General features: G+C 44.3%; 1 protein-coding gene across 1 annotated transcript; it reads left to right on the top strand.

Annotated features, from left to right (window-relative positions):
• The first annotated feature begins 17502 nt into the window (after positions 1-17502).
• Positions 17503-63506, top strand: LOC143788248 (pancreatic alpha-amylase-like). The gene is made up of 10 exons (XM_077277770.1): positions 17503-17790; positions 21254-21400; positions 48728-48925; positions 49318-49548; positions 51124-51257; positions 51337-51459; positions 51542-51641; positions 61421-61542; positions 62590-62715; positions 63269-63506. Exons 1-10 carry the CDS (start codon positions 17620-17622, stop codon positions 63456-63458), a joined length of 1542 nt encoding a protein of 513 aa, XP_077133885.1. The 5' UTR covers positions 17503-17619; the 3' UTR covers positions 63459-63506.
• The last annotated feature ends 4780 nt before the right edge of the window (positions 63507-68286 follow it).

Genomic DNA, 68286 nt, shown 5'->3' with positions numbered 1-68286 from the left:
TTGGAGGTGCTCAGCCAAGACCTTTCTTGGTTAAGCTGTTTCAAAAATCGTCAAAAGTCACATACAAGAACGAGTTGTCTTTTTCAGGTGAACGTAAATGTCATGTTTTCCTAGTGGAAGCTGTCACCACAGACGCTGCCACATTCTGGCTGTTTTATTTTTTTAGATCTTTTTTTGTTGTTTCTTCCCACGAAAACTCATCAAAAAGATTCCATATGCACAAAGCCTAAAGTAGTAAAAGATGATCCACAGCCTGAACATGTGCACAGCGAGTCAATTTTTCATAGAAATGCATATGTTCATTCTTTTGAGCCTTTTCTGATAGATTTTTCAGACAGTTTCCACAGCTCAATCTTTATGAAAAATATGTTGTGTGCACATATCCGAAGATTGCATTAAGAGAAACTGATTGTGGTATCCTTTGGATTTTTCTCTACTGTTACCACACCTAATTTTACTTGTAGGATTTTGGAGAAGATCCACTTATAAAAACTCCTCAAAAAAACTCAGTGTGAACACACTCTAACACCCAGCAGCCTCAGTCACTAGGTGTTTAAAATCTGTTGAGCTCTTTTTTGGAGAAGTAAATTATTTTTACCAGCACCAGTGCTAGTATCAATCAAACACATGTACTGGGGTCCTGGCCATGACAATCACACTCAACAATCAATGTGTTTAATAGACTGTTGGGAGTCATATCCCACATGTAAAGAATGGATGTGTGCCTTTAATCTCTCAGACATCAGCCGAATTAATTTTCTGATGTTTAGTAGACCACAGAAGCAAATCACCACATACACCATGGAGTTCGATTTACAAGTAATTACATTTTTCACATTTATTATATAGCCCCCAAATGAGCAACCTAATGTGATAAAAGTGTTTGAAAACTGTACATTGGTCAAATTTGAAATTGCCCTTTGGTAGGGATGACCTCAACAACACTTTGTTTATGCAATTTTTGCAGCGTCTAAAAGACTCTATAAATGTCCTTCACAAATAGCCAGCCTTAGGCAACAATGGATTATTTTCAAGACTATACCAATTTGTCCACATAATCAGCTATATCAACACGAAAAGATAAAGCATTTTTAGTTTTTACTTTTTCGTCAACTTATAGTATTTTTTTGAAGACCTGACTAGCTGCCCATTATAAAATAATAACAAAACAACTTACAGCACTATTGATCTTCCTTCATTGACCATACTACAGTGATCTTAATATCCAACAATTTTTTAGCTTCTCTTCCTCTTTTTATTAAGGTCAGAGCAGCACATGGATAACTCAAGGGGGGGGGCTGGAATGGGCGAAGCTAGATGGAGGCCCCCCATGACTGCGTTGCCATGGGAGGGTCCTTCCATATTATTTTTTGAAGGGAGAATGAACGGGATTGGTTGTAGGGGAATGGGGGAGGAGTATGGTGGCTAGGGGATGGGCTACAAAGGGGGTGGAAAGTGCGGGAAAAGGCCAGTCATGGGGAAGAAGACAGCGTGGAAAGAACTTCTAGGAGAGGCCCGCCATTTTGAGCCCTTCCACAGACTTACCATGGATCCAGTCGAGGGCTTGGTGGATAGGCTGTGGGAGGTGGCGAGATCTCGCAGGGATGGATGGCTGCAGGAGCAGCTGGCCTCCTTGCTGGGCAGCGTGGAGCCACGAGGCAGCCGGACGCGGAGGACCAGACCCCCAGAGCGTTTGTCACCCGAGATCGGGACGCGCGGTAGGCGGAGGCCAAGGAGCCCCTCACGGGACCCTGCGGAGGCTAGGTGCAGCGGCGCGGCCGACCCGCCCGGCACCGCCTCCGGCAAGAATCCTGGCCCCCGGTCTGCTGGCATGGGACGGCACCGCACCACAGGGACGAGCAGCACGGCGGACAGTCAGGCGTCGCCGGAAGTACAGGCCACACCGGTAGTACGGCCTGCGCCTGCGCACTGGGGGCCAGCGCAGGCTAGGAGGGGACTCGGCAGAGGCGGTGCAGCTCTGGAGAGTGCGGCCCAGCCAGCAACGGCTAGAGCGAGGCAGGCAGCTGGGGCAGCTGCAGAAGTGAGCGCGGCAGTGTCTGCTGCCGCAGGCACCAGAAGAGAGGCAGGAGGAGGGGCGCCTGACGTCGCGAGCGGCATGCAGAGCAGGCTGAGGGGCAGGCGGCCTTCACGTCCTTCGCCTTGCTCTATACCCGGCGATAGCAGCAGCACATCAAGTGGCACCAGGTCGCGTGGGGCTGCGGCTGATTACAGATCCCGGTCAACCATACGGTCGAGGGAGCGCGGAGGATCCCCTGCTCCGGTCCCCCCTGGTGATGAGGAGGCCAGGGGCGCGGGCCTGGAGCTGCAGGGGGACGACATCAGGAGCGATTCGGGGAGCGAGCAGCCTGAGGATGGAGCACGGCAGGAGTCTGGATGTCCGGCTGGCGGGGACACAGCACCCGCGCAGCCTCATGAGTATACATCCATGTCTCGTTTGTCCCAGTTGGGGGTTCAGGTAGGTGAGGTCGGGGTTAGTCAGGCTGCGGTAGTCGATAGCAGCGTGTTGATGGGTGTAGGGGCCCCTGGGGTGTCAGGAATTAGTGATGTTTTAGCCGGGGTGTCGCAATTTTTTAAAAGTTTAGAAGGGGGAGTCGCGGAGGGGACTGGTGGGTCACCTCTTGGAGCATGGCTGCACGGTTTGGGTATGGGATCGCGGATGGCGAGCAACACAGCCAGGTCAGGGGGGTCAGCACAGGCATCGTCGGCTGGTGTATCGGTGTCGGTGCAGACCGAGAAGGATAAAGAGGAGGCCATAAAGTTGGATGACAGAGCAAAAGGGGAGGTGTATGTATGCTTTGAGGGTCCGCTCGGTGCGCATTTAAAGAAGGAGGTGAAGGAGAAAATTTGGAAGGACGAATATGTGGAGATTTTCTCCCTCCTTCCTTTAGAGAAGTTCAACTTGGACAAGAGTAAGAAGGAGGATAGTAAAAAGGAGGAGGAGAAGAGGAGGTGGCTGTCACGGGGATACAAGGAGGGCGAGAGCTAATAACCCAGGCCCCTGCAATTTCCTTCAGACTAGGGAAACCCTGTATGACCCTCTACCTGAAGTTTACACTGAAGGTGTGCATGTTCAGGCCTCCACCCTCACCCTAACTCCTGATTCAGCCCTAGACTGAATACCACCGCCCACCACTCAGTGAATGCAATAGACCAATACCCACAGTTATAACAAACAAGGATAAAGGAAAATATACACCACGCCGCAGTCAATCAGGAATACACTATAACGGTGCAGGGCAAAATAAATACAAATATAGGAAGGAGTAAATAAGACAAGGAAAATACACCACCAGCAACGATTCTCCAACAACCAGCTCTCCACTCCGGACCGAGATAACTACGGATAAAACAGAAGCTATAATCGGCGACGCCCAAAGGTCAGGAGAACCATTTAAAGGAAATGGGCATGGCCCAGCTTCCAATCTGAGGATCAGATAAATTAACCCCAGAGCAGCCAGACGAAAACTAGCCGACGCCAATGAGCAAACAGTGGTCAAACGCGGAATTACCGCTGTCTGTCAGACGACCTGGTCTGAACAGTGTCCGACATGACAGTACCCCGCCTTCTACGAGGGACCCCAGGGCCCTCACGGCTTATAGGACCCGGCTTGTCCAGATGGCGACGATGAAAACACCTGACCAGCCGATCTGCATGAATGTCCAAGGCTGGTACCCAGGACCTCTCCTCAGGCCCATAACCACGCCAGTGTACCAAATATTGTAAAGTGCAGCGCACCACACGAGAGTCAACCACCCTGGAGACTTCAAATTCTAGGTTACCATCCACCAAGACTGGAGGTGGCATAGGCGCCGCATCCACAGAACCCACCACCTTCTTAAGAAGAGACCTGTGGAACACGTTGTGTATTTTATACACCGTAGGGAGCTCTAAGTCTGTACGCTACTGGGTTAATGACGGCGGTGACCCTAAATGGACCAATAAACCATGGACCCAATTTAAGGGATGGTATCTTGAGTCTTATGTTTTTTGTGGATAACCACACCCAGTCATCCACACTCAGGTCCGGACCTGGCACACGCCTACTGTCAGACACACGTTTGTACCTAGCACCCACACTCAACAGGCGCTGTTTCACTCTCCTCCAGACTGATGACAACTGTGTTCCTAACTGGTCTTCCCCCGGAACGCCGGAAGAGCCTCTCTGACTCAACGTACAAAACTGAGGATGTAGCCCGTAAACACAAAAAAACGGAGACTCCCCAGACGACTCCTGGCGGTGATTATTGATGGCAAACTCAGCCAAAGGAAGAAAGGTAGACCACTCATCCTGATTATCAGAGACAAAGCAGCACAAGTACTGCTCCAAATTTTGGTTCATACGCTCGGTCTGACCATTTGACTGGGGATGAAACGCAGACGAATGAGACAACTTGATCCCCAGCCGTGAGCAAAATGCTTTCCAAAATTTTGCTACAAACTGAGTACCCCTATCTGACATGATGTCAGATGGAACTCCATGAAGCCTGACCACCATCTGCACAAACACCTGAGCAAGAGTCTTAGCGTTAGGTAAAGAAGGCAACGACACAAAGTGCAACATTTTTGAAAAGCGATCCACAATCACCAAAATGACCGTGTTCCCAGCTGAGGTAGGCAAATCCGTGATGAAATCCATGGAGATTTCCGTCCATGGCTTACTAGGTACCTCCAGAGGAAGTAGTGTGCCAACAGGATGGGAGCGGGGCGTCTTCGCCCTAGCGCACGTGGTGCAAGCTGACACATATGAGACCACGTCCTGTCGGATTTTGGGCCACCAAAACCGACGTGACACCAACTCCAAAGTACCTCTAACCCCTGGGTAGCCAGCCAGGACAGAATCATGATGCTCCGCCAACACCTTTAGGCGGAGATGAAGCGGTACAAAAGATTTGTTGATGGGAAGCTCAGATGGTACCTCCTCCTGAGCCTCGGCAATCTCAGCCTCAACCTCGGTAGTGAGGGCTGAAACCACAACACCCTTTTGGAGAATGGGTACTGGGTCTTCCCGAGGTTCTCCCCCCGGAAAACACCTGGACAGAGCATCCGCCTTAGTGTTTTTAGACCCTGGTCTGTAAGTGACAACAAAGTTGAACCGCGTGAAAAACAATGCCCAGCGAGCCTGCCTGGGAGACAGACGCTTGGCAGACTCCAAATACAGCAGATTCTTATGGTCGGTAATAACAGTGACCTGATGTACCGACCCCTCCAAGAAGTGTCGCCATTCCTCAAAGGCCAACTTAATAGCCAACAACTCCCTGTTGCCGATATCGTAGTTACGTTCAGCGGACGACAGTTTTTTGGAGAAATAGGCGCACGGACGCAAACCACTCAAGGATGAGCCTTGAGATAGTACCGCCCCCACACCAACCTCAGACGCATCGACTTCCACGACAAAGGGTTTAGATACGTCTGGCTGCACAAGAATGGGGGCTGAAACAAAACTGTTCGTGAGAAATTCAAATGCGCGAACAGCGGCCTTGGGCCAAACGGAGAAATTGGTACCCTTTTTAGTCATGTCAGTTAGCGGTTTAGCAATGGTAGAAAAATCCTTGATAAATTTCCTATAGTAGTTAGAAAACCCAAGGAACCACTGAAGTGCTTTCAGGTTATCAGGACGTTCCCAATGCAGCACTGCTTGCACCTTAGTGGCGTCCATTTTAAAACCAGAAGCAGACACAATATAACCCAAGAACGGCAACTCTTGAGAAAAAAATACACATTTCTCAAGTTTAGCATACAGCTTATTCTCTCTGAGAAGCTGTAACACCTGCCTGACATGATCTAAATGAGCATCACGATTGCAAGAATATATGAGGATGTCATCTAGGTACACGATAACGAATTTCCCCAAAACATGCGAGAACACATCATTGATGAAATGTTGGAACACTGCAGGTGCGTTAGTTAACCCAAAAGGCATCACCAAATTTTCAAAATGACCCTCAGGGGTATTAAAAGCCGTCTTCCACTCATCACCTTGACGGACTCTTATGAGGTTGTACGCCCCCCTGAGGTCAAGCTTGGTAAACCACTTAGCACCTGCCACCTGGTTGAACAAGTCAGGTATCAGTGGCATAGGGTATGGATCACGAACCGTAATCTGGTTCAACTCCCTGAAATCCAAACACGGGCGTAATCCGCCATCTTTCTTCTTCACGAAGAAGAACCCTGCTGCCACCGGCGAGGATGACGGCCTATTATAATGTCACGGGGATACAAGGAGGGCGAGAGCTAATAACCCGGGCCCCTGCAATTTCCCTCAGACTAGGGAAACCCTGTCTGACCCTCTACCTGAAGTTTACACTGAAGGTGTGCATGTTCAGGCCTCCACCCTCACCCTAACTCCTGATTCAGCCCTAGACTGAATACCACCGCCCACCACCCAGTGAATGCAATAGACCAATACCCACAGTTATAACAAACAAGGATAAAGGAAAATATACACCACGCCGCAGTCAATCAGGAATACACTATAACGGTGCAGGGCAAAATAAATACAAATATAGGAAGGAGTAAATAAGACAAGGAAAATACACCACCAGCAACGATTCTCCAACAACCAGCTCTCCACTCCGGACCGAGATAACTCCGGATAAGACAGAAGCTATAATCGGCAGCCAGACAAAAACTAGCCGACGCCAATGAGCAAACAGTGGTCAAACGCGGAATTACCGCTGTCTGTCAGACGACCTGGTCTGAACAGTGTCCGACATGACAGTGGCGGTTGATTCCGCAAACCTTTGTTAATTGGCAGCAGGCTTTTGCGATCCTGGCTAGCGTCATAGGCGAGAAATTTCCGGATAATTGTTCGGGTCTTTTTTGTTACTTTTACTCGAAAGGTGAAGCATATCGTACGCATGGGGGTCAGACATGGCTGCGTTATGACTAGCAGTTTCGTCAGAGGAAGGCGGTTAGGCCAGAAATTAGATGGGAGCAGAAAGATATTGGCCTTTGGTTGAAAGTTATGGCCCCGGTGAGGTATGTGCAGTCCTTTCACGGGAGCGGAGGAGCCGGGAACCAACAGTCAGGACATGCCAGCGGAGGTCAGGGGGCCCAGGGAGGCAAAGAGAAGTCAGGAACCTGTTGGCAGTTTAATGACGGCCAATGTAAGTACAGGAACTCCTGCAAATTTAAGCACATTTGTTCCTATTGCAACGGAGGCTCCCACGGAGCGTCTAAATGTTTCAAGAAAGCCAGGGGTAAGCCAGGAGTGGGTGGCAGTCAAGGGGAGACCCCAGAGAGGCTTCAAAAGATGGCCCGTTATCTAAATAGATACCCGGATCAAGAAAAGGCGGGCATTCTTTTACGCGGGTTTTCTGAGGGTTTTAGGATTCCGGCTCCTACTCATGCGGTCCCCTTTACCACCAAGAATTTGAGGTCAGCAGATCTACATGCTGCGGTGGTCAGCAGTAAGTTGGCAAAGGAGGTGGAATTGGGTAGGATGGCTGGGCCTTTTAGTTCATTGCCAGTTGAAGGTATGATTGTTTCACCACTGGGTGTGGTGCCCAAGAAGGAGCCGAACAAGTTTCAGCTGATTCAACATTTGTCGTACCCCCGGGGTAGGTCAGTTAATGACGGCATAGGTGAGGAATTATGTTCCATGGTGTATACTTCGTTTGACGCAGCAGTGCAATGGGTACGGCGGTATGGCAAAGGGGTGTTATTAGCTAAGACGGATATTGAATCGGCCTTTCAGTTGCTCCCGGTTCACCCGGATAGCATTCCTTTGTTGGGTTGTTTTTGGAATGGTGGTTTTTATTTAGACAGATGATTGCCTATGGGCTGTTCGATTTCTTGTTCACTGTTTGAGACGTTTAGCACTTCTCTTGAATGGGTGATTAAGGACGTTACCGGAGTTCAGTCCGCCATTCATTATTTGGATGATTTTTTGTTTATTGGCCCCCCGGACTCTGCAGTATGCAGGAATTTGTTGGCTACTATGGAGTGGATGGCTGGGTTTTTTGGCGTACCATTGGCAAAAGAGAAGACGGAGGGACCGGGCAAGGTTTTGAGTTTTTTGGGCATTCTTATTGATTCGGAGAGAATGGAGTGTAGGTTGCCTGAGGACAAACTTTTGTTGCTGGTGCAAGAAGTGCACAGGATTGGGCGGCTGCGTAAGGTAACTTTGAAGGAGTTACAGTCCCTTTTGGGGCGTTTGAATTTTGCGTGCCGGATCATGCCCATTGGTCGGATTTTTTGTCGCAGGCTGTCGTTGGCGACGGCCGGAATCAAGGCGGCACATCATTTCGTTCGTTTGACTAGGGAGCATAGAGAGGATTTGGTGGTGTGGCAGCGTTTTTTGTCAAATTACAATGGTCGTTCATTGATCCAGTTGGATACTGTGAATGATTTTGATTGTGAGATTTATACGGACGCAGCAGGATCGGTTGGTTACGGTGCGTATTTCGGAGGTCGATGGAGTGCCGGCGAGTGGCCAGAAGGATGGCGGAGACAGGGTTTAAATAGGAATCTTGCACTATTGGAATTGTTCCCAATTGTGGTGTCGGTTGTGATTTGGGGTGACATCTTTCAAAATCGGAAGGTTAGATTTCACTGTGATAATCTAAGTGTGGTCTCTATCATCAATAGTCTAACTTCTTCCTCTCCCCCTGTGATTAGATTGGTTAGGGAGTTGGTATTGCGATGCTTGGATTTAAATGCATACATTTCAGCAGTACACGTACCGGGTGTCCAAAATTCTATAGCAGATGCTTTGTCTCGTTCACAGTTGGAGTGTTTTCGGGAGTTGGCGCCTGACGCGGACGCTTCAGGAGTGGTATGCCCTTCACGTTTGTGGAAAATTGTTGCGGACGAGGAGGTCGGTTGATTCAGTCCTCGGTCTCTAGAGCAAAGTGGCTAGCTTATAAATCGGCTTGGGAAATTTGGGAAAGCTGGTCTGGTCAATGGGGAGGGTCGGAATCTGAGAGTGACAGGACGCTAGTGGTGTTATTTTTGGTGGGCAAAGGGGAGGAGTGGGGTTGGTCCGTTTCAAAAGTGAATAGATTTATGGCGGGTTTGGCTTTTGGTTTTAAGCTGCAGGGGTCGGTCGATATCACTAAAAGTTTTTTGGTAGTGCAGGCCCTGAAGGGATTTCGTAGCGGGCACGTTAGCGCCGAGAAGCGTAGGCCTATTTCGTTTGGACTGTTAACTAGGATGGGAGAAGTTGTTGGGAAAATTTGTTGTTCTCATTTTGAGGCTACTTTGTTTAGGTTGGCCTATTCTTGGGCATTCTTCGGGGCTTTGAGATTGGGGGAGTTGGTTTCCCCCAACAAATTTAGGGCGGGAGGTTTGTTGGCGGAGGATGTTGATTTCTGGGCAGGAGGTATTTCCTTTTTGATTCGGCGGTCGAAGACTGATAAGTATGGAAAAGGCAAGCGGGTGGTTTTAGGGAGGGTCGACGGATGTTTGATGTGCCCGCAGAGCAGTTTGGAGAGGTACTGGAGTCTGTGGTCCGGTAGGTCGGGCCCCCTGCTGTGTCACCAAGACGGTACCTTTTTGTCCCGTTTTCAATTTTCGGTAGTTTTAAAAAAGGTTTTGGTTGAGTTGGGATTTGATTCTGGGTTCTACGGGTCTCACTCTTTTAGAATTGGGGCCGCTACAGAGGCAGATGGTTTAGGTCTAGGGGCCGACGAGATTAAGCGGATTGGGCAATGGAATTCTAAGCATTATTTGACTTACGTACGTCGTTAGGTGTTTGTGGGGTGTATTTAGTCTGCTGGTAGGTAATTGTTGTTCTGTTTTTTAGGTCGTCCCCCGTTATTGACCTGGATTTTCGGACATTTGTTCATGTACTGGGGTGCGGCGCGTGCTGACGCCAGGCCGGACGGCAGGCAGTTGGGATTTAGCCGTGATACGGTAGTGATTCGATGGTTGGGGTTTCGGGGCATGTTATGGAGGAGGCTGTTGCCCGATTTTTCCCGGGCCGCGCGTCTGGATAGGGCTCCGGATATCTTACTGGTACACTTGGGGGGGAACGATTTAGGTACAAAACCGGTGCGGGAGTTGATCAGGGACATCCGTTTTGATTTATTGCGATTATGGGTCTCCCATCCCGGAGTTATGACGGTGTGGTCTGACATCGTGCCGCGGAGGCACTGGAGGTTGGCTCGATCCTTGGAAGGCATTAACAGGGCCAGGATAAAACTGAATAGGGCTGTGGCGAACTTTGTTTCCAGGAATGGGGGGATTGCGGTGAGGCATTTCGAGTTGGAGGATGGCGCCGGTAATTTTTGGAGGGAGGATGGCGTGCATCTGAATGATATTGGTATTGACTTGTGGGCGCTCGGTCTCCAAGAAGGAGTTGAAAGGGCGTTGGCTGTGGTGGGGCACTCACGAGCCTGAGTTGGTCAGGGCTGTTCGTGGTTGGCGGGGGTTCTTGGAGTTGGTGAAGTTTTATTGGAGGAAGGTCAATTGGATTGGGGTGGATCTGGCTTGTGGTTATGGGCTCTGGACGGGGTTTGTCCTCGGGAGCTTTGGGGGTTTTTTGGTCTGCCATGAATAGGGTTACATGGTGCCCTCGAGCTGGTGCTTACGGCTGAGGGTAAATAAGTGTTGGTTAAAGAAGTTTTGGGCATTTTGCCTTTATATTTATGATGCCAGATCTTTTAGCTCCAAGAACCCTCCCCCTCAAATTTTCAGATAATGTTGTTATAATTATAATAATTGATTGTTGTTTGTTAATAAACTGGCCGCTGTGGCCAAAATTTTCCAAAGAAGTTATTGAGTTATGTTTTTATTTCATAATTTACAATAAGTTGGGGGAAGGTGGGCTTTTTGGTTCAGTTACAACTGGTGGGTTTGGGGGAGTGACGTTGGGAAGGAAATCCCAAAATGGGCTATACGCGGTCAAGGGGGGGGCTGGAATGGGCGAAGCTAGATGGAGGCCCCCCATGACTGCGTTGCCATGGGAGGGTCCTTCCATATTATTTTTTGAAGGGAGAATGAAGGGGATTGGTTGTAGGGGAATGGGGGAGGAGTATGGTGGCTAGAGGACGGGCGACAAAGGGGGTGGAAAGTGCGGGAAAAGGCCAGTCACGAGGAAGAAGACAGCGTGGAAAGCCAAGGTTTTTTTGGTACTAGTTTCCTGTCTAAGATTTTACAAATAATGCATATTGTTCCAACTATTTGAGAGTGCAATTGTATTATTTTATTTTCTCCCCAATTGCTGATATACATGGATATATTCAATTTATCCCTTATTTTCAACTCCACTCCAATAGATGGAATAAATGGATCATTGGCAGTTATTAAGATCCTTAGGAGGACAGGTGCAACTATGGACCATTCACCATGCCTTATGAGAGTACAGTAAAATGCATGTGAGCATGTCACAACTGTAATCAAAGGTAGATTCACCTCTTTGGGTGGGAAACATAAAACATAGATAATATTTTGCACCCTTACAAAGATGGTTGAAATTGTCACCCCCAAAGTAGACTTTTGGTTACATGGTCCAGTTGGGTTTACCATCAACTCTATGTGTCAATTAGTTCCAAGCAGGGCCGTATTTGCCACTAGGCACTTGAGGGCACGTGCCTAGGGCAGCAGGATGCGGAGGGAGTGGCACCTGAACAAGGTTTTTTTTTTCTTCCAATAGTCCGGGACTTGCCCGCCCACCTCTCTCCTCCCTCCTCCCTGCTCCCTCCTCCCACCTACGTCTTCTGGCTGTTGCGGGTCTCGGATCCCGCACAGTTAAATGTACTACACAGGGAGCCAGAAGCGGAAACACGTCACACCATAGGCCTCGCCCCCTCCTCGCTGAGGCGCCAAGTTCAGTTCCTGCCTGACAGTCCAGGGTAAGTGTTCTGGATGCTGGGGATCACATCCTGGATCATGTCCCTCTGCTGTACCCAGGCCAGACTGCTGGTGCCTTGACCGGGGATCGAAAGGCTGAAGCCCTCTGCCCATCAGGACCTGCGAGGGGCTGGCGGTGGGGAGCGCCATCCTGGGCTATGGGAGAAGAGCAGCTGAAACTTTTCTGGAGTTATTGGGAGAAGCCTCCACCTGGATCCCGGTAATGTACTGAGAAGTGCTGAAGCCCAGGACAGCTGTCAGCAGGGCATCACAGACCTGGCACCAGCATGCCTCTCTCCAAGATGCCAGGCTGGGTGATCCTGCCCATCACGCTGCCAGCCTTCTCTTTACCGGGACATGGATAGTGTAAGTGCACGGCAGGGGCTCGGGGTTGCTCTGTGATGGGGGCTGTATAGCCGGGGAGCACTGATCAAGGGAGTCTTTGTGCTGGAGAGAAAGGTAATGATGTGTGAAACATCTTGGGGGAGGAATGGGGGCTGATACTGCTCTGTGCACCTCCAGGGGATGCCATGGTCCCAGCAATGCCTGCAAGTCCTGGCACCTTCATCATGTCATGTACCATCAGCAGATGGTCTGCAGCCGCCTGTCATGTAGGGGTCACTATGGGGGATAATACTAGGTGGTGCCTAGAAGGTCATAGACAGGTCCAATATGAGCCCTGCCATCCAGAATGACACTACCCTGGCATATGTCTGTGCCTACATGTGTGGTTGTCAGCATTTATGACATTGATTGTTATTGTGACATTTCTGATATTTAGCAGCTTGTCCACTATTTTCTTTTAGGCAGCGCTGTGCATAGTGAGGACGGGATGTATGGAACTATTAGTCTATGTTCACATGTTGCATTTTTTTAAATGCAAATTTAAAGCTGCATTTAAGCTGCTTACAAAAAGCAGTTTTTGCTTTGATTTGTTGTCTCTCGTGCATGTTGATAAAGTTTAGTGCCCCTCCACCTCCCACAAAAAGTCTGATTTAACTCTCAGGTTTTTGCACCAAAAACTGCTACTTGTGATTTCTGCTGCGTTTTTAAAAACTGCAGCATGTCACATCAGCATTTTTTTTTGTCTTTTTTTTTTTTTAAACAAAGGCATAAAAACCGCTGAAAGTGACATGTTGCAGTTTTTAAAAAGGTAGTACAAGAGATGTGGTGCACTCCGCATAGAAAAAAAGGTGCAGGCTGAACACAAAGTCACAATGTCTATAGAAAAAACAGCCGCACACTCAAAACTTGCAGGTTTTTACGTGAAAGTTGTATTTTTTATTATTAGTACAGGCATCACCAAATGCTTATTAGTGTTCAGAGAAAATGACGGATACTTTAAGTTACGGTTAACGTTTCGACCAAGGCTGGTCTTTGGTGATGCCTGTACTAATAATAAAAAATACAACTTTCACGTAAAAACCTGCAAGTTTTGAGTGTGCGGCTGTTTTTTCTATAGGCAGTTTTTAAAAATGCAGTAGTTTTCCAAATCAGTCAGGGAAATAAAACCAAAGTGTGTGCATGAGATTTCTGAAATCTCATACACTTTCCTGATGCTGTAAAACACAGCTTAAAACTTGCATAAAAAAGCAGCAAAAAACCCTGCAAAAATACAACATGTGAACACAGCCTTATTAGTAATGTTTTAGGGTAAGTTCACACAGGGCGTTTTTGCTGCTTTTTTTTTAATGCTAATTTTCAGCTACTTTTTACAGTACCTGCAAAGCCTATGAGATTTCAGAAATCTCATGCACACACATTGGGTTTTTGTGTGATCAGTATTTTGTGTTTTTTTTGGCATAGAGCATGTCACTTCTTTCAGCGTTTTTCACCCATTGACTTGAATGGATGGTGAAAAAAATGCTGCAAATACGCAGGTTGACTTTTCTTGCAGCGTATTTGCTGCAGAAAAGTCAAGGACAACCGGATGTGACGTCACTCGGCTCTATCTCTAGATGGCAGGCTGCATGATGTGTCCATGCAGCCTGTCATCCAGCAACGGACCCCCCATTCACTTGGGGGCCCGACATTACAGTGTTTGACACGCTGTCATATGCATGAAAGCGCAGCAAACACCGCTTCTGATCGGCGGGGAAATCCTCCCCGCCGGTCAGAGAGCTGCAGTTCCCACAGTGTCAGGAGACAGCGGCATGACAGGGAGTCAGAGAATTATTTATGTCTTATCCCTCCCCTTCTTATGAAAAAATGGACCCTCTATGAAAATATGTCTACTACAATGGTGAGACCAAACCATTTTTTATCTTGAGCACTGGTACGCACGAGCACTTTATACACGTGGTTTTGTTTGTGTCTTTTTTGTCCATGATTTTAGTGTTGTATTAAAAGTTATGTTTTAATAATAAGGGAGACTCTCTTAGCTATACTCAGTTATGCCATACAAATTAATCAGATTAAGAGCTGCTGTTAAAATACCATTAGAAAGATTAAACATTTTTAAAGCTGCTGGTGTCTCTGGAGTCTGTGAACCCCCAAGGTGCCGGATTCTCTAGCTGCCCCTAGCATACCCCTGCTCATATTGAAGCTTGCCCGTACACCTGCTACGCCCCCCCAATGCACCGGACCGGAACTGACATCCGGCTGCGCGTCATACTATGAGGAGGCGGGAATTTCAACATAGGGGGCGAGAAAAGATGGAATGATGACGCCCAGCGGGGTGCGATAAGAGCAGTGAGGGGTAGAGATTAGAGACCCGGAGACTGCCCATTCCAGTCTACACCGTAGCCTGGAGCCCTCATGATCATAGAAATATGTAAGTAAAAAAATTGTTTTTCTAAAGCTTTATAGTGCAGTTTTAGGTCAGGGAGGGATGGTTAGGGATGAGCTAGCAAGGTGCAGGGACAGGTAGTGATGGCTACTTGCGGACATGTGCAGCTCTTGCAGTTTTGCACTTGTGGTGAGACAAAAAAACACTGCTAGCCGGATCATGGCAAGTGCCGCACATGTCTTCAAGTCCCATATTGAACGAATGAGGCCGAACACAGTGTTGCCATAAGTGATCCGTTAAGTGGCAGATGCAGAAAAACTCCTGGATCTGCCGCAAATGGCAAAAATCGCTGATGTCAAAGTAGCCTAAGTCACTGCCAACAGTGTCTACATTACCAGTCAGGCAATCTTGCCTTGCGCTGGCGTGTACTCCGGAGGACAGAGAATGAACTTCAATCCCATATTGCGGCCAGCATGCAGCCAGCGGGTAAGGAAAGGGTGAATCAAACACCCCAAAACCCCGCCCATATGACCCAAAACTGGTCACGCCAAATTCAGGTGACAGGTCCCCTTTAAGGAGATCTGCAGTGGCTTTACTACCAGGATGCCTGGCCAAAACCGAATCATGATGTTCGCTTGAAACTTTAATTTACAGGTGCAAACTGTTTAACTAATGGACAGGCAACATGGGCATCCCCCGGGGTCTCCACAACCTCCTTCTCAAGATCAGAACTTATGTAAGCAATAAATATCCCTTTCTGTAAAATAGGAACCAGTTCACAATTATCACCACCCCCTGAAAAAAAAAAAAACAAGATAAGACATCCACCTTAATATGCTTATTCCCCGGCCTATACAGCACAAGAATGTTGAATCTAGTGAAAAACAATCACCACTTTGCCTGTCTAGGAATCAGATGCTTGGCAGATTGTAAATATACAAGATTTTTATGATTAGTGATTACCATGACGGGATTAACTGCCCCCTCCAGAAAAAGTCACCACTTCTCAAAAACCCACTCAATTGCCAAGAGTTCCTTATTACCAATGTCATAGTTTTTCTCAGCGGATGACAGTTTCTTAGAATAATATGCACATGGACGCCATTTACTAGGAGATCCACTCTAAGACAATACAGCCTCACCCACACTGATTGACATCAGGCTGCCTAACTATTGGCACAGATATGAAAGATTTCTTCAAGGTATCGAAAGCCTCCCTGGCCAGACTAGATCATTTGGAAATGTCTGTCCCTTTCCTGGTCATATCCGTAAGAGATTTGGCCACTAATGAAAAGTCTTTGATGAACTTATGGTAGTAGTTGACAAAAACCTAAAAACCTTTGTAACGCCTCTAAGTTGTCAGGACGATCTCAATCCAGTACCACCCGGACTCTTGCTGGATCCATGCAAAAGCCGGTGGAAGATAAGAAATAACCCAGAAATGGGATCTCCTCAACCGAGAACATATATTTCTCAGGTTTGATAAATCATTTTTTGTCTCTGAGTATTTGTTAAACCTGCTTGACATGTATCTAATGTGACTCAAGGTCAGGCAAATAAATCAGTATGTCATCAAAATAGATCACAACAAATTACCTGCTAAGTGAGTAAAAATGTCATTAACAAAGTGCTCAAAGATGGTGAGAGCATTAGTCAACTCAAATGACATCACAAGGTTTTCATAGTGACCATCAGGTGTATTGAATGCTGTCTTCCACTTATCCCCATCCTTAATGCAAATTATATTATATGCTCCCTTGAGATCCAGTTTAGAAAACCATTTGGCTCCTACTATCTGATTAAAGGGACTCACCTGAATTTGACAGGCTATGTAAATGCCCTGTGTCCGGTCCGATGGGCGGTGTTTCCTCTTCTTTCATTCACCCCTTCCTTTCCCGCTGGCCGCAATATATTCTTGAATTTCAGTAGGTTTCCTCCGTAGTTCACGCGTGCGCAATGCAATCTTGCCTTGCGCACGCACAGTATGCTTTGCCCAACTGCGGGCAAAGCCGAAAAGCATTAGTGCGCATGCACAGCCGCACTATGTCCCGGAACACAGCGAATTACTTCCGGGACATAGTGCGCCGGCGCATGCGCACTAATGCTTTTCGGCTTTGCCCGCAGTTGAGCAAAGCATACTGCGCGTGCGCAAGGCAAGATTGCATTGCGCACGTGTGAACTACGGAGGAAACCTACTAAAATTCATGAAAATATTGCAGCCAGCGGGAAAGGAAGAGGTGAATGAAAGAAGAGGAAACACTGACCATCGGACTGGACACAGAGCATTTACATAGCCCGCCAAATTCAGGTGACAGAATCCCTTTAAAGAGGTTCTGGATGAAAGGGAGAGGACATGGATCCCGGACCGTTATTCAATTGAGTTCACGAAAATCTAGGCACGGGCGCAACACCTCCATCTTTTTTTCTTGACCAAGAAAAACCCAGCTGCAACAGGAGATAACAACGGTTTGATATGGCCCTTTGCCAGACTTTCATCGATATAGTCCTTCATAGCCCGCCTTTCTGGACCAGAGATATGATATAATCTGCTTTTTAGAAGCTTGGCCCCAGAAATAAGGTTAATGGCGCAGTCATAAGTACGATGGTGGGAGAGTTCATGACACCCCTCTTCTAAAAACACATCTCCGAAGCCAGACATGTATTCTGGTAAATATTGGGTACCCAGCATTGTTTCTCCTTTCACAAAAAGTATTTGATGCATCCATGATTTTCTGTGCAGGATGTTCTGATCATCATTTTACAGTTCCCAGTGATGTTTTCAACCAGTTGTTTAGAAAAAATGAAAAAAAAAATCATGTTTTCAATGCAGCTACACCCAGTTACACCCAGTCTTTATATTTGTTTCATCCATGAGAGCATTTTTTTCAATTCATGCTCATATTTAATTATTACTGTACTGAAGTATTTACGTTCCTCCCTCCACACAACCTTTGTTACTAAGTACAGAGCATGCTGGGCATCAGCTAGTCATCTGACGGCTCTGAGCAGAGGTCACATCATAGTCTCCTATAGTACAGGCAGCGGACAGGACAGCGGACAAGACTTTGGGCTCAATATGACACTGCTGCTGCTACTACTGCTGCTGCTCGGGACCTGCACCTGCCAATTCAATCCCAACGTGGCCTGCGGCAGGACATCTATTGTCCACTTGTTTGAATGGCGCTGGGATGACATTGCTGAAGAATGTGAACGCTATCTTGGACCAAATGGATTTGGGGGTGTCCAGGTATGGTTATTTTTCTGTGTCTCCTACAGCTCTTTTCTCTGTCTTTCCTGTAGCAGTATTATAAGGTTTGTATTCTCGACTTTTGCAGATTATATGTGCCAAAAATTGCATACAAGTATACAAGGTTAAGGCTGTCATACAGTCATACAGTGATCAGGCCTAAAGGAGTTATGATGGCAAAAAACATGTAAAAATACAACATATCAAAAATATCATTATTTGTTATATCAATGCTTCAAAAATTAGTTTCTCTGTGAAGAGAAGTCGCAATGGATTCAATTTCACAGTAGGTCAGAAGACCCGGATCTATCCAATAGGTAGTGAATTTTGTCATATTCTGTGACATATCAGTTCACAACTATATTGACATGCAGTTCTACAAAAAAATATCAGTTTACAAATTAATTCTTAATGTCCACTTAATAAACACTAACATATCTGCAACTCTTATGGCTGCTTATGGCTGATTGTTGTCAACAGTGGCAGAATATTGTTAGTCATGCTGCTTACAGGAAATCATGTAAATCCTATTGCACACTTCTGATTTCTTGTGACTGTTATAGGGAATCTGTCACAAGGTGTTTGCTACACTGAGATTGCATAATGTAGGGGCAGAGACCCTGATTCCAGCAATGTACCACTTACTGGGCTGCTTGCTGCTATTTTGATGCACAGTTTTATCTACTGCAGCTCTACCAGTTCTCTTAACCCCTTAAGGACCAGGGATATTTCTGTTTTTGCATCTCTATTTTTTGCTCCCCTTTTTCCCAGAGCTATAACTTTTTTATTTTTCTGTCAATATGGCAGTATGAAGGCTAATTTTTTTGTGCGAAGAGTTGTACTTTTGAACAACATGACTCGTTATAATAAATAGTGTACTGGGAAATTGGAAAAAAATTCAAAATGTGATGAAATTGCAAACAAATTTTGCAATTGTTTTTTTTTTTTTTTTTTTACCATGTTCACCAAATGCTAACACTGACCTGCCATTATCATTCGCCAGGTCATTATGAGTTCCTAGATACCAAACATGTATAATTTCTTTTTTAGTTAAGTGGTGAAGAAAAATCCAAAGTTTGTAAAAAAAAAAAAAAAAAAAAAAGTTGCCATTTTCCGAGACTCATAGCATCTCCATTTTTTGGGGATCTGGGGCTGCTTGGGGGCTTATTTTTTGCGCGCCAAGATGATGGTTTTTTTTTTTTACACCTTTTGGGGGTAGATATGATGTTTTGATTGGTAGGTTATGGCATTTTAATGCAATGTTGCGGCAAACAAAAAAAAAGTAATTCTGGCATTTTGATTTTTTTTTTGTGATACTGATCTGATTAATTCTTTTTATATATTGATAGGTAATGCGATTCTGAATACAGCAATACCATATATGTTTTTTTTTAGTTTTTTTTATTTTGTTTTGAATGGGGCAAACTTTTAAACTTTTATATTTTTTAATTTTTTTTAAACATTTTTTTTACTTTTTTCTTGCTTCAATAGTCTCCATGGGAAACTAGAAGCTGTGATCATCTGATCTCTTGTGGTACATAGAGCAGGGCCGCAGCCCTGTTCTGTGTAGCAGAAAAGCTCACTTGCTATGAGCGCCGACTGGCTATGGCTATGGCAAAGACTGGCTATGAATGGCAATCTGGCTATGACAACCACAAGGGTCTCCTGCAGATGCTGGGTTGTTATCCAACCCATTGGCGACCCGCGGTCATGTGACACAGGCGCTGATGGGCATGGTTTGTGACGCACTTCCGGCAAGTGCATGTTGAATGCCACTGTCAGAGATTGACAGTGGCATTTAACATATACATGTGTTGAAAATTTACCGCACACTCGGAGTCAGTAGGATGCCAAAATATTTCACAAGTTTATTGTGTTTACAGTCTATGTTGCCACAAAGGAAAGAAAACATGCTGATAGAAACCCAGAAACCCAACGTTTCGACCCTCCCGGGTCTTATTCATGGGGTTACTTGTCCTGGAGAGAGACGGAGACAAATAAATTGCCAGTAAGGGGTGATTGACCCCAGGAGAGGTTGTCCCGTCCATGGTGGGTCTTGTCCTGGAGAGAGACGGAGACAAATGAATTGCCAGTAAGGGGTGATTGACCCTAGGAGAGGATGTCCCGTCCGTGGTGGGCCCGTAGTGCCTGGTTTGTCCCGTATGACCGGTGCTCCCGCGCTTTGCTTGATGTGGCATGTCCCGGGAGGGTCGAAATGTTGGGTTTCTGGGTTTCTATCAGCACGTTTTCTTTCCTTTGTGGCAACATAGACTGTAAACACAATAAACTTGTGAAATATTTTGGCATCATACTGACTCCGAGTGTGCGGTAAATTTTCAACATGTGACTATTTGGACCACTTGGTCTGTTTTACCAGCACCTACCTGCCTTTGACCAGAGTGCGCACCATTACTCCCGGCATTTAACATATAAACAGCTGCGGGTGGATCGCAATTCCACCCGTGGCTGTTAGGTGCACGTGACAACTGATCAGATCAACTGTCATGTTCCGGAAAAGGTGCGGGCTCATCGCCAGAACTCACTCCAAATGGGGAGACGATCTATGCTGCACACTGCATGTCATTGGGTGTTAAGGGGTTAATGCCATGTACACAGAAAGCTGCCAATCAGTGGTAGGGTTGGCTTATAATGAGCTCATGAATATGCTTGACTACCTGAAGGTAGGTTTACTAGTGCCTAGTGATAATCTCCTGCTGATAAAAAAGTGATTGTTTCAAACTACACTAAGCGGCTTAGTAAGTGACACATTGCTGCAATCCAGGTCTCTGTCTCTACAATATGTTGCTCTCTGATTAGGTGGCAAAACCTGGTGACAGATTCCCTTTAATAGAGCTTGTCATTGCAGCCTTCACTCATATACACTGCATGCAGAATTACAGGGTAAGTGAGTATTTTGACCATATCACCATTTTTATACAGACTTTCCAACTTTATAAACTTGAATGCTTTATGGATGAGGCAGGTGAGTTGATGTGTATTTGTGTAATGAGGAGGGTGCGGCCTAAGGGTATCAAGTCGCTTTATCAAGGTGTGCAGAATTATTAAGAAACTTGTTTTCCTCATGCAAAATGGACCGAAACAAAATTTAAAGGGAATCTGTAACCACATTTGACCTATCTAAACTATTAATATGGTCATTCAGGTTACAGACTTCTGAGAAAAGTCCTCCCTGTGTGTCTCATATTAGATGTCTTGTTGCTGAAAAATCATCTCCTATCACTTTATATAAATGACCTCTTCCAGGCTCTGGGGACGATGGTGCCTGAAAGGTAACTCTGCCTCCAGAGCTTATTTTACATGAAGGGGCATTACCAGTGTGATGTGTAATGGCCGCTCTCTACTCTCCTGATCTCTCGCGATTATTGTGGACGCTTCATATGGAGCACTCGTGAATGGAAATATATGCCATAAATTGCTGAGCTGTACCCTCTTTCTTCTGCAGATCTCGCCTCCTAATGAGAATTTGATCGTCACAAATCCCAACAGACCATGGTGGGAGAGGTACCAGCCAATCAGCTATAGGATCTGCACCCGATCTGGTGATGAAGAGCAATTTAGGGACATGGTGACCAGATGTAACAATGTTGGGGTATATAACATTCTCATTTCCAGTGTATAATTGTTAAAGGGCATCTGACAACAGGATTTCACACCCCATGCTATTTTTATGTGCACGTGGATATTTCACTGACAAGTTTAACAATACATTTACATGACCAGTCCATTTCTATATTACTGCAAAATCATCATTTCAATTGATATGCAAAGGGATATGGTGCATCTTAAGTCTCTGTCACTCCAGCTCTATCCCTCCCCCAGCTCTGCACTCCTCCTACTTGACTGACACAGCCTCTATGCTTTGTGATTTCAGTCAAAGAAGCCTTCAGTAAAGCTAGAATGCCATGTATGATAATTGAAAAGATTTCAAATTTCTTGCAATGTCTAGTAGGGATTAAGTAAAATATTGGCAGAGGGACTGTGTTTTTAGATTGAGTAAAAGTATCTCTTGCATAACTCCTTATGTTGCAATAATTCTGGTAAATGAAACTACACCTTACCATTTTAAAATACGATTCTCGGCTTTGGCTGTTTGTACATTCGTTGCTTTTGTGCATTTACAGATTTGTTAAAGAGCCACCATTTATAACTACACCGTGTTCCAAATTATTATGCAAATTGGATGCATAATATTGGAGGCCGGGACATGAATCCTCCGTCGGAAATGGCGCATGCGTACAGCACACTTCAGACGCCATTTTGTAAGTTACACATCGAGGGATGAGGGTTGTGGCGCCGGAATCAGCGCCTGCGCAGTCTGCGCTTTCCGGCGCCATTTTTTTACTGAATCTATATATAAAATACGTCACCGGAGCAATCCAGCCACTTTCTACTGAATATACACTGTGTTAAAAATTATTATGCAAATTAGATTTAAGTGTCATAAAGATTTTATTGTTTTGTTTTTCAAATAAACTAATGGATGGTATTGTGTCTCAGGGCTCAATGGATCACTGAAATCAATCTTAAACACATGTGATAATTAATTTTCCAGGTGATTCAAATTATAGGAAAACTGCTTAAAAATGATGTTCCACATTATTAGGCAGGCCACAGTTTTCAAGTAACATGGGAACGAAAAAAGATCTCTCTGCTGCCGAAAAGCATCAAATAGTGCAATGCCTTGGTCGAGGGATGAAAACATTAGATATTTCCCGAAAACTTAAGCGTGATCATCGTACTGTTAAGAGATTTGTTTCTGAATCTGAGCACAGACATGTTCGTGCTGATAAAGGCATAATGAGGAAGGTTTATGCCAGGCAAGTTCATCGGATTAAGAGAGCAGCTGCTAAAAAGCCATTGCAAAGAAGCAAACAGTTATTTGAAGCTGCTGGTGACTCTGGAGTCTCTCGAACCTCAAGGTGTAGGATCCTTCAAAGGCTTGCTTTGGTTCATAAACCTACTATTCGGCCACCCCTAAACAGTGTTCACAAGCAGAAACGGTTGCAGTGGGCCCAGACATACATGAAGACTAATTTTCAAACAGTTTTGTTTACTGATGAGTGTCGAGCAACCCTGGATGGTCCAGATGGATGGAGTAGTTGGTGGATGGCCACCATGTCCCAACAAGGCTGCGACGTCAGCAAGGAGATGGAAGAGTCATGTTCTGGGCCAGAATCATGGGGAAATAGCTGGTAAGGCCCTTTAAGGTTCCTAAAGGTGTGAAAATGACCTCTGCAAAGTATATAGTGTTTCTAACTGACGACTTTCTTCCATGGTATAAAAAGCAGAAATGTGCCTTCAGGAGCAAAATAATCTTCATGCATGACAATGCACCATCTCATGCTGCAAACAATACCTCTGAGTCATTGGCTGCTATGGGCATAAAAGGAGATAAACTCATGGTGTGGCCACCATCTTCCCCTGACCTCAACCCTATAGAGAACCTTTGGAGTTTCATCAAGCAAAAGATCTATGAGGGTGGGAGGCAGTTCACATCAAAACAGCAGCTCTGGGAGGCTATTCTGACTTCATGCAAAGAAATAGAAGCAGAAACTCTCCAAAAACTCACAAGCTCAATGGATGCAAGAATTGTGAAGGTGATATCAAAGAAGGGTCCTATGTTAACATGTAACTTGGCCTGTTAGGATGTTTTGGAGTTAAATAGCTTTTTTATTCAGTGAATGTGACCTCCTAATGCTGCAAATTCCACAAATGAGCATTTTCAGTTCTTTAAAACATATCAAATGTTTAGAAATTCTACTGTGCCTAATAATTTGGAACAGTGCATTTTGAGTTTTTATTCATTTTGGAGATTATACTGTTATCATTGTTAGGTTTCTTCAATAAAATTCGATGTATACTCTAATGGGTGATGACTTTTATTAGACTGACTGTCATTTGCACCGATCATTTAGGAAAATGCGAGAAAAATATAATTTGCATAATAATTTGGAACATGGTGTAATAAATCATATGCTGCAATATCTACATAAGCTTTAAAGATACATTAGCTTTCAGTGATACCAAGCTCTTATTTTTTATATTATATTGGTTAAAAGAAATTCATAACATTGTAAAAAATTTGGTTTGTGGCACCATTTTCTGAGAACCATATTTTTTTATTTGCCACTGATGGAGCTGTTTGAGAGAATGTTGTTTTTTGGTGAGCTGACATTTCTATTAACTCCTCCACCCCCAAGCCTGTTTTCCCCTTCATAACGATGTTATATTAAATAACATTTTTCAAATGTATGATTTAGATCAGCATAATTTTTAAAACAATCATTTTTGCTAGGAAGTTAGAAGGGGTAAAAGTTGATCAGTGATTTCTCATTTTTCCAACAAAATGTACAAAATCATTTTTTTAGGGACCATTTGAAGTGACTTTGGGAGGCTTATATGACATAAAATACCCAAAAGTTGACACCATTCTAAATATTGCACCTCTCAAAATCTTTAAAATCACATTCAAAAAGCTTATTAAACTTCAGGTGCTTTTTAGGAATTCATGCAATGTGGAAGGAAAAAATTAGCATTTTCTTTTACAAAAAAATTACTTACCCCAATTTTTTTTTATTTTCACAAGGGTATCAGGACAAATTGGACCACAAAATTTGTTTTGCAATTTCTCCTGAATACGCCAATACCGCATATGTGAGGGAAAAGTACTGTTTTGGCGCACGGCAGGGCTCAGAAGGGAAGGAGCGACATTTGACTTATTGAACTGGGGTCATCTGAAGACAATTGTCAATGCTGAGAAGATACAATATGTGCAGCATCTAGACCAATGGATACTGGAAGCCTGTGCTAGCATTTTTTCTGCAGTGTTGCTATCAGTTTGTCAAGAGTGGGAGAAGAGGGTTGCATTAACAATCCAACACAATGCGCAGAACTTTGAACACATTTTTGCAAGTGGTGATAAACTTGTAAATAACTCATGAAACAATAAAGTTATGTTAAAACCAAGCACACCATTGTTTTTCTTGTGAAATTCTCAATAAGTTTGATGTGTCACATGACACGCTTCCCTTTGAAAAAAATAAAGTTGGATCCAAAAAAGCTGACTTCAAAATGGCCACCACCCATCTTTAAAAGTTTTCCCCCTCCCACATACTAATGTGCCACAATCAGGAAGTTGATATCACCAACCATTCCCATTTTAATTAGGTGTATCCATATAAATGGCCCACCCTGTAGAATTTGCAGTTTTTGTTTTTTTTGGGGGGGGAGTGAGGGGCCATAGCTCTTTTCAAGAGCCTTTGTACTACCAGTAATGTGGAAGCCCCCTACTTTTCTGTTAATAGATGACGGACCTGAGTGGGGACTTTTTTGGGAATTGAGTTTAAACTTTAATTGGGAACATTTTAGATAATGTTTGGGATCAAATTTATCGGGCGCTGTACGCTGAGCAACAACATCAGAGTTTCCATATATATCTCTGAATGACGTGATTCAGATGAAACCCACGAGAGATACATTCACTATAATTAGTCAGCAGAGTAACTCTAGACTCCGACTGGCCTCTGTTCAGCTGTGTTCTCCTTTCCAGAGGTGCACAAAACTATTAAGACCGCACTTTTATGCATGCCTATTTATATGGAATCTTCTGTCGGGGTTCAGTCTGAATCACGTATGTCAAAGATTTATATGGAAACCCCGGTGTAAGCACTCAGCGCAGAGTTCAGGATAACTGTGAGTCGAGCTTTACTGCAATCTTTGGGATGCAGAATGAACAAATTAATAGTAGGTCAAGAATTGAATTTATTTTTTACTCTGTTCCTTGTGTAATATAAGTGATTAGACAACTTTATTCTTTGAGTTGAGGGGGTACGGGACCGGGACCCAGTCAGGACATTCCATCACAAATGGGTAACTAACTTTGTCACTCCTAGCAATACATTTAGCATGGGCAATATTTATGTGGCACATGATAGTGGTAGGCATTTTGACAACCTAGTCTGGTACGAAGCATCAAACTCTGCCATGTGCTGAAATATTGTGCTTTCCCTGCTAGTATTTATTGGATAATTTCATTATATTGTTCTTTATCTTTGTCCTTTCTTGTGTCCCGGTTCATGGGTTGCACCGTTTCAGGCACTTTATAGTAACCTTGTGAATCTATTAAGCTATATGTAGTATATGTATATTTGTTTCCAGAATGAGATTTTAATCAGTCTTACAATAAAGGATTAATTGTTATATATCCAGGCGTAATTTGACTCGTTTTTCTCCAGTTCAAACAATTTATTCTTTGAGTTGCTGCGATTACAGCGATGCCAGATTTATATTCGATTTTATCTTTGGCTGCTGTTACAACCTAAAAGACTTGTTTTTGTATCAGCAGATCTTGAGACCTACAATTTCTCCATATTTCTGCCTACAAAGTCATGTGAGGGCTTGTTTGTTGCGTAACGAGTTGACGTTTTTATTGGTACCATTTTCGTGCACATAACGTTTTTTGATTGCTTTCTTTTCCAATTTTTCTGAGGCAGAATGAGCAAACACCAGCAATTTAGGAATTGTGTTTTGGGGTTTTTTTATGCCGATCCACATGTGGTGAAATTGGTAAGGCAGCTTTATTTTTTGGGTCAGTATAACTACAGCGATGCAACATTTATATAACTTTTTTATATTTTGCTGCTTTTACGCAATAAAAGCTATTTTATAGAAAAATAATTATTTTTGCATCGCTTTATTCTGAGAGCTATAACTTTTTCTTTTTTTGCCGATGGAGCTGTGTGGTAACTTTTTTTGTGGGACAATATGATGTTTTCAGTGATACCATTTTTATTTACATTAGTTTTTTTTGTCGCATTTTATTCCGCTTTTCGTTCGGCGGTTTGTTGAAAAAGCATAGGTTTTTGCCTTTTATTTTTTTTACGGTGCTCATTAACCCCTTCATGACCCCAGCTTTTTTCGGTTTTACGTTTTTGCTTTTCGCTCCCCTCTTTCCCAGAGCCATAACGTTTTTATTTTTTCGTCAATATGGCCATGTGAGGGCTTATTTTTTGCAGGACAAATTTTACTTTTGAACAATACCAATGGTTTTAGCATGTCGTGTACTAGAAAACAGGAAAAATTCCAAGTGCTGTAAAATTGCAAAAAAAGTGCAATCCCACACTTGTGTTTTGTTTGGCTTTTTTTGCTAGGTTCACTAAATGCTAAAACCGACCTGCCATTTTGATTTTCCAGGTCATTACAAGTTTAGACACCAAGAATGTCTAGGTTATTTTTTATCTAAGTGGTACAAAAAAATTCCAAACTTTTCTAAAAAAAAATAAATAAAAAAAAATGGCGTAATTTTCCGATACCCGTAGCGTCTCCATTTTTCATGATCTGGGGTTGGATGAGGGCTTATTTTTTGCATGCCAATCTGATGTTTTTAATTATACCATTTTGGTGCAGATACATTCTTTTGATTGCCCGTTATTGCATTTTAATGCAATGTTGCAGTGAGCAAAAAAACGTAATTCTGGCATTTCAATTTTTTTTCTCACTACGCTATTTAGCGATCAGGTTAATCCTTTTTTTTATTGAGTGATCGGGCGATTCTGAACGCAGTGATAGCAAATATGTGTATATTTGATTTTTTAAATTTTATTTTGAATGGAGCGAAAGGGGGGTGATTTAAATGGAACCTGTCACCCCCCAGGCGTTTTTAACTAAAAGAGCCACCTTGTGCAGCACTGATGCTGCATTCTGACAAGGTGGCTCTTTTAGTTCGGGTCCCTGGCACTGCTGCAATAATCGCTTTTGAAGTTTGTCCCTCATACCTGTGAAATCGTCCTGGGGGCAGGTCTTTCCCCCTGACTCTAGACGCCTCCCAGCCATCACTCATGGCCTCTGCGCGCTGGGCGCCACATCCTCTTCCTTCATTAGCGTCCCTGGTGCCTGCGCTGTTGTTTTTTTTGGGGGGGGCATGCGCAGTTGTGCTGCCCTTCGAGCTTGCAGCGCAGGCGCCGGGAATGCTACTGAAGGAGAGGAGGCGGCACCTGTTATGATCCCAGTGGCAAGGATCGCAGGTCTGACAAGCTAAGTACTAAAGGACAACTAGCTCTGGAGAAGTGGTAACTAGATTGACCGCAACCTGATCCTATCCGCACACAACTAAAGGTAGCCGTGGAACGTTACCTAAAAAATTCCTAGACGTCTCGTGACGGCCTGAGAAACTGACTATTCCTAGAGGGAAAGAAAGTCCTTGCTTGCCTCAGTGAAATGACCCCAAAGATATAGAATAGCCCCCCACAAATATTAACGGTTAGTTAAGGGGAATGCACAAACGCAGAGATGAAATTAGATTTAGCAAATGAGGCCCGCTAATACTAGAAAGCAGAAAATAGGAAGGGGACTGTGCGGTCAATACAAAACCCTATTCAAAATATCCACGCAGAGATTGCTCGAGCCCCTCGCACCAACTAACGGTGCGGGGGAAGCAACTCCGTACCCCAGAGCTTACCAGCAAAAAGAAATCACATATTAGCAAGCTGGACTAGACTCATCATACACAGAAATCATATTGCAAGCAGATGAGCAAAAAATATTCAAACAGAACTTAGCTTATCCTGAAGAGGCAGAAAACAAGATGATCAAGAGCAATCAGAATAGCACTGAATAAATTGCCAGCCGGCGACAAGTGGAAGTGAAGCAGAGCTAAATAAGAGCCTCCCTGGTGGATAACGAGGCAGCTGATCCAGCAAGACCTGCAGGATAATAAACCAAACCACCAGGGGGAGCCAAAAAACCAAAGTCACACAATACCATCTGTGACCACAAGAGGGAGCCTGAAAACGGAGTTCACAACAGTACCCCCCCTTGAGGAGGGGTCACTGAACCCTCAACAAAACCCCCAGGGTGATCAGGGTGAGCCACATGGAAGGCACGAACTGTTGTGAATTGGACTTTTTGGCTCCCTCTTGTGGTCACTAGCGACATGACACTTTGAGCTTCTTTCTCTAGCTTGGTACCCACCTGGCTCGTTAGTCCAGGGGTGTTGCTATTTTAGCTTCCTGGATTTTCAGTCTGGTGCCTGGCATCGTTGTAATCAGTTCATTTCTGTTGCTCCTGTCTGCTGGTCCTGGTTCTTGCAAAATAAGCTAAGTCCTGCTTCCTTATTTTTTGGTTATTTGCATTTGCTCTTATTTCTGTCCAGCTTGTACCAAATGTGATTCCTGATATAGCTGGAAGCTCTAGGGGGCTGATATTCTCCCCCCGTGCCGTTAGACGGTTCGGGGGTTCTTGAATATTCAGCGTGGAAATTTTGATAGGGTTTTTGCTGACCGTATAAGTCATCTTCCTATATTCTGCTATTAGTCAGTGGGCCTCTCTTTGCTAAAAAACCTAGTTCATCCTTGCGTTTGTCTTTTCTTCTTACCTCACCGTTATTATTTGTTGGGGGCTTGTATCCAACTTTTGGGGTCTTTTCTCTGGAGGCAAGAAAGGTCTATCTTTTCCTTTTAGGGTTAGTTAGTTCTCCGGCTGGCGCGAGACGTCTAGAACCAACGTAGGTACGTTCCCCGGCTGCTGCTAATTGTTGTGCTAGGTTCAGGTATACGGTCAGCCTAGTTACCACTGCCCTATGAGCTGGTTTTTTGTGTTTGCAGACTTGGTTATAAATTCTGAGACCCTCTGCCATTGGGGTCATAACAGTATGCTAGGCCAAAGGTGAATGTTTAATGCATTGCAGAAGTGGGATAATAAGAAAGGAAATTCTGAGTTGTTTTTTTTTTTTTCTCTTTCTTCCTCCCCTTTACCTCAGAGTGGCTTGAGCTTGCTGCAGACATGAATGTCCAGACCTTGATTACTAGTGTGGATCAGCTTGCTGCTCGTGTGCAGGGTATTCAAGATTTTGTTACCAGTAGTCCTATGTCAGAACCTAAAATACCTATTCCTGAACTGTTTTCTGGAGACCGATTTAAGTTTAGGAATTTCAGGAATAATTGTAAATTGTTTCTATACCTGAGACCCTGTTCGTCTGGAGACTCAGCTCAGCAAGTTAAAATTGTTATCTCTTTCTTGCGGGGCGACCCTCAGGATTGGGCTTTCTCGTTAGCGCCAGGAGATCCGGCATTGGCAAATATTGATGCGTTTTTTCTGGCGCTCGGGTTGCTTTACGAGGAACCCAATCTTGAAATTCAGGCAGAAAAAGCCTTGCTGGCTATCTCTCAGGGCCAGGATGAAGCTGAAGTGTATTGCCAAAAATTTCGGAAATGGTCCGTGCTTACTCAGTGGAATGAGTGTGCTCTGGCCGCAAATTTCAGAAATGGCCTTTCTGAAGCCATTAAGAATGTGATGGTGGGTTTCTCCATTCCTACAAGTCTAAATGATTCCATGGCGCTGGCTATTCAGATTGACCGGCGTTTGCGGGAGCGCAAAGCCGCTAATCCTCTGGTGGTGTTGTCTGAACAAACACCTGATTTAATGCAATGTGGTAGAATTCAGACTAGAAATGAACGGAAAAATCATAGACGTCTGAATGGGTTGTGTTTTTACTGTGGTGATTCTACACATGTTATATCAGCATGCTCTAAACGCCTAACAAGGGTTGTTAGTCCTGTCGCCATTGGTAATCTGCAACCTAAATTTATTTTGTCTGTGACTTTAATTTGCTCATTGTCTTCCTACCCTGCTATGGCGTTTGTGGATTCAGGTGCTGCCCTGAGTCTTTTGAATCTGTCATTTGCCAAGCGCTGTGGTTTTGTACTTGAGCCGTTGGTAAATCCTATCCCTCTTAGAGGTATTGATGCTATGCCATTGGCGGAAAATAAGCCGCAGTTTTGGACACAGGTGACCATGTGCATGACTCCTGAACATCGGGAGGTGATTCGTTTTCTTGTTCTGCATAAAATGCATGATTTGGTCGTTTTGGGTCTGCCATGGTTACAGACCCATAATCCAGTTTTGGATTGGAAGGCAATGTCAGTGTCAAGTTGGGGCTGTCAGGGAATTCATGGTGATTCCCCGCCGGTGTCTATTGCTTCTTCTACTCCTTCGGAAGTTCCTGAGTATTTGTCTGATTATCAGGATGTATTCAGCGAGTCCAGGTCCAGTGCTCTTCCTGCTCATAGGGACTGTGACTGCGCTATAGATTTGATTCCAGGTAGTAAATTTCCTAAGGGAAGATTATTTAATCTGTCTGTACCTGAGCATACCGCAATGCGTTCGTATATCAAGGAGTCTCTGGAGAAGGGGCATATCTGTCCATCCTCTTCCCCTCTTGGTGCGGGATTCTTTTTTGTGGCCAAGAAGGACGGATCTTTGAGACCTTGTATAGACTATCGGCTTCTGAATAAAATCACTGTTAAATTTCAGTATCCTTTGCCTCTGTTGTCAGACTTGTTTGCCCGGATTAAGGGTGCCAAGTGGTTCACCAAGATAGATCTTCGTGGTGCGTACAACCTTGTGTGCATTAAGCAAGGAGATGAATGGAAAACTGCATTTAATACGCCCGAAGGTCATTTTGAGTACTTGGTGATGCCTTTTGGGCTCTCTAATGCTCCTTCAGTTTTTCAGTCCTTTATGCATGATATCTTCAGGAAGTATCTGGATAAATTTATGATTGTTTATCTGGATGATATTCTGTTTTTTTCTGATGATTGGGACTCCCATGTTAAGCAGGTCAGGACGGTGTTTCAGGTTTTGCGTGAGAATGCTTTGTTCGTTAAGGGCTCAAAGTGTCTCTTTGGAGTACAGAAGGTTCCCTTTTTGGGTTTTATTTTCTCCACTTCTGCAGTGGAGATGGACCCAGTCAAGGTCCGAGCTATTCATGATTGGACTCAACCCACGTCAGTTAAGAGTCTTCAGAAGTTCTTGGGTTTTGCTAACTTCTACCGTCGTTTTATCGCTAACTTTTCTAGCGTTGTTAAACCTTTGACGGATATGACCAAGAAAGGTTCTGATGTTGCTAACTGGGCTCCTGCAGCCGTGGAAGCTTTCCAAGAGCTGAAGCGCCGGTTTACTTCGGCGCCTGTTTTGTGCCAGCCTGATGTCTCACTTCCCTTTCAGGTTGAAGTGGATGCGTCTGAGATCGGGGCAGGGGCCGTTTTGTCACAGAGAGGCCCTGGTTGCTCTGTAATGAGACCATGTGCTTTTTTTTCTAGGAAGTTTTCGCCTGCTGAGCGGAACTATGATGTTGGCAATCGGGAGTTGTTGGCCATGAAGTGGGCACTTGAGGAGTGGCGTCATTGGCTCGAGGGTGCTAAGCATCGTGTGGTGGTCTTGACTGATCACAAGAATCTGATGTATCTCGAGTCTGCTAAACGCCTGAATCCTAGACAGGCCCGTTGGTCATTGTTTTTCTCCCGTTTTGACTTTGTGGTCTCGTACCTACCAGGTTCAAAGAATGTGAAGGCTGATGCTCTTTCAAGGAGCTTTGTGCCTCACTCTCCTGGAGTTTCAGAGCCAGCTGGTATTCTTAAAGAGGGAGTAATCTTGTCAGCCATTTCTCCGGATTTGCGACGTGTGTTGCAGAGATTTCAGGCTGGTAGACCTGACGCTTGTCCACCTGACAGTCTGTTTGTTCCTGATAAATGGACCAGCAGAGTCATTTCCGAGGTTCATTCCTCGGTGTTGGCAGGGCATCCGGGAATTTTTGGCACCAGAGATTTGGTGGCTAGGTCCTTTTGGTGGCCTTCCTTGTCATGGGATGTGCGGTCATTTGTGCAGTCCTGTGGGACTTGTGCTCGAGCTAAGCCTTGCTGTTCTCGTGCCAGCGAGTTGCTCTTGCCTTTACCTGTCCCGAAGAGGTTTTGGACACACATTTCCATGGATTTCATTTCAGATCTTCCGGTGTCTCAGGGCATGTCTGTCATCTGGGTGGTATGTGATCGCTTTTCCAAGATGGTCCATTTGGTGTCCTTGCCTAAGCTGCCTTCCTCTTCCGATCTGGTTCCTTTATTCTTTCAGAATGTGGTTCGCTTGCACGGCATTCCTGAGAATATCGTGTCTGACAGAGGATCCCAGTTTGTTTCCAGGTTCTGGCGATCCTTTTGTGCTAAGATGGGCATTGATTTGTCATTTTCGTCTGCCTTTCATCCTCAGACTAATGGCCAAACGGAGCGAACAAATCAGACTCTAGAGGCTTATTTGAGGTGTTTTGTTTCTGCAGATCAGGATGATTGGGTGACCTTCTTGCCATTGGCTGAGTTTGCCCTTAATAATCGGGCTAGTTCCGCTACTTTGGTTTCGCCATTTTTCTGCAACTCTGGTTTTCATCCTCGTTTTTCCTCGGGACATGTTGAGCCCTCTGACTGTCCTGGGGTAGATTCTGTGGTGGATAGGTTGCAGCGGATCTGGAATCATGTGGTGGACAACCTAAAGTTGTCACAGGAGAAGGCTCAGCGTTTTGCCAACCGCCGCCACGGTGTGGGTCCCCGACTTCGTGTTGGGGATTTGGTGTGGCTGTCTTCTCGGTTTGTTCCTATGAAGGTCTCCTCTCCTAAATTTAAGCCTCGCTTCATCGGTCCTTATAAGATTTTGGAAATCCTTAATCCAGTGTCCTTTCGCTTGGATCTTCCGGTGTCATTTGCCATTCACAACGTGTTCCATAGGTCTTTGTTGCGGCGCTACGTTGTGCCTGTGGTTCCTTCTGTTGAGCCTCCTGCTCCGGTGTTGGTTGAGGGCGAGTTGGAGTACGTGGTGGAGAAGATCTTGGATTCTCGTCTCTCCAGATGGAGGCTTCAGTATCTGGTCAAGTGGAAGGGCTATGGTCAGGAGGATAATTCCTGGGTGGTCGCCTCTGATGTTCATGCGGCCGATTTAGTTCGTGCCTTTCACGCTGCTCATCCTGATCGTCCTGGTGGTCTTGGTGAGGTTTCGGTGACCCCTCCTTAAGGGGGGGTACTGTTATGAATTGGACTTTTTGGCTCCCTCTTGTGGTCACTAGCGACATGACACTTTGAGCTTCTTTCTCTAGCTTGGTACCCACCTGGCTCGTTAGTCCAGGGGTGTTGCTATTTTAGCTTCCTGGATTTTCAGTCTGGTGCCTGGCATCGTTGTAATCAGTTCCTTTCTGTTGCTCCTGTCTGCTGGTCCTGGTTCTTGCAAAATAAGCTAAGTCCTGCTTCCTTATTTTTTGGTTATTTGCATTTGCTCTTATTTCTGTCCAGCTTGTACCAAATGTGATTCCTGATATAGCTGGAAGCTCTAGGGGGCTGATATTCTCCCCCCGTGCCGTTAGACGGTTCGGGGGTTCTTGAATATTCAGCGTGGAAATTTTGATAGGGTTTTTGCTGACCGTATAAGTCATCTTCCTATATTCTGCTATTAGTCAGTGGGCCTCTCTTTGCTAAAAAACCTAGTTCATCCTTGCGTTTGTCTTTTCTTCTTACCTCACCGTTATTATTTGTTGGGGGCTTGTATCCAACTTTTGGGGTCTTTTCTCTGGAGGCAAGAAAGGTCTATCTTTTCCTTTTAGGGTTAGTTAGTTCTCCGGCTGGCGCGAGATGTCTAGAACCAACGTAGGTACGTTCCCCGGCTGCTGCTAATTGTTGTGCTAGGTTCAGGTATACGGTCAGCCTAGTTACCACTGCCCTATGAGATGGTTTTTTGTGTTTGCAGACTTGGTTATAAATTCTGAGACCCTCTGCCATTGGGGTCATAACAACGAACCAAATCGGCCGCATGAACATCAGAGGCGACAACCCAGGAATTATCCTCCTGACCATAGCCTTTCCACTTAACCAAATACTGAAGCCTCCGCCTAGAAATACGAGAGTCCAAGATCTTCTCCCCCACGTATTCCAATTCTCCCTCAACCAGCACAGGGGCAGGAGGCTTAACCGAAGGAACCAAAGGCACCACATACCTCCGCAACAACGACCGATGGAACACATTATGAATAGCAAACGATGCCGGGAGGTCCAAACGAAAAGACACAGGGTTAAGGACTTCCAAAATCTTATAAGGACCGATAAACCGAGGCTTAAACTTAGGAGAGGAGACCTTCATAGGAACAAAGCGAGAAGACAACCACACCAAGTCCCCAACACAAAGTCGGGGACCCACACAGCGACGGCGGTTGGCAAAGCGCTGAGCCTTCTCTTGTGACAGCTTCAAATTGTCCACCACATGATTCCAAATCTGATGCAACCTATCCAACACAACATCCACTCCAGGACAGTCAGAAGGCTCCACCTGACCCGAGGAAAAACGAGGATGAAACCCTGAATTACAAAAAAAAGGCGAAACCAAAGTAGCAGAACTAGCCCGATTATTAAGGGCAAACTCGGCCAATGGCAAAAAAGTCACCCAGTCGTCCTGATCAGCAGAAACAAAACATCTTAAATAGGTCTCCAAAGTCTGATTAGAATGGTTTGGCCATTCGTCTGAGGATGGAAGGCCGACGAAAAAGACAAATTAATGCCCATCTTAGCACAAAAGGTCCGCCAAAATCTAGACACAAACTGGGATCCTCTGTCGGAAACAATATTTTCAGGGATCCCGTGCAAACGAACCACATTTTGAAAAAAACAGAGGAACCAACTCGGAGGAGGAAGGCAACTTAGGCAAGGGCACCAAATGGACCATCTTAGAAAAACGATCACACACCACCCAAATAACAGACATTCTCTGAGAGACAGGGAGATCAGAAATAAAATCCATGGAAATGTGCGTCCAAGGCCTCTTCGGGACAGGCAAAGGTAACAACAAGCCACTGGCACGAGAACAGCAAGGCTTAGCCCGAGCACAAATTCCACAAGACTGCACAAAGGAACGCACATCCCGCGACAAGGAAGGCCACCAGAATGACCTAGCCACCAAATCTCTGGTACCAAAAATCCCAGGATGGCCTGCCAACACCGAAGAATGAACCTCGGAAATAACTCTGCTGGTCCATCTATCTGGGACAAACAGTCTCTCTGGTGGGCAACGGTCAGGTCTATCCGCCTGAAATTTCTGCAGCACACGTCGCAAATCTGGGGAAATGGCAGACAAAATCACTCCCTCTTTGAGAATACCAGCCGGCTCTGAATCTCCTGGAGAGTCAGGCACGAAGCTCCTAGAAAGAGCATCAGCCTTCACATTCTTCGAACCAGGTAGGTACGAAACCACAAAATCGAAACGGGAGAAAAACAACAACCAACGAGCCTGTCTAGGATTCAGGCGCTTGGCCGACTCGAGATAAATCAGATTTTTGTGATCCGTCAAGACCACCACACGATGCTTAGCTCCCTCGAGCCAATGACGCCACTCCTCAAATGCCCACTTCATAGCCAACAACTCCCGATTACCAACATCATAATTCCGCTCAGCAGGTGAAAACTTTCTTGAAAAGAAAGCACATGCCTTCATCACAGAGCCATCAGAGCTTCTCTGCGACAAAACAGCCCCCGCTCCAATCTCAGAAGCATCAACCTCGACCTGGAAGGGAAGGGAGACGTCTGGCTGACATAAGACCGGAGCTGAAGAAAACCGGCGCTTCAGCTCCCAAAAGGCCTCCACAGCCGCAGGAGACCAATTAGTAACATCAGAGCCCTTCTTGGTCAAATCCGTCAATGGCTTAAGAACACCAGAAAAATTAGCGATGAAGCGACGGTAAAAGTTAGCAAAACCCAAGAACTTCTGAAGACTCTTAACAGATGTAGGCTGAGTCCAGTCATGAATAGCCTGAACCTTGACTGGGTCCATCTCAATAGCAGAAGGAGAAAAAATGAAACCCAAAAAAGAAACCTTCTGGACTCCAAAAAGACATTTTGAGCCCTTCACAAATAACGCATTGGCACGCAGGACCCGAAACACCATCCTGACCTGCTCAACATGGGACTCCCAATCATCCGAAAAAACCAGAATATCATCCAGATACACAATCATCAATTTATCCAGATATTCCCGGAAGATGTCGTGCATAACGGACTGAAAGACAGAAGGAGCGTTAGAAAGTCCAAAAGGCATCACCAAGTACTCAAAATGGCCTTCGGGCGTATTAAATGCAGTTTTCCATTCATCACCCTGCTTAATACGCACAAGGTTATACGCACCTCGAAGATCTATCTTGGTGAACCAACTAGCCCCCCTAATGCGAGCAAACAGATCAGATAACAATGGCAAAGGATACTGAAATTTGACCGTGATTTTGTTTAGAAGGCGATAATCAATACAAGGTCTCAGGGAACCATCTTTCTTAGCCACAAAAAAGAACCCCGCACCAAGAGGGGACGAGGAGGGGCGAATAAGTCCTTTCTCCAAAGACTCCTTAATATAACTCCGCATAGCAGCATGCTCCGGCACTGACAAATTGAAAAGTCGTCCCTTAGGAAATTTACTACGAGGAATCAAATTTATAGCACAATCCCAATCCCTATGAGGAGGTAGAGAACTGAGTTTGGGCTCATCAAATACATCCTGGTAATCTGACAAAAACGCAGGGACCTCAGAAGGAGTGGATGAAGCAATTGACACCACAGGAGCGTCGCCATGAATTCCCTGACAACCCCAACTTGCCACAGACATTGCTTTCCAATCCAGGACTGGATTATGAGTCTGCAACCATGGCAGGCCCAACACGACAACATCATGCAAATTATGCAATACAAGAAAACGAATCACCTCCTGATGAGCAGGAGTCATGCACATGGTCACCTGAGTCCAGTACTGAGGTTTATTCGTAGCCAATGGTGTAGCATCAATTCCCCTTAGTGGGATAGGGAATTTTAAAGGCTCCAAAACAAAACCACAGCGCCTGGCAAATGACAAATCCATCAGACTCAGGGCAGCACCTGAATCCACAAAAGCCATAACCGGGTAAGATGACAGGGAACAAATCAGGGTAACAGACAAAATAAACTTAGGCTGTAAAGTACCGATGGTGACAGATTTATCAATCCTTTTTGTGCGCTTAGAGCATGCTGAGATAACATGAGCTGAATCACCACAGTAAAAGCACAACCCATTTTGCCGTCTATAATTTTGCCGTTCACTTCTGGTCAGAATTCTATCACATTGCATAGACTCAGGTGTCTGTTCAGAAGACACCGCCAAATGGTGCGCAGGTTTGCGCTCCCGCAAACGCCGATCAATCTGAATGGCCAGAGTCATTGACTCATTCAGACCTGCAGGCGTAGGGAACCCCACCATGACATTCTTAATGGCTTCAGAAAGACCTTCTCTGAAATTTGCAGCCAGGGCACACTCATTCCATTGAGTAAGCACCGACCATTTACGAAATTTCTGGCAGTACACCTCTGCATCATCTTGCCCCTGAGAGAGGGCCAATAATGCTTTTTCAGCCTGGTTCTCAAGATTAGGTTCCTCATAGAGCAATCCAAGGGCCAGAAAAAACGCATCCACTCTGAGCAATGCAGGATCCCCTGGAGCCAATGCGAAAGCCCAATCTTGAGGATCGCCACGCAAGAAAGAAATAATAATCTTAACTTGCTGAACAGAATCCCCAGAGGAACGAGGTTTCAAAGAAAGAAACAATTTCCAATTGTTCTTAAAATTCAGGAACCTAGATCTATCTCCAGAAAACAACTCCGGAATAGGTATTCTAGGCTCTGACATAGGACTGTGCACAACAAAATCCTGAATACTTTGTACCCTTGCAGCAAGATGATCTACACTGGAGGCTAAACTCTGGATATCCATATCAGCAGCTGAACTCAGAGCCACACCAAGATTAAGAGGAGGATAGAAGCCAGACACACAGCAGCTAGACACACGGCAGCAAAAAAAAAAAATTTCTCCAGGCGTCTTTTCTCCTTCTTCTGCCATGCAATTAACACTTTACTGGCCGGCTGTACTGTTATGATCCCAGTGGCAAGGATCGCAGGTCTGACAAGCTAAGTACTAAAGGACAACTAGCTCTGGGGAAGTGGTAACTAGATTGACCGCAACCTGATCCTATCCGCACACAACTATAGGTAGCCGTGGAACGTTACCTAAAAAATTCCTAGACGTCTTGTCACGGCCTGAGAAACTGACTATTCCTAGAGGGAAAGAAAGTCCTTGCTTGCCTCAGTGAAATGACCCCAAAGATATAGAATAGCCCCCCACAAATATTAACGGTTAGTTAAGGGGAAAGCACAAACGCAGAGATGAAATTAGATTTAGCAAATGAGGCCCGCTAATACTAGAAAGCAGAAAATAGGAAGGGGACTGTGCGGTCAATACAAAACCCTATTCAAAATATCCACGCAGAGATTGCTCGAGCCCCTCGCACCAACTAACGGTGCGGGGGAAGCAACTCCGTACCCCAGAGCTTACCAGCAAAAAGAAATCACATATTAGCAAGCTGGACTAGACTCATCATACACAGAAATCATATTGCAAGCAGATGAGCAAAAAATATTCAAACAGAACTTAGCTTATCCTGAAGAGGCAGAAAACAAGATGATCAAGAGCAATCAGAATAGCACTGAATACATTGACAGCCGGCAACAAGTGGAAGTGAAGCAGAGCTAAATAAGAGCCTCCCTGGTGGATAACGAGGCAGCTGATCCAGCAAGACCTGCAGGATAATAAACCAAACCACCAGGGGGAGCCAAAAAACCAAAGTCACACAATACCATCTGTGACTACAAGAGGGAGCCTGAAAACAGAGTTCACAACAGGCACCCCCCCAGGCATTTGAAACTAAAAGCCAACTTGTGCAGCACTAATGCTGCATTCTAACAAGGTGGCTCTTTTAGTTCTGGTCCCTAGCACTGCTGCAATAATCGCTTTTAAAGTTTGTCCCTCATACCTGTGAAATCGTCCCGGGGCAGGTCTTTCCCCTGAATCCAGATGCCTCACCGCCAGAGCCCGCATCAAAGCGTACCATCCCGTCCGAGGTCACAAAGGGGTTAAAGGGGTTAACTAGTAGGACAGTTATATGGATCATGAAGGGGTTAATCCCATTTTGGGTTATATATTACATTTGATCACTTTTTCTTGCATTTCTTGATGAAGATGCAGTCACTTAAAAACGGCAATTCTGATCTTTCAATTATTTTATTGTTTTTTTATTTCTGAGTTTGATGTGTGGGTTAATTTATTTATATTTTTGTAGATCAGACAGTGATACAAAATATATTTATTCTTTAATTCTTTATTTTTAAATTGTGGAAATAGGGTGATTTAAAATGTTATAATTTTTAATTTTTTACATTTTTTAAAACATTTGTGTTTATTTTTACTCTAGATTTTGATTCTCTCACTTAGTTTTCAGCTATATCTATTTATTTGTTTGTACTTAAAACTGCAATATTACAGTATTTAGAATATATACTGTAGTTGAAATAGCAATATCCCATGAACCTCAGTTTTAGTATAAAGATGGTTGTGGCATAATCTTTATTAGGCCCCTGGCTGACAAGTAAACCTATTAATGGGCGCTCTCTGAAATTACCACTTAAACTCTGTTGCTATTAGAGGCTGATGATGACTGTATAATACAGGTGCCACTTGCTTTATATGGAATTGCAAAGTGCAAATGATGGAAAGTTTTTGGTGATAAATCCTCCTTAGGCTAGGGTCACAAATCCATTTATTCTTTCATTGGAGAAAATCGGACCAGTGTGATTAAATTTTATCAAATGGGGAGAAGATGAAAAAATACATTTCTTTATCTTCTCCATTTTGTATCCGAGTGGGATCTATTGTTTTGAAAGAGGTTTCCTGAAAGTGAAGAACCCCTTTAACGTTGTTATTTTAGCAGGGTGCTCCTCTTTTCTGAGCATTAAGCAACTCAATACTAGTGCTGCACACTTCTACAATGGACAGTACAGGCCAGATTTATTATATACAATTTTTATTTTTTATTTTTTGGTATTGTGGTATTTGACGGCGTTTTTTGGAGAAAAAAATCGCTCAAATGCTGTGCACAATTCATAGATTTTGTGCAAAATAAAAATTGCTATTTTTTAATTTTTGACCTATTTTATAATAATAATAATAATAATTTTTATATAGCGCCAACATATTCCGCAGCACTTTACAATTAAGCGGGGACATGTACAAACAATAAATTCAATACAGGTTAAGACAATTTAAACAGTGACATTAGGAGTGAGGTCCCTGCTCGCAAGCTTACAATCTACAGTTACCTTCCTCGGTGGCACTGGTCAATTGCATGGCATCACCTTCCTCACGGTTCCCATGTATCTCCCCATTTCCTGTAGCACCGACACTTGCCCCTGCTAGGGTTTCCTCAGCCATCTCACTCCGTAGAGCGACGTGGCAGAGCACTCCTGTACCTAGGGACACATCAACTTTCACAGAAAAATCATTATCAGGTTCCGTTGGCACAGGTACAACATTTTCACCATCAATCCTAGGGAAAAAATGGTTATCAGATGCATCATTACAAGGAATTTTAGGTCACATATACCTCTAAAATGTTGCAAAATTTGCATGAACAATTTGTGCCGAAGTTTAAGTACATAAATATATTCCAGGGGAGACAGGAATAGATTTGCAAAAAAAATTTACAACTTATCAAAAAGTTGCAAATGAAGACTTAATAGAAAACATCTGGAAATCCCCCCAGAAATATAACATAAAAAAGAACAAACATGGCTAAAAAAAATGTGGCTTAAAAAAGGCCTAAATTGAAAGATGTTTATGGACTAAAGAAAACAAAACACGCAGAATGCCAAAAGCACAACAAAAAAAGGTGCAAATGCAATAATGAATCAAGCCATAGGAGTATGTAATTTGTGATCAATGGGGACAGTGATGATGATATCTGTAAATTCCTGTGGAATATGATGACACTATATAAGTGAGCATAATAAATAATTATAAATAAGGGTACTTTTTTGCATGTATTATGGAGTGGAAACTATATGTTTTCTACACCAAAATCCATGTAATAAGCCTTTTAACAGTTCAACTTTACTTAACATCAAAGGTTCCATGGTAGCTCTAGTACAGCACGTTTCCAGCCTCCCTTCGTTTCCTGGCACTGCTGGCCCCTGTGACACTCTTTTGTCATATGTGGAGTTGGGAAGGAATTTTTTTCCCCAGTGTGGAGCTTACTCTTTGCCACATGGTGTTTTTTTTGCCTTCCTCTGGATCAACATGTTAGGGCATGTTAGGTTAGGCTATGGGTTGAACTAGATGGACTTAAAGTCTTCCTTCAACCTTAATAACTATGTAACTACGGTATGTAACTATGTAACTCTTTCTGGCTCCACAGCTACCATGCTTTCTGGCCCACTTCTCTGACTCAGTTTCCCATCTAGCTTCCCCTTCTGGGAGGTGAAAAAGGCACCCACTTCCATACCTAATTTGGGCTGTAGGCCCTGGATATCCTGGGAAGGCCCACTGGAATTAGTGGCAGCCGTCCACATGCTGCTCCCCATAAATCTCTGCTATTCTGTACTGATCGGCCCACTGGCCTAGTCTGCCTTTCATCTAATCTAACACCTTCTTAACTCTGCAGCTATCTTCAACTCTATCTAACTAATCAGGGAGTGTCCCCTTTTATTGCCCATGCCCCTCCCTAGCTGGGGCTGTTCCTAACTATATTAACTCTTACCTTACTGTTCAAAACTACTCCCTTAGCTACACTGCCCTCCAGTGTACTTCCCAATTACTATTCTTATTACCCTATCTGATTCCTGTAGTTATATCCTAATACTTTTCCTAGTCTTAACCCACAAACCGACTATTATAGAAATACATTATCAACAAGCCATACTTGAGTCTTCCACAATCAAAATGTCATCAAATTATATAAGCATTATTTACGTTTCTGCAAAAGCATACCCCTTTTATTAGGAAGAGACGAAGAGCATGCTTGCTACTGACATAGAAGGGACGAAGAGCATGCTTGTTACTGACATAGAAGGGACGAAGAGCATGCCTGTTACTGACAGAGAAGGGACGAAGAGCATGCCTGTTACTGACAGAGAAGGGACGAAGAGCATGCCTGTTAGGCCAGGGTCACACTAGACCGTAATACGGACGAGTGCTATGCGATAAAAAATCGCATAGCACTCGGCCCAATGTTAATCTATGGTGCAGCTCCCATCATCCGATATTTTCTCCACCGTATTCAGGATCCAAGTGAAATCGCAGCATGCTGCGATTGTCAGCGTATCTCGGCCGAGACTCGCCAATGCAAGTCTATGGGTGCGAGAAAAAATCGGATTACACACGGACCATGCGTGTGCATTGCGAGAAATACGCAGCGGTGTTCTCTAGAAAAGCCGGTAATTCAATTGCCGGCTTTTCATTTCTCCTGCCTAAACCCGACATGATATGAGACATGGTTTACATACAGTAAACCATGTCATATCCCCCTTTTTTTTGCATATTCCACACTACTAATGTTAGTAGTGTGTATGTGCAAAATTTCGGCGCTGTAGCTATTAAATTTAAGGGTTAAATCGCGGAAAAAAATTGGCGTGGGCTCCCGCACAATTTTCTCCGCCAGAGTGGTAAAGGCAGTGACTGAGAGCAGATACTAATAGCCAGGAGAGGGTCCATGGTTATTGGCCCCCCCTGGCTACAAACATCTGCCCCCAGCCACCCCAGAAAAGGCACATCTGGAAGATGCGCCTATTCTGGCACTTGGCCACTCTCTTCCCACTCCCGTGTAGCGGTGGGATATGGGGTAATGAAGGGTTAATGCCACCTTGCTATTGTAAGGTGACATTAAGCCAGATTAATAATGGAGAGGCGTCAATTATGTCACCTATCCATTATTAATCCAATAGTACGAAATGGTTAATAAAACACACACACACACATTATTAAAAAGTATTTTAATGAAAGAAACAAACAGGTTGTTTTAGCATTTTATTGCTCTCTCAATCCATCCGGAACACCCTCGCTTGGCAAAATAATAAACCAACAATATACATACCCTCTGATGAACTGTCAGGTCCCACGAGGTAATCCATCTGAAGGGGTTAATTATTTTACAGGCAGGAGCTGCGCTAAAGCACTCGCTCGTGTCTGTAATCCCCCGGGTGCTGTAAGGAAAGCAGAGTTATCTTTACTTACATTGAGTTGCAGTGAGGCGCCCTCTGGTGGATGTTCTCATGAACTGGAGCCTTGGAAAAGTTCCCACGCTCGAGTTCATATGAGTTCATCCACCAGAGGGCGCCTCACCGCAACTCAATGTAAGTAAAGATCACTCAGATTTCCTTTCATCACCCGGGGATTACAGACACGAGCGAGTGCTTTAGCGCAGCTCCTGCCTGTAAAATAATTAACCCCTTCAGATGGATTACCTCGTGGGACCTGACAGTTCATCAGAGAGGGTATGTACACTCACCGGCCACTTTATTAGGTACACCATGCTAGTAACGGGTTGGACCCCCTTTTGCCTTCAGAACTGCCTCAATTCTTCGTGGCATAGATTCAACAAGGTGCTGGAAGCATTCCTCAGAGATTTTGGTCCATATTGACATGATGGCATCACACAGTTGCCACAGATTTGTCGGCTGCACATCCCAAAGATGCTCCATACAAGGCAGGATGGATCCATGCTTTCATGTTGTTTACGCCAAATTCTGACCCTACCATCCGAATGTCGCAGCAGAAATCGAGACTCATCAGACCAAGCAACGTTTTTCCAATCTTCTACTGTCCAATTTCGATGAGCTTGTACAAATTGTAGCCTCAGTTTCCTGTTCTTAGCTGAAAGGAGTGGTACCCGGTGTGGTCTTCTGCTGCTGTAGCCCATCTGCCTCAAAGTTCGACGCACTGTGCGTTCAGAGATGCTCTTAGGCCTACCTTGGTTGTAACGGGTGGCGATTTGAGTCACTGTTGCCTTTCTATCAGCTCGAACCAGTCTGCCCATTCTCCTCTGACCTCTGGCATCAACAAGGCATTTCCGCCCACAGAACTGCCGCTCACTGGATTTTTTTTCTTTTTTGGACCATTCTCTGTAAACCCTAGAGATGGTTGTGCGTGAAAATCCCAGTAGATCAGCAGTTTCTGAAATACTCAGACCAGCCCTTCTGGCACCAACAACCATGCCACGTTCAAAGGCACTCAAATCACCTTTCTTCCCCATACTGATGCTCGGTTTGAACTGCAGGAGATTGTCTTGACCATGTCTACATGCCTAAATGCACTGAGTTGCCGCCATGTGATTGGCTGATTAGAAATTAAGTGTTATAAAGAAGTTGGACAGGTGTACCTAATAAAGTGGCCAGTGAGTGTATATTGTGGGTTTATTATTTTGCCAAGCGAGGGTGTTCCGGATGGATTGAGAGAACAATAAAATACTAAAACAACCTGTTTGTTTCTTTCATTAAAATACTTTTTAATAATGTGTGTGTGTTTTTCAACCCATTCAGACAATTGGATTAATAATGGATAGGTGTCATAATTGACGCCTCTCCATTACTAATCTGGCTTAATGTCACCTTACAATAGCAAGGTGGCATTAACCCTTCATTACCCCATATCCCACCGCTACACAGGAGTGGGAAGAGAGTGGCCAAGTGCCAGAATAGGTGCATCTTCCAGATGTGCCTTTTCTGGGGTGGCTGGGGGCAGATGTTTTTAGCCACGGGGGGGCCAATAACCATGGACCCTCTCCTGGCTATTAATATCTGCCCTCAGTCACTGGCTTTACCACTCTGGCGGAGAAAATTGCGCGGGAGCCCACGCCAATTTTTTCCGCGATTTAACCCTTTATTTTAGCAGCTACAGCGCCCACATTTTGCACATACCCACTACTAACGTTAGTAGTGTGGAATATGCAAAAAAAAGGGGGATATGAGATGGTTTACTGTATGTAAACCATGTCTCATATCATGTCGGGTTTAGGCAGGAGTAATGAAAAGCCGGCAATTGAATTACCGGCTTTTAACATATCTCGTGCTGAATTAAATATAAATACAGAATATATATATATGTGTCTCAATGACATATATATATATATATGTATACTGTATATATGTTTTCACGAACATTTGAGCACATAAATCCATTAGATTGGTTTTGCAAGCCTGCGAGAAAATCTCGGCATACGGATGCCATACGGATGTCACACGGATGTCAAAGGGATCATTTGATGCGAGGAAATCGCATCGTCGCACTGCACACGGATCACTGTTTTGGAAACATTTGTGCGATTCTCGTCCGTGAAAAACGGACCGTTTTTTTATAAGTTGTGTGTGTCCCCGGCCTTACTGACATAGAAGGGACGAAGAGCATGCCTGTTAGGGCTCATTTCCACTGGCGAGGAAAACGGACGAGTGCAATCCGATAAAAAATCGGATTGCACTCGGACCAATGTTATTCAATAGGTGTCTTTTCATTTGCGATTTTTTTCTCAGCCAAAATCGGACTGAGAAAAAAATCGCAGCATGCTGCGATTTGGGGCTCATTTCCACATGCGAGTCACATGTCCGTATCTCGCATGTGGAAACCAAGCTGTGGAGCCGGCACTGAGGAGCGGAGCGTGCGGCCACATAGGAACACATGGAGCTGCACAGCTCCGCTCCTGAGTGCCGGCTCCAGGGCTTGGTTTCCACATGCGAGATACGGACGTGTGCCTCACATGTGGAAATGAGCCCTTGCTGCGAGTCTCGGACGAGACTCGCCAATGCAAGTCAATGGGTGCGAGAAAAAAAACGGACGGTATACGGACCATCCGTATTCCGTCCGTTTTATACGGATACATCACCATTCTGTGGCCTCGAACACTGTCCATGGTCCTGTAACTGACTGTATAAAAATAGTTGCAGAGAAAAAAAACGGATTGCATACGGATGTCATACGGATGTAAAACGGATGGTGCGATTAAAAATCGCATTGCACTCGCATTACACTCGCATGACAATCGCATGACAATCACATACGCTACATCCCTTTTTTCGGTCCAGATTACGGACTGATTTGTCTCTCGGTAGTGGAAATGAGCCCTTACTGACATAGAAGGGACGAAGAGCATGCTTGTTACTGACATACTCTTAAGGTACCTTCAAACTAAGCGACGCTGCAGCGATACAGACACTGATGCCGATCGCTGCAGCGTCGCTGTTTGGTCGCTGGAGAGCGGTCACACAGACCGCTCTCCAGCGACCAATGATGCCGAGGTCCCCGGGTAGCCAGGGTAAACATCAGGTTGCTAAGCGCAGGGCCGCGCTTAGTAACCCGATGTTTACCCTGGTTACCAGTGTAAAATGTAAAAAAACAAACAGTACATACTCACCTTCGCGTCCCCCGGTGTCCACTTCCTGCACTGACTGTGAGTGCCCTAACAGCAGAGCGGTGACGTCACCGCTGTGCTGTGCTTTCACTTTATGACCGGCGCTCAGTCAGTGCAGGAAGCGGACGGTGGGGGACGCGAAGGTGAGTATGTACTGTTTGTTTTTTTACATTTTACACTGGTAGCCAGGGTAAACATCGGGTTACTAAGCGCGGCCCTGCGCTTAGTAACCCGATATTTACCCTGGTTACCATTGTAAAACATCGCTGGTATCGTTGCTTTTGTGTCAAACACAACGATACACGGCGATCTGACGACCAAATAAAGTTCTGAACTTTAATCAGCGACCAGCGATATCACAGCAGGATCCTGATCGCTGCTGCGTGTCAAACACAATGATATCGCTAGCCAGGACGCTGCAACGTCACGGATCGCTAGCGATATCGTTTAGTGTGAAGGTACCTTTACACAGACATCTGTTTTTTTTATATCTTAAGTGAGAAAAACAGAATTTTTATCAGTGAGCTGGATCAGGTTTTCATCAGTATTTGATCAGTGTGTCTGTTTTACCATGTGCAGTTTTCTCTCTACCCTCAAAAATGTAAAAAAAAACCTACACAAATTATCCTACTGTTACAGTGTTAAAGGGAATCTGTCACCTCCCTTGGAAGTATGCAAGCTATGAATATGGGCAGATAGGTTACAGAATGATTAAAACAGTCATACCTACATGCTTATATCGGCGGTCCTGTTGTGGAGAAATCTTCTTTTATTCATTTATGGTGAGTTCTTCCAGGCTCTGAGGCGTGCGGTGTCTATAAGAAAACTTTGCCTCCGGCAGGCACCGTCAATCTACTACTTGCACTCTAGTGACCTCTGGCAAAAAAACGGACACACAGATGGTGCATAGATGACGATTAAATGAAAATCGGATGAAAATCAGTTGAGACTCAGCTGAAAACTGTGTGACTTTTCTGTATAAAACTGGGACGATTTTTCATATGCTCATCAGTCCCCGGCCATAGACTTGGTAGGCAATTGTTTCCAAATGTTTCTTTCCCAAATCCCCCTAAAATTGTGTCAGCTGCTCACATAAGCAGCACTAGCCAATCAGATAACAGGGGGAAGGTCTCAGACTTCTAAGGCACAAGGTCATCTGAGAAGCAATTTGACTATTTTATTACAAGATGGACAGGAGCCTAAAACTGAAGATCAATAATAATAATCTTTATTTTTATATAGCGCTAATAATGAATTCCACAGAGCTTTACAGTTTGCACACATTATCATCGCTGTCCCCAATGGGGCTCACAATCTGGAATCCCTATTAGCATGTTTTTGGAGTGTGGGAGGAAACCGGAGTACCCAGAGGAAACCCACACAAACATGGGGAGAACATACAAACTCCTTGCAGATGTTGTCCTTGGTAGGATTTGAACCCAGGACTCCAGCGCTTCGAGGCTGCAGTGCTAACCACTGAGCCACCGTGCTGCTCCAATGGCAGAAAGGACACCAAAGAAAGGAACCAGATAATATTGCTCTATATACCTTGTCATAAATCACATTTTTTTTAAATTAAGGTTAACTAAGGCTTGCTGCAAAATGTTATAGTAATCGCATTGGAAGCCTAAGGTTGGTTGCACATTTGGACCTTTTAGATTTCTGGCGATTTCATTCAGCTTGTGTTTATCATGAGCTGTGACCATCGCCAAGCAATGGCGGCTAATAATGGTAGCCTGTGTTCTTCTAGTACAGCATGAGCCTTTCCTAAATACAATGTTACATTAAATCTGTAAGATGACATCTTTTCTTGATATATCACAGGTTTATATTTATGTAGATGCTGTCATTAACCACATGTGTGGAGCAGGAGTGGGAAAAGGGAATTCCTCTACGTGCGGCAGTCCATACGATACAGATGAAAGAAGCTTCCCTGGTGTGCCATACTCACGTCATGACTTTAATGAAAATAAGTGTAAAACTGGAAGCGGCAACGTTGAGAACTATGGAGATGCAGACCAGGTACAATACCGATAAACTGGAACCATTAAAATGTAAAGTAAACTTTTTAAACTTGACTAAACTAAAGCATTCAATCAAGTAATGGCTATGATAAGACTATACTTCTTAGAGGGCATCCAAATGACTGTGTGCTGCCTGGTTTTATATTGGACAGCAAACCGACCCACTCAATAAATCCTTATTTTTTTATCCTCAACATCAGATGATTATAGGACATACTCTGAGTTTCACAGATTTCATTCTTGGATCTTGTACTATCACGGATGTGTGAATGGATCTAAGAGACTCTACGAGTTTGAGCGCTGTCCAATGAGAATCAGGCATCACCCGGACATTTCATAAGGAAGCGTGAATCCACCTTAATAATTTTACCCACTACTTTCTCTACACAGGTCAGAGATTGTCGTCTTTTGAGCCTTCTGGATTTGGCATTGGAAAATCAATCTGTCCGTTCTAGTATTACAGACTATTTGAACATGCTCATTGATATCGGTGTGGCTGGCTTTAGACTTGATGCTGCTAAACATATGTGGCCGGGGGATATTCAAGCCATTATCAGTAGACTAAACAACCTGAACACTCAGTGGTTTCTCAATGGGACCCGTCCATTTATTTTCCAGGAGGTAAAAAATGTTCTTGTAACCAAAACTTTTAGCAAAGTATTACGTAACTGGTGCGGTATCTACTAATCACAATGTTTCAATAATATAAATCAAGATTTGAAAAACAATTTATTCACTTTTATGCATTAGCGCAAAATATATATATGTCCTTTAGATGCCACTCTCAACTGCTGCTGCTACTGATCTCTAATATTGACTCTACTTTTCCAATCTGTTGGTCTCTATTGCATAGTGGTATACATAGAGACATAGAGTCTTCCCACACTTGGTTCCAGGCTTGCTTGGTCTTCACTGGAGACTTCCAAAGTGGATTTAGATCCAAATAGCAAAGCTGGAGTGTAGAGAAAAAAAATACAGAGGGCGTCATACATTATATTTAAATAGGGCATAATGCAGGCTAAAAATTTAGACAAATGCTTACTATTAGAGTGAAAACCATAGGTTCTGATCCCTTCTTTGATATCTAGACCTAGCTCCAGTTTGGATGTTACCGGTAAGGACTGAATAGTGTACGTGGTTCCCACAAACCACAACAAACTTGAGATCCATGCTACTCTGGTGATCAAGGATTCACATACATTGCTGAAATATTATAGTGCCTCACCAGGAGGTCTTGAAGTGCCTTGTTCTGGTTTGTTGGAACCACAGACACTGGTTTCTCTTTTCTACCTTGTGGATTTTACTGATCCTTGGATTAGATAATGGCAAATGCACAGGGCAACACTGTTAGGTGACCAATATTCATGGTGTCAACAGATATTTTAGTCTTGAGGTAATACACCACTGTTTTGCACTCAGTTTTGTCCTGAAGTCCCATAGAGAATGATTGGATTTGCAGCTGAACATCAAACTGCTGCTTCATTTTGTAACAAGGATACAAAAGGATATATAAAGATTGGTATGAGTCCCAATGGTCAGACTCCGACTGAGCCATAAGCGATCACTGGAAAATGTATCTAAATTCTGTTTGATTCTATTAATCATGTTACATTACTCTTCCTTTTCATATAGAGAATCATGACTAATTGATTATGATACTATGATTTATCATGATTTTTCTTCTACATATCTCCACATTATCTTTACTTTAACAGATGTGTTGGGATATGATTCTGTGGCACTTACTAATATAGTAATTTTACAGGTTTTCCTCCTGTGCTTGCTAGCACAAGATTCCTTGCAACCTGCAAAGCTCTCCACTTCTTGTAGAGGAGCATGAGGCCAGACCTGTCCATCATCTTTCTCTAATTGATAAACAGATTTCCCACGTGAAGTGTTTTTCAAGTGGACCTGGCTGATGGACAGATTTGTCATATACTCCAACATTTTAAGAATGAGAGAACAGTGCAGAAAGAGCTATAGGGGTGAATGCCATAAAATCATGTCTCCAACACATTTGTTAAAATAAAGTGGCACAACTTATAGGTTTTTCTTTTACACGAATACTGCGTTTTGCAGACGTCAATTTTAAAATTGAAAATTTCACTATACTAGAAAGTGTCTAGGGTATATTTTATGTGTAGATTGAGACTGGGCTGCAAATGAGATCGTGATTCATGTAATGTTTTTCTTCAGGTGATTGATCTAGGTGGAGAAGGAATTTCGGCCAAAGAGTATCTTAGCATTGGTCGAGTAACGGAATTTAAATATGGGACCAAACTTGGAAAAGTTATCCGTAGGTGGGAAGGAGAAAAGATGGCATATCTCAAGTAAGTTTAAAAGGGGGTAGTAATTGATAGCCTTAACATACAGTTTAAGACTTCACTTAACCACTGTAATATCTTTCAGAAATTGGGGAGAAGACTGGGGTTTTATGCCAACTGATAGGGCCTTAGTTTTTGTTGACAACCATGATAACCAAAGAGGCCATGGTGCTGGAGAAGCCTCTATTCTCACCTACATCGATGCCCGGTAAGGATAAATCTCCTTCAAAGTATTTTTGAAAATTTACACAGGTCTTTTTCAAAACCCTTAACATTAATAATCTTTACAGTTTGTACAAAATGGCAGTGGGCTTCATGTTGGCACATCCATATGGATTTACCCGTATCATGTCGAGTTTTAGTTGGCCTAGAAACTATGTAAATGGAAAGGTAAGAGACAAATTTGAAAGAAGAAGAATTTTGTTGAATGTGAGTTGCCACAGAATTGGTTGATAAAGCAGGTGTTGGTAACTATTAGGCCACGTTCACGTTTTCAGTATTTGGTCAGTATTTTACACCAGTATTTGCAAGCCAAAATCATTAGAGGAACAATAAGAGAAAAAGTATAATAGAAACGTCACTGCTTCTTCATTTATCACCCACTCATGGTTTTGGCTTACAGATACTGATGTAAAATACTGACCAAATAGTGAACGTTTAAACATGGCATTGACATGAGAACGTTTCTGGGCTGTGGCCTATAGCATTTTTTTCTAGAATACCTTGTATATATGTCCTTAGTACAATATATCTACTATATAATTGTCTAAGGGTCACTTCCGTCTGTCTGTCCTTCTGTCTGTCTGCCTGTCACGGTTATTCATTCGCTGATTGGTCTCGCCTGCTGCCTGTCATGGCTGCCGCGACCAATCAGCGACGGGCACAGTCCGGAAGAAAATGGCCGCTCCTTCCTCCCCGCAGTCAGTGCCCGCTCCGTACTCCCCTCCAGTCGGCGCTCACACAGGGTTAATGGCAGCGTTAACCAACTGCGCTATGCCGCAATCGGTTAATGCTGCTATTAACCCTGTGTGACCAACATTTTACTATTGATGCTGCCTATGCGGCGTCAATAGTAAAAATATCTAATGTTAAAAATAATAATAAAAAAAAAAATAATTTTATACTCACCGTCCGTCGGCCCCTCGGATCCACAACAGGCCTTCCCTGCTCGCGACGCTCCGGTAACCGGTACATGCTGCGATCTCGCGAGATGATGACGTGCGGTCTCGCGAGACCGCTACGTCACCATCTCGTGAGACCGCAATGCAATCTTCAGACCGGAGCGCGCGATGAGCATCGGTAACCGGCTGCTTCGATCCTGAGGCTCCGGAAGGTGAGTATATAACTATTTTTTATTTTAATTCTTTTTTTTTAACAGGGATATGATGCATACTACGTGACTGGGCAGTATACTATGTGACTGGGCACTATACTGCGTGACTGGGCAGTATACTATGTGGCTGGCCAATATACTACGTGGCTGGGCAATATACTACGTGACTGGGCAGTATACTATGTGGCTGGCCAATATACTACGTGGCTGGGCAGTATACTATGTGGCTGGGCAGTATACTATGTGGCTGGGCAGTATACTATGGGGCTGGGCAGTATACTATGGGGCTGGGCAGTATACTATGGGGCTGGGCAGTATACTATGTGGCTGGGCAGTATACTATGTGGCTGGGCAGTATACTATGTGGCTGGGCAGTATACTATGTGGCTGGGCAGTATACTATGTGGCTGGGCAGTATACTGTGTGGCTGGGCAGTATACTATGTGGCTGGGCAGTATACTATGGGGCTGGGCAGTATACTATGGGGCTGGGCAGTATACTATGTGGCTGGGCAGTATACTATGTGGCTGGGCAGTATACTATGTGGCTGGGCAGTATACTATGTGGCTGGGCAGTATACTATGTGGCTGGGCAGTATACTGTGTGGCTGGGCAGTATACTATGTGGCTGGGCAGTATACTATGTGGCTGGGCAGTATACTACGTGGCTGGGCAATATACTACGTGACTGGGCAATATACTATGTGGCAGGGCACTATACTACGTGGCTGGGCAGTATACTATGTGGCTGGGCAGTATACTGTGTGGCTGGGCAGTATACTATGTGGCTGGGCAGTATACTATGTGGCTGGGCAGTATACTACGTGGCTGGGCAATATACTACGTGACTGGGCAATATACTATGTGGCAGGGCACTATACTACGTGGCTGGGCAGTATACTATGTGGCTGGGCAATATACTACGTGGCTGGGCAATATACTACGTGGCTGGGCAATATACTACGTGGCTGGGCAATAGCATATTCTAGAATACCTGATGCGTTAGAATCGGGCCACCATCTAGTAGTACTATACTTTTCTTTCTATTTTTGCTATGCATACAGCATTGTGTAAATCTCCAATCTGCATACTGACCCTGAATACCTTCATTGCTCTTTGTAAGACCTAAGCTATGGTCATACAGGTTACCAATGTAAAACAATATATATATTTTATATTCTTAGATCTTATAATGCACATCATTTCCACTGCCAATGTCAGTTGGTATCCATACGCGAGTTATTAAGACCAATTGTGAAGGAAATCTAATATATAAAGCTGAATGCGTGTGTGTATGTGTGTATGTCCGGGATTGGCATCTGCACCGTCGCAGCTACAGCCACAAAAATTTGCACAGTCACACGTCTGGACCCTGAGAGCGTCATAGGCTATGTTGTGAGGCAAAATTTTAACCCTGCGCATTCCAATTCACCCAACAATTACATAATGGGGAAAAAGTGAAAGGAAACGTGTTGGAGGCAAATTGACAGCTGCCAGATGTGAACAAGGGGGACTTAAAGAGTGAGAGCGATGGCGCCAAAGAGTATATACCGTACAGTTGCTAAGGTGGGGCCCCGACATGGGATACTCACCACACACGGGGATATGAACACACACACAAAATGCGCCACACACTACCACGTGCTTGATCACATATACCACCCTCAGCACACATTTCACCACACATACACCAACCTCGCCACATAAAAGTCGAAACACAAAAGTTGCCACTCAAAATTCGCCACATGCAAAGCTCGCCACATGCAAAATTAGGCACACACAAAACTCGCCACACGTGCAAAACTCACCTCATGGAAAACTCGCCACACACAAAACTTGCCCACGCGGAAAATTTGCCACAGGCACAAAAGTTGCAACATATGCAAAAGTTGCCTCACACAAAACTTGCACATACTCAAAACGCAACGCACATAAAACTCGCCACGCGCAAAACTTGCTCCACACACTAACCTGTCACATGCAACTCGACACACAAAAAGTTGCTACACGCATGTCGCCACACAAAACTCATCTCACAAAAGTCGCTACATGCATGTCGCCACATGCAACTCAACACACACAACTTGACACATGAAACTCGCCCTAACACACACACAAGTCTGGTATTATCCTTCAAAAACAAAAATCTGATTAATAAGCAGACAAATTACAAGAGCAACAAATGTACCATATAGGAAATACGGCACCTGTCAGTCACATGACCTGTCTATTATGTGTATGTGTGAGCTAATATATACTGCCAGGGGGGAGGGCTTCGTGTTGGCTGGGGATTTATCAGGCTGCCAATTTAGCTTACAAATACTGAGGTAAAAATACTGACCAAATAACGTGTGAATGAGGTCTAATACAGGAGGAGATGACACACAGATATGTACTATATACAGGAGGAGATGACATACAGGTACATACTATATATAGGGGAGATGACACACAGGTATATACTATATACAGGAGGAGACGACACACAGGTATATACTATATACAGGAACAGATGACACAGGTATATACTATATACAGGAGGAGATGACACACAGGTATATTCTATATATAGGAGGAGATGACATACAGATATATACTATATACAGGAGGAGATGGCATACAGGTACATACTATATACAGGGGAGATGACACACAGGTATATACTATATACAGGAGGAGATGACATACAGCAGGTATATACTATATACAGGGGAGATGACATACAGGTATATACTATATACAGTACAGATGACATACAGGTATATGCTATACACAGGAGGAGAAGACACATGGGTATATAAAATATACAGGAGATGACATACAGCAGGTATATACTATTTACAGGGGAGATGACATACAGGTGTATACTATATATAAGGGAGATGACAAGCATGTTTATACTGAGGGGAAAATGAGAGGTGTGAGGTGAAAATGAGAGGTGTGAGGTGAAAATGAGAGGTGTGAGGTGAAAATGAAAAGGTGTGAGTGCAAAATGAGAGGAGCGAGGGAAAATATTGGAGTGATAGGAAAATGACAGATGTGAGGTCGAAATGACAAGTGTTAGGGGGGAATGAGAGGAGTGAGGGGGGAATGAGAGGAGTGAGGGGGAAAATAAGAGGAGTGAGGGGGAAAATGAGAGATGTGAGGGGGAAAATGAGAGAAGTGAGCTGCTAAATGAGAGGCGTGATGGGAAAATAAGAGAAGTGAGGTGCTATAACTAACCACAGATATTTACTATGCCCAGGCAATGACGGGCTCTTCAGCTAGTACTGTATATAATGCGTAGGGGAAGAGTATAACATCAATACAGTTAAATTTAGTTGACAAAAGGGGGGCACTGGTTATACAAGTATTGCAAGCACAAAGCATCTTTCCATGGAGGTGTAAAACATGGCAGGTCAGCTCCTGGACTCTAAGCTTCAAATGGAAACAAATGGTTTGTGATTAGGCAGCATATTTCCTATTGACTGTATAGAGAGGAGTGGAGATGCAGGGTATTTGAAATGCAAGGCCATAAATTAGCCCATCATCCATGGGTGGCACAAAAGACAGTTGTTCACATGTAGGGACTGCCGATGCTGCTTGTGGTCCATAATTCATTTTCTCCTTCCCCCAAGGAAACAGAAGCAGAATAAATAGGTATTTCTGTTATTTCTCCCTTTTTAATTATAACTGTTTTGCATATTTGTGGGTCATTTTATTTTTTATCTTTTTACATATTTGTAAGCACTGCATATTTTTATATTAAAGGGGATATCAGGGACTTTAAAAAAAGTAATGTAGTTACTAACAGAGGCAACTACCTCCCTGTTGTACTCGGCGCCGATCATTGACCACCACCCTGTCAGAGATTCAGCTACTTACTGTCAACAGAGCAGTGGTTTCTCTTCCTGTTGACAGGGCGCGACTAATGGCGTCATGCTGATTGACAGCTGTATTTCTGTTGCCTAATTGGGTGAAGCCAGCTGTCAATCAGCATGATGCCAGTAGTCCCGCCTTGTCAACAGGAAGAGAAACTGCTGCTCTGTTGACATGCCTTTTTTTTAGGTCCCAGATATTCCCTTTAAAGTTTAAAATCTTTAATAAGTTTGATCTTTGTGTGCTCTAAAGAATCCATAGACTTTCTTGTTTCTTGTCATTGTCATACTAGAAGACCCAGCCATAACCCAACTTAAATGAGGCAAGGACATTGTTGGCCAAAAGCTAACGATACATGACCCCATCAATCCTCCTCAATACGGTGCAGTCATTTTGTCTCTCACAGTTGAAGTGTACCTACAATAAAAATTACAGACCTGTCCATTCTTTGTAGGTGGGAAAACTTCCAAAATTAGCAGTGTATCAAATACTTATTTTCTCCTCTGTAACTGTGGGAGACGATTGCTGTCCACATTGGTGATGCAATGTTAAAAGTGAGAAACTTATGCTTAAGGGTCAGAAACCAGCTTAAATGGCGATAATGTACTTGAAGATAAATTAAAAGATAAAAGCAGTCTTAATATTCAAATTTATAAAGAAATACAGTCAGCATTGAGTTATTTCATTATATATATACACAGCACTGACCAAAAGTGTGGACACACCTTCTCATTTAAAAATTTTTGCATTCAGCAATCCCTGCCAGTGCTCAAAAAGTACAAAGTGCAGGGTGCATTTAATAATCCTTACCAGTGCTCATGCTGGACGTACTAGTGCCTCAACCCCACACACCAACGCGCGTTTCACACGTTGCTTCATCAGGGAGTCACTTTGCACTTTGTACCTCTGGAAATGTTTACAGGGGCTCATACACATCTATTTAGCATATATCTATTATTACTGGTATCTTACCTTTAGGATAACTTATTAGTATCTATTATGCCCCTTTTTCTTTCCTCATAGCTGCTCATGCATATATTATTAATTTAATAAGAAGCAAGGGTATGATTATTTTTATGGATTCTAATATGGTGGATATTGATTCACCCCACTTATAAATTGCCCTTGTATATTGCTTCTGGTATTGATTTACAGTATGTGCCTCCTCCAATTTTTATTGGAATTTCTTTGTGTTTAGTTTTGTTTAGTGTCTTATAACAATAAAATACAGTTAGGTCCATATATATTTGGACAGAGACAACATTTTTCGAATTTTGGTTATAGACATTAGCACAATGAATTTTAAACAAAATAATTCAGATGAAGTTGAAGTTCAGACTTTCAGCTTTCATTTGAGGGTATCCACATTAAAATTGGATGAAGGGTTTAGGAGTTTCAGCTCCTTAACATGTGCCACCCTGTTTTTAAAGGGACCAAAAGTAATTGGACAGATTCAATGATTGTAAATAAAATATTCATTTTTAGTACTTGGTTGCAAACCATTTGTTGGCAATGACTGCCTTAAGTCTTGAACTCGTGGACATCACCAGACGCTGTGTTTCCTCCTTTTTGATGCTCTGCCAGGCCTTCACTGCAGTGGTTTTCAGTTGCTGTTTGTTTGTGGGCCTTTCTGTCTGAAGTTTAGTCTTTAACAAGTGAAATACATGCTCAATTGGGTTGAGATCAGGTGGCTGACTTGGCCATTCAGGAATATTCCACTTCTTTGCTTTAATAAACTCCTGGGTTGCTTTGGCTTTATGCTTTGGGTCATTGTCCATCTGTAGTATGAAACAACGACCGATCAGTTTGGCTGCATTTGGCTGGATCTGAGCACACAGTATGGCTCTGAATACCTCAGAATTCATTCGGCTGCTTCTGTCCTGTGTCACATCATCAATAAACACTAGTGACCCAGTGCCACTGGCAGCCATGCATGCCCATGCCATCACACTGCCTCCGCCATGTTTTACAGATGATGTGGTATGCTTTGGATCATGAGCTGTACCACGCCTTCGCCATACTTTTCTATTTCCATCATTCTGGTAGAGGTTGATCTTGGTTTCATCTGTCCAGAAAATGTTTTTCCAGAACTGTGCTGGCTTTTTTAGATGTTTTTTAGCAAAGTCTAGTCTAGCCTCTTTATTCGTGATGCTTATGAGTGGCTTGCACCGTGCAGTGAACCCTCTGTATTTACTTTCATGCAGTCTTCTCTTTATGGTAGATTTGGATATTCATACGCCGACCTCCTGGAGAGTGTTGGTCACTTGGTTGGCTGCTGTGAAGGGGTTTCTCTTCACCATGGAGATTATTCTGCGATCACCCACCACTGTTGTCTTCCGTGGGTGCCCAGGTCTTTTTGCATTGATGAGTTCACCAGTGCTTTCTTTCTTTCTCAGGATGTACCAAACTGTAGATTTTGCCACTCCTAATATTGTAGCAATTTCTCGGATGGGTTTTTTCTGTTTTCGCAGCTTAAGGATGGCTTGTTTCACCTGCATGGAGAGCTCCTTTGACCGCATGTTTACTTCACAGCAAAACCTTCCAAATGCAAGCACTACACCTCAAATCAACTCCAAGCCTTTTATCTGCTTAATTAAGAATGACATAACGAAGGGATTTCCAAACCGAAGAAGAAAGTATTGGACCATAACAGGCACGCACAACCATGTAGTATGAAAAAATGGAAACGTTTTATTCAACACCACAACAAACATAAAAACATTTAAAAATGCAACAAGTGTGAACACAACACCCCTATGCAAAATATAATTGCACCATCAATGCACATATATAAAGGTATAATTTGCAAAAAGCATGCTCGACCAAAACAACCATTATGCACAGCACCACCTATGTTTAGACCTAAACTCTATGGAACCTGTAAGGTGAATCAAACCATGAGCTGGAAAAAGGATGGTGAGGCAGTGTGTGATAAGTCCCTCTGCTACCTAATGGGAGAGGGGAGCGCCTGGGTGAGAAGAAATCAAAGCATGGCTACACCAAGCTCCTAAATGCGCAGGAGGACGGCATGAAGCCGTCAATACTGAACCAGATCAAAAATGGAGCAGGCTGAAGTCACAAAGTTACCAGGCTGGAGGAGTCATGGAGGAGTCATGCAGATGCAGATGCCTGCAGGAGTGGGCATGCAATGAGAACGGGGTGTGAGGAGAAGCCCCACGCGTATCGCTACCGCAGCAGCTTCGTCAGCTCCCTGACGAAGCTGCTGCGGTAGCGATACGCGTGGGGCTTCTCCTCACACCCCGTTCTCATTGCATGCCCACTCCTGCAGGCATCTGCATCTGCATGACTCCTCCATGACTCCTCCAGCCTGGTAACTTTGTGACTTCAGCCTGCTCCATTTTTGATCTGGTTCAGTATTGACGGCTTCATGCCGTCCTCCTGCGCATTTAGGAGCTTGGTGTAGCCATGCTTTGATTTCTTCTCACCCAGGCGCTCCCCTCTCCCATTAGGTAGCAGAGGGACTTATCACACACTGCCTCACCATCCTTTTTCCAGCTCATGGTTTGATTCACCTTACAGGTTCCATAGAGTTTAGGTCTAAACATAGGTGGTGCTGTGCATAATGGTTGTTTTGGTCGAGCATGCTTTTTGCAAATTATACCTTTATATATGTGCATTGATGGTGCAATTATATTTTGCATAGGGGTGTTGTGTTCACACTTGTTGCATTTTTAAATGTTTTTATGTTTGTTGTGGTGTTGAATAAAACGTTTCCATTTTTTCATACTACATGGTTGTGCGTGCCTGTTATGGTCCAATACTTTCTTCTTCGGTTTGGTCTACATTTATCATTGGACTAGGCACTGCACCCTCTTCTTTGATTATTTGCTTTATAGCCTAGGTGCACCCTTCCTTTAAATCTTCAAACGAAGGGATTTCCCACACCTGTCCATGAAATAGCCTTGGAGTCAATTGTCCAATTACTTTTGGTCCCTTTAAAAACAGGGTGGCACATGTTAAGGAGCTGAAACTCCTAAACCCTTCATCCAATTTTAATGTGGATACCCTCAAATGAAAGCTGAAAGTCTGCACTTCAACTGCATCTGAATTGTTTGGTTCAAAGCACAGATTTTCACTGGTCTAATCTCCATTCCTTGTGTTCTTTCGCACAAACAAGTCTCTTCTGCTTGTTGCCTGTCCTTAGCAGTGGTTTCCTAGCAGCTATTTTACCTTGAAGGCCTGCTGCACAAAGTCTCCTCTTGTTGTTGTAGAGATGTGTCTGCTGCTAGAACTCTGTGTGGCATTGACCTGGTCTCTAATCTGAGCTGCTGTTAACCTGCGATTTCTGAGGCTGGTGACTCGGATAAACTTATCCTCAGAAGCAGAGGTGACTCTTGGTCTTCTTTTCCTGGGGCGGTCCTCATGTGAGCCAGTTTCTTTGTAGCGCTTGATTGTTTTTGCAACTGCACTTGGGGACACTTTCAAAGTTTTCCCAATTTTTCGGGCTGACTGATCTTCATTTCTTAAAGCAATGATGGCCACTCGTTGTTCTTTACTTAGCTGCTTTTTTCTTGCCATAATACAAATTCTAACAGTCTGTTCAGTAGGACTATCAGCTGTGTATCCACCAGACTTCTGCACAACACAACTGATGGTCCCAACCCCATTTATAAGACAAGAAATCTCACTTATTAAACCCGACAGGGCACACCTGTGAAGTGAAAACCATTCCCGGTGACTACCTCTTGAAGCTCATCAAGAGAATAACAAGAGTGTGCAAAGCAGTCATCAAAGCAAAAGGTGGCTACTTTGAAGAACCTAGAATATAAGACATATTTTCAGTTGTTTCACACTTTTTTGTTAAGTATACAATTCCACATGTGTTAATTCATAGTTTTGATGCCTTCAGTGTGAATGTACAATTTTCATAGTCCAGAAAATACAGAAAAATCTTTAAATGAGAAGGTGTGTCCAAACTTTTGGTCTGTACTGTATACATATTTATATTATGATTACAGGATATCAATGACTGGATTGGACCTCCGAGCTACAATAATGGCTCCATTAAGGTTGTCACTATCAATGAAGACACCACTTGTGGAAATGGCTGGGTGTGTGAGCACAGATGGAGACAGATAAAGTAAGTTACAATTCACAACCATTGTGATAGAACATTTTTTTCAGTTCTCTTCATTATTAGATTAGTGGAGGATTGTATCAGGGCAACCCCTGTAATAAGCGTCTTCAAGTAGACGTGACAATCGTGGAAATGCCTTGTCCCCTTCATCCATACTTTAAGTATCTTTAATTGGTGCATTGCCTAATGTTACAGCTTTTGCCTAGTTCAAGTCAAATGTACTGACCTGCCATATACTACTTAAAAGAGGTGTGCTGTATGGAGCCGTGTAATCAGCCCTTTCAACAGTTGATAGGCGGGGGTATCTAGAGATGAACCCCAACTGATCTAATATTGATGACCTCTCCTAGGTGGGTTCACAAAAGTGGTAGTGTGCCATGTGACTACCGTTCAGCAATACTACACATACATTTTACTGTGATTGTTAGTTTAGCAGTGCACAGACCCTGATTCATCAAAGAGTTTATGATAGTTTGTGTGAAAAGGTTTGATGAAGAGTCACATCATTTTGCTCACCAGTTTTGGCCAGATTGGCAAAAATTGACAGAGCTCGGGAGGAGCAGGGGCAGGACAGGATGGTGCAATAACCACCCATGAAATTCATCAATAGTAGCAGCATTTCTTCTGCCCAAAGTTTTACTTCACTGCTTGACTGGAGTGACATTCCTGGTGAGATGCACGGAGGCACAAGCTACTAATGAGTTGTGTGAAATTAAGTGGCGTTCACCTCTTAAACAATTTGGCGCAAATTTGGTGCTTCTTATGCCTGCATGCCCTTCATTAAGACAAGCAGAAGAAACACCTGTCTTAATGAATCAGGCCATTGCTTTTATTTTTTCATTTTGTGTTCAGTAACCCCCTCATGAAATTGCGGAATGACACGTCCATTGTGCTACATGGTAATTGGCTGTGTGCTGCACTTTTGCTTTGCTTTTAGTCAATCTATTGTAAAATGTGAAAGTAATCAAGTATATCTCTATGTTCATTTCAAATAGCTGAAAGAATATTTTATACTCACATCATTTGACATTCATCTTTATTATTTTGTAGGAATATGGTAATTTTTCGGAATGTAGCTAATGGTCAAGCTCTCACCAATTGGTGGGACAATGGAGAAAATCAGGTCGCTTTCGGGCGTGGAAACATTGGTTTTATTGTTTTTAACAATGATAACTGGTGAGTGACATTAGTTAAGCAGATTAACATCTATTTATTGCATTCCATGCTCTTCCACTGGAAAATGGCTTTAATGGGAACCTGTCATTCCCCCCTCATACCTGGACTGTCCCCAACCACTGCTATAGCAAATGCATGCTGATTTTTGTATTAAGATCAGGTCTGTTTTGTGAAGTGTCGATGTCTGTATCTTTTAAAAATGAATTTTAATCTGCTGCCTTGGCATGGACTAATGAGGTCCAGTAAGATGTTTGTTGTCCAAACTAATCCTGCTTCGGCTTTTATAGTTATGCTCAAGGAGGTCACATCTTATTCCTGTCTGGATAGGACTGCTGAAAATCTTGTGCATGTGCTACTGAGGACCAACTCTGATGGAGATTTTATGTAGGCTGTTAATCCTGACTAGAGGAATGTAATTAGAGGATCTGAGGCAGGACTATCCCAGGGGATGAGACACTTTGTCAGGACTAGTCCTGCCTCATTACCAAATGCTAAAAAATAACAGTTTAAAAGGTCACGCACATTATAATAAATTGAGTAAACATTTTTTCAGGAACATGGATGTCACCCTGAACACTGGACTTCCTGCTGGCACCTATTGCGATGTCATCTCTGGGGAGAAGAAATTTGCCCGATGTACTGGCAAACAGATCACAGTGAGCAGCACTGGCAAAGCAAATTTCAAAATCAGCAATTTAGCTGAAGACCCATTTGTTGCCATTCACATTAATGCTAAACTGTAAAACTCAGCTATTTCTAATTCCCAAATAAACAAAAGTGCTTAATACTCATTAGCTGCTTTTTCTTTGCAGTAAAATACTAAATAGGAAGAAAATTGATGTAAGATTTACTTTACTTTTAATAGGAGCAAAGAATTATTGTATTTAGTTACAATACATACAGACTTGTAAAATTGCTCTAGTAGAAAAAGAATCTAAGTACGGTTATGTTTCTGCTTGATAAATAATGTGAAGTAGGCATAAAACATCAAAGAGTTCCACAGCTCTTTTATTTTTCTGAATGTGTGAGGTCCTAGTGGCTGGCTCACAGATGATGATCTAACTTAAAATGTTGCTTTCTTTTAGATAGATAAATAGATCGATAGATAGATATTGTTTAATAGAGCTTGTATAAGAAAGCACTTTTTGAAGTTAATGTTTATTAAAATTAGCAATTTGAGATTGACTACCAGGGCTGTGTTGCTTGTAAGCACTGCACTGAAGCGGTCCAGTGCACTCTAGTAATCCTTCCCAGATTCAAAACAGTGCTTGCAAGTGCAGCGCCCCAGAGTCCTGGTCGTTGCAGTACTGTGGCTCCGCCGCTAAGGGGGGCTATGGTACGTCTGATGGCACTGAAGGAGTTCATCTGACCAGGTATCACAGACACCAATACATTTCACAGTCTGGCCTCCAGGGGGAGCTAAGGGTTCTATTTAGTAGGCCACTCCTCACAATCTGGTAAAACTGGGGGTTAGGCAGGAAGTTAGAGAGAAAGCTGACTGGGTTGGAACCAGGCAACACCTTGTGGCAGAGGGTGTTGTAGGGGAAGATTCAGAGGGATCCCTGTCAGGGGTGGGATCCTGACAGAGGCCTAGCAACCAGAGAGAACGTTACGGGACCGTGCCTGCACGATATAGCGGCGGTACACCAAGAAAGGATAAGAAGCGAAGTTTATTGTGCTGAGTGAGAAACGAGATCAACGCAACAAGGAGAATACCAGTAGGAGTCGTGCTGTAAGACGAGGCAACATCCTATTGAGGCGCATAACCGGTGGCCGGAACGCCGAGGAAGTATAGAGCTCCAGGCCAAACTTCAAACCTACGGCAGGACAGTCAGTTACAGGCGGGCTGTCTCACCCAGACCCAGGAAGACACAAGGGGGGTAACAACAGGAGTGGGGCGACGCTAGAGTCCCGGAAGAGCTCCGAGCCTCCCCGTCATACGGGTGCGTCCTAACCGTAAGATCAGGGGGACGTAGAGGGAGAACATCAGAATCGAGTTGTGAGGGAACACGAGAAACAGACACAACAGTTGTGGGTGCTATCCCGTAAGCACAGCAGGGGAGGACCACAACACACAAGCGCAGGAAGGTAGGCACAGATTTCCACCTGCAAAGGGAACTCTGGAGGTGCCATCAGACCGACCGGACTTGCGCAGCCCGGTTAACCGTATTCCGGATTGAGGACTCAGAAGCCTTCAGTAAAGAGGTAAAGAGACTGCAACCTGGTGTCCTCGTTATTGACCGCGACCGGCACTACACCGCACCGTAACATCAGCACCTTACCACCACCTTTCATTGTGCGCCCCTCAGCAGGGTCACGGACTGGGTCTAGCCACCGTGACAACCCCAGAACAGAGACTCAGAGGCCCGGTACTGGGTACCCCTCGGCCCTGCGGCAGTGGGGGCGCTACAATTTTGGCGTCACGAACAGGATCTACTTAAGCCTGAAAAATCGGGTCATGTGTGCCTTGGAACTGTGATTTATTGTGCTTGGACTGTGACTTATTGCAAAGATTGTGTATTGCCACTTGCCGCCAGAAGTTCCCGCCAAAACCGCCGCCATTACAGCGCTAAGGAGAGCGCAGGAGAAGAAGAAGGGCGTGGAGTGGGCGTAGACAAGCTGAAGAGCGCGAAAGACGATGGCCGCCCAGTCTAAATATTTCTGCCCCTTGAGGACGTGTCCGTCAGCAGCCGAGATCCGCCTACTGATCCTCAATGGGGGGCGGAGACAACGAAAGCGAAACCGCCCACGAAGGAGAGAGCGGGAAAAGGACCAGGAAGAAGAAGCGAACCACGTGGAGGACGCCATGGCGAGCTGCCCGGAACCGGAGCATGGGGTCGGAGCAGAGGACTCCCCCAGCTACCCGGAGGGACACCGTGACCAGGCCTCCACCGCTGATACTGACTTCCTGCCGGCCGGAGTGGATGAGCTCAGCGACCAACTCCTGCGGACGCAGCTGAGCACTGAGGCCGGGTGGAAGAAGACCTTCATCGGGAGCCTCACCAGACGTCTGTCGGCAGCCTCGTCTGGTCCGGAGCAAGAAAGAAGTTCCAGTGCTCTGAAGCCAGAAAGCAAGGCTCTGCCGGAAAGCGAGATGCTGCAAACGGAGATGACAACGCCGCAGCGCAAGGCCCTGCAACCAGCGTTCCAGATCCCAGCGGAGACGGAGCAGATCGGCACCAGAGGGACCGCGTCTGAAGCAGGTATGAAGAACGACCCTGCCTCGCCAGCAGAGGACCTGCTGATAGGCCCCGTCACATTACCCCCTCTCCCTGGGACCTATAGACTCCGGCGCTTTACACCCTGGGATCGGGCCACGGGTATGGAGCACTTCTTAAAGGCCCCGATCTCGCCGATCACCTTGCCGAGCGAGGTCTATGCGGAGCTACGGCCGCCAGAGCGAGAGTAAGCCTCGATGCCATGGATATGTAAATAGTTAACCGCTTGTTTTCCTGCTTTTTGCTGCTAAAACCCGTCCAGGGTTAACTTTTAAAGGGATCCCTTTGTTGACCAGGGATCCCTATTGTTTTTTGTTTGTTTTCTATTTTTGCACAGTTATCAAAGGACTGCCGAATCATGGACGGTGAATGATTCAAAAACTGATGTTGTAAATAGTTTGCACCTTCTTAAAGGTGCTCGCTACTGGTTTTATACAAGAAAAGGACTCTTTGCGAAGATACTGTTTTTGAAGACATTACCGGAGTCCTTATTGCGAACAGACTTGCAGCTTGAGAAGTTGCACTACCTCATAGAGACTTGGTCCCCTCTTAAAGGGGATGTTCATTGATAGTACTTAGAGAATGATGATGCTCTAAAAGGAAAAGTAATAATGCTGATATGTGAAAGTTAAATGTAGCTAACTAGTTGATTGTAAGAAATGTTTAATGATGTTGATAGAAGAACGAGGACAGGAAGTGAACCCGTACGGGGTTAGTTAGTGAGTCCTCCTAGGAGCCATACAGAAATGGCTCAGTGATCTTGAACTGAAAGAAAAATGATATGTTCTATACTGTGTATAGTAGTGGAAGGACAGTAGGCCCGGGCGGAAAGGGGCGGTCCTGTACAGAAAGGAGAGGCAGTAGGTCTGGAGCAGTTAGGACAGGCGGTCCTGCAGACGTAAAGTAGGAGAATGCAAAAACGTTAATTAGCCTTATATGTGATATAAGAAGGTCTTTAGTGGATTTAGTGAGTACGTCCTTGAAGGCAATGTTAAATTATTGTTCACAAGTTTTGCACTGAGTAGAATACCCGGTTGGGTAAGAAAAGTTATTTATAGTAAGTTAGTTAAAGTATTTAACTATGTTTGTAACGTTCAAGTGTCCTCACCTCCCATAAAGGGAAGCTCTGTTAAAAAAGTTTACTTGTACTTGCATTTTCAAAATTGTATGTCTTTTTGCTGACATGTATTGTTGTTTTCTTCCCAGTCCAGGAGTACTGGATTTAACCGGGGGGGAGTGCAGCGCCCCAGAGTCCTGGTCGTTGCAGTACTGTGGCTCCGCCGCTAAGGGGGGCTATGGTACGTCTGATGGCTCTGAAGGAGTTCATCTGACCAGGTATCACAGACACCAATACATTTCACAGTCTGGCCTCCAGGGGGAGCTAAGGGTTCTATTTAGTAGGCCACTCCTCACAATCTGGTAAAACTGGGGGTTAGGCAGGAAGTTAGAGAGAAAGCTGACTGGGTTGGAACCAGGCAACACCTTGTGGCAGAGGGTGTTGTAGGGGAAGATTCAGAGGGGTCCCTGTCAGGGGTGGGATCCTGACAGAGGCCTAGCAACCAGAGAGAACGTTACGGGACCATGCCTGCACGATATAGCGGCGGTACCCCAAGAAAGGATAAGAAGCGAAGTTTATTGTGCTGAGTGAGAAACGAGATCAACGCAACAAGGAGAATACCAGTAGGAGTCGTGCTGTAAGACGAGGCAACATCCTAACATCCTATTGAGGCGCATAACCGGTGGTCGGAACGCCGAGGAAGTATAGAGCTCCAGGCCAAACTTCAAACCTACGGCAGGACAGTCAGTTACAGGCGGGCTGTCTCACCCAGACCCAGGAAGACACAAGGGGGGTAACAACAGGAGTGGGGCGATGCTAGAGTCCCGGAAGAGCTCCGAGCCTCCCCGTCATACGGGTGCGTCCTAACCGTAAGATCAGGGGGACGTAGAGGGAGAACATCAGAATCGAGTTGTGAGGGAACACGAGAAACAGACACAACAGTTGTGGGTGCTATCCCGTAAGCACAGCAGGGGAGGACCACAACACACAAGCGCAGGAAGGTATTCACAGATTTCCACCTGCAAAGGGAACTCTGGAGGTGCCATCGGACCGACCGGACTTGCGCAGCCCGGTTAACCGTATTCCGGATTGAGGACTCAGAAGCCTTCAGTAAAGAGGTAAAGAGACTGCAACCTAGTGTCCTCGTTATTGACCGCGACCGGCACTACACCGCACCGTAACATCAGCACCTTACCACCACCTTTCATTGTGCGCCCCTCAGCAGGGTCACGGACCGGGTCTAGCCACCGTGACAACCCCAGAACAGAGACTCAGAGGCCCGGTACCGGGTACCCC

This window comes from Ranitomeya variabilis, chromosome 8 (genome assembly GCF_051348905.1).
Source record: "Ranitomeya variabilis isolate aRanVar5 chromosome 8, aRanVar5.hap1, whole genome shotgun sequence".
NCBI classification, from domain to species: domain Eukaryota; kingdom Metazoa; phylum Chordata; class Amphibia; order Anura; family Dendrobatidae; genus Ranitomeya; species Ranitomeya variabilis.
This window is presented reverse-complemented; position numbering and strand designations above follow the sequence as displayed.

Coding starts and splice junctions, on each gene's coding strand:
- LOC143788248 (XM_077277770.1), top strand. CDS start 17,620: ATGACACTGCTGCTGCTACTACTGCTGCTGCTCGGGACCTGCACCTGC. Junction 17,791..21,253: donor ATGGATTTGGGGGTGTCCAG/GTATGGTTATTT, acceptor TTTCTTCTGCAG/ATCTCGCCTCCTAATGAGAA. Junction 21,401..48,727: donor CCAGATGTAACAATGTTGGG/GTATATAACATT, acceptor GATATATCACAG/GTTTATATTTATGTAGATGC.